This window comes from Silene latifolia, chromosome Y (genome assembly GCF_048544455.1).
Source record: "Silene latifolia isolate original U9 population chromosome Y, ASM4854445v1, whole genome shotgun sequence".
NCBI lineage: Eukaryota > Viridiplantae > Streptophyta > Magnoliopsida > Caryophyllales > Caryophyllaceae > Silene > Silene latifolia.
This window is the reverse complement of record NC_133538.1, coordinates 113427632-113499720: the sequence shown is the minus strand read 5'-3', so window position 1 is coordinate 113499720 and position 72089 is coordinate 113427632. Positions and strand designations below refer to the sequence as shown.

General features: G+C 40.1%; 1 protein-coding gene and 2 non-coding genes across 3 annotated transcripts; 1 reads left to right on the top strand and 2 right to left on the bottom strand.

Moving 5' to 3' along the window:
* Positions 1-24428: 24428 nt before the first annotated feature.
* LOC141628754 (uncharacterized) lies at positions 24429-27378 on the top strand. Its single transcript, XM_074441850.1, has 4 exons — positions 24429-24956; positions 25765-25851; positions 26488-26518; positions 26849-27378. The coding sequence occupies exons 1-4, from the start codon at positions 24429-24431 to the stop codon at positions 27376-27378; spliced, it is 1176 nt and encodes a 391-aa protein (XP_074297951.1).
* A 3830-nt stretch (positions 27379-31208) lies between these two features.
* LOC141636316 (small nucleolar RNA R71) lies at positions 31209-31314 on the bottom strand. Its single transcript, XR_012540936.1, has one exon. It is a non-coding gene; the product is annotated as a small nucleolar RNA R71 (small nucleolar RNA).
* Positions 31315-41221: 9907 nt separating this feature from the next.
* On the bottom strand, positions 41222-41327 carry LOC141635880 (small nucleolar RNA R71). The gene has a single exon (XR_012540535.1). It is a non-coding gene; the product is annotated as a small nucleolar RNA R71 (small nucleolar RNA).
* Positions 41328-72089: the final 30762 nt, after the last annotated feature.

Below are 72089 nucleotides of genomic sequence, written 5' to 3'. Positions count from 1 at the left end.
CCCATAAATGTTTTGCCTTTTCTTTTCCCATCGCCTCACTTTACCATAACTTTTATAAGCCCTCGGCTGTGACGGACCTTGTCTTGTTGGAATGTATGTACGGTAGTTAGAATTGTCTATCATATTAGCTGCATGCATGTCTATGTGGGTCGTAGTTTAGGTGAGCGACTATTTTTCTTCTCTTCTTACATTCATATGCTTACCCTTTGATTCATGACAGAAGAGTGACCCGTGAGAGTCCATAATTAAAGGTCTTTCAAAGTCAACAGTTCAACTTATTTATAAACATCATACAACTCGTTTGCACTTGACTATTTTAGCTATAAATGTCAGTTTTGTTTGCATTTAATTGGTTTAGGTGGACAACTTGTAGTTAGCTCTGAGTTTTCTTTTCCGTTCCATTAGTTTGCATTTAGTTTACTCGGGGACGAGTAAAGGTTCGGTTTAGAGAGATTTGATACGTGCATTTTACATAGTCCTTTCTGGACTTTATTGCGCATATTTCCAGTTAATTCCCGTAGTTTTATATTACAAAATGCTCCGAATATGCTAATTTGGTTTGGTTTGCCTTATTTGCAGGAACAGACCCGAAAGTAGTGGAATCGTACCTTTTTCAGTCCCCTTAGCATGCATTTATGGAGATGGAAGATTTGGAGTAGAATTGCTATGCCTTGGGAAGCGTGAAGTGGTCTCGGAAGCTAACCAATGAAGAAACGAGCTGATTTAGTGATATACATCTCGATCGAAGACTTTTGCTAGTATTTCTATTCGATCGAGTGAAGATGGTGGTCAACAGTATTCGATCGAGTCCCTGCTGTACTCGATTGAATGGTGGCATTATGAGGTTCCTTGATCGAGTGGTTGTTTTACTCGATCGAGAGGTTTTGTTGGGAAGTTGCTCGATCGAGAAATTCTATATTACTCGATCGAGAGCTCTTGTCTTTAGTCGTAGGATTTATTTATCTTAAGTTAAGATTAGGTTAATAAAATATGTTCTCTATATATAGAGAAGACGTCATTAGGTCTAAACACACTTCTTAATCTGATACTTTGCTCTTAATCACTCAGAAACTTAATTACTTTGAAGCAGACACTTTTCTCTCCTTTTGCAATGTTACTTTGTTCTCTGAATTTCCGGATCTCAATACTTTGTAATCTTTCTTTCCCTTTTATTCAAGCTTTAATTCTTCTTTGCATCCCTTTAATTCTCGTTCTTAATTTCTATTCGAATTAGCGTTGTTAATTAGTTTATGCCATCCCTTTTTATTAATCTTTATATCATGTCTCTTGTTAATTCATTAATTGTTGTTATTGTTTATTTCATTATAAACATGAGCAGCTAATTCTCTTTATGTTAGGATTAGGGGAGCCATGGTAGTGAATCAATGATGTTGTAGTTAGATTAGATGGTTTGTTTGTGAGAATTGTCTTATAACAATTTAATTGTAATCGTTTAGTTGAGTGCATGCTTCTAAACTAGTTAATCTAGTTAAATTCAGACCTAGATCGAGAGATTGGAATGAACAGACCTGTTATGAACAGTAGACTATACTAATGAGGACGAGAGTTAAGTTAGTTGTATTTTAGGGCAGAAAGTGGACCGAGAGGACATTTCCTTTCCCCTTATCACATTAGACCGACTGATCTAATTATGACAGAATTGACTAATTACCATGGTGACCGACTTCCTAGCATTCCTCTCCTTATTTGATCACATCTTTTATCTCTTTAATGTTTTTATTGCTCTTTTCTCTCTACTTTAATCTCATTTAGTAGTTCAGAAAATAAATTCAAACACCCAATTGTTACAGTGAGAAACTAGGATAACAAGTAGATATAATAGCCTCCCTGTGGAGTATGATACCTGACTTACCTCTGCTATATTTATTAGTTGAGCTGGTTGGTTTATTTTTGATATGGTTTCGACAATCGTGTCAAAACCCTAGTCCAATAAACAAGCCGAATCTAGCAATAAGATTTTTGTGGAGAACCTAAAAAAGAAGCTGGAGGAGAGAGGGGCCAAATGGGCAGAGGAGCTGCCTCTAGTCCTCTGGGCTGACAAAACCACGCCTAAGGTCACAACATGACAAACACCTTTCTGCCTGGTGTTTGGAGTTGAAGCAGTCATTCCATCAGAGGTCTGGTGTCCCAACCCATAGGTACGGATGCATAATAGAGGACCGGAACCAGGTGGGAATTGCAAGCAGTGTAGACATAATAGAAGAGCATAAAACCTGCGCCCAGATTAGGATGGCTTCGCATCGACAAACAATGGCTAGAAGCTATAACAAGAATGTAAAGGTAAGAACCCTGGAGGTAGACCTGGTCCCAAGGAAAGTCTTCCAGAATACTATGAACCGGCAAGCAAGAAAACTCGCCTACAACTGGGAGGGGCTGTATCAAGTGGAAAACGTAGTTGGAAATGAAGCCTACCGACTCATGACTATGGAGGGACAAATGGTTCCCAGATCCTGGAACATCATCCATTTAAAAAATTACTTCACATAAGCAACCAACACGGTCAACAACTGGGTACTCAGTCTACCAGATGCAACTCCGCCAGGTTCTAAATTTTGCCTTAAACATTCTCTGGCTCTGAAAATTTGATTGATCTTCAAAAAGTTTCCTAAATATATTTTGGAATTAATAAACTTAAATGCTCTTTCGTTTTAGTGTTAAAAAGTTTATTTTCAAACATCCATTAAGGTTAATGCTTTGGTAACCGTTAAATATTTTGATTCTTTTTCAAAAATTTAGTATAAATATTATCTTTATTTAAAATGTTCTTTCAAATAAGTGGCTATTTGAATAAAAGTGCAAACTAATCTGGTGGAACTTGCATTTACTACAGAAGGCGTATGTTTGTGGCTAAGCACGTACAACCGGGACAACAAGTCTCCCGAGCTGCATAAGACCCACGCAAGCCTGGCTCCTCCGACTGAGTGGGCAAACAAGATTCTAGAGCCGGCAATCAAACAACGATGGCCAAACACACAGCGTAAAAGTGCATGCACAAATCAAAAGTACGCCAGAAACAGTATAACACAAAGTATTCCTAAAGCATAAATACTGCATAATGCATATAAGTTCGTCAGAACGACAAAATAAATCTGGTCCCCCAGAATCAGACCAAATACACAACGATTTTTTTTTATCAAAACTAAGCATCTACTACACCATACAGGGCTAAATACTACTAGCTAACAAGCAAAATAAGTCACTTCTCCAGATCAATGTGCTCCAGAATCTTAGAAGAAGGAGTCTGAGTAACAGGAGCTGCTGAAGTCACTTCTTCCTCAGCAGCTGGGACATCTGCAGCATTCTCCCCCCCAGGTTAGATAACGCGTCTAGGTTCAGACCTTCTGGGAAGTCCGCAGCAAGCGCTTTCTCTTCTGCTTCCAAATTCCAAGCCAGATGCTCTCCACTCTGAAACGCCTTTATACAATTGATTTTGTTCTTCTGAGAAGCATAGGTGATGCGTGTCAATTATATGATGTTTTACACCTTATTTTACACGCATTTCAGAGCTCATTTATGTAGTTTAAGGCAACTATTTGCACCATTTCGTCCACTTTCGTATTTTTATGTAATATTGCAGATTTATGCGGAAATGAGTAGATTTTGAGCCAAATCCGTCCCCGAGTACCTTGCACTGCATTTGACGTAAAGTATTTACCCAAAGAACGAGCTTGGTGCGCATTTCGAGGTCCAAAAGACAAATCCACGAGAATTTAGTAGTCAAGTATCAGCTAAAGCAGTCAATCGACCGCTACATATGGTCGATCGACCATACCACGACTTCCAGGAGCCACTGTTTAAAGCTTACCAGTCGATCGACCGGCCTCAGTAGTCGATCGACCAAGCCACTAATCTGCGTGAATTAAAAGATCGAGAATAAGCAAGCCCATAGTAGTTAGGTTTTGGAAATAAGGACTACGTTGTATTCTATATAACGTATGCTAGGTTTTGAGAACATTCATTCAGTTTTTATCAGTGTTAGATCACGAAATTTATTAGGGTTCTTTAGTTTATAAATATTTCTTTCAATAAAAGTTACATTGGCATTCGGTTTTCTGATCTTCTTCCTGCAATTCCTCTACTGGTATTCCTTTATTCACTATTTCAGTTTTATTGCTTATTTCGTTTGTAGCTAGAATTGATAGATTAGTTTCCCGAAGCCATAATTATTGTTTTATGCTAATCTTTTATTCCATTAATTTAAGCATGAATTCAGTAGTTTATTTCGTTAATCTTGTTGTTGTTTTTATCAATATCATGAGTAGCTAAATTATTCGTGCTAGGATGTAGGGGAACTGTAGGTTAGGCGACATTAGAATAGGGAACCCTGAATCGCGCCACGGTCGATCGACCGCCTACCCTGGTCGATCGACTGGCCTCGTGAGATATGCTTCATTTTAATTAATTTAATTTCTATGTTTGACGAATCGAGTGCACGCGACTAGTTGAATGTCTAGGATTTGACCGACCAAATAAAGATCGAAAGATAGGGAAGGGAGATAGCCTACCTAATTTAGACGACTAGATTAACGAGATCGAAAGATAAGTTAGTTTAGACCCTTTAGTCACTTTTCAGAACGGAAGTTAGTATTAGTGATATTCGGGACTTGTAGCGAGATCGAAAGATGCTACCTGTGAGAGTGGACCGAGAGGACCTCTTATTTTCCCGTCTCACGTGTTTGTTTTAGACCTACCTAGTTTGCTGCCGCCGAAACTATAGTAACCGACCATCCTTGCACCCTTTTAATAATTGTTTTATCCTTTTATTTAGTTTATTGTCTTTTGTTGCCTTAGCTATAGACCACTCAAATCAATCAACCCCCACTTTCGTTACCTTAGACTGAAATTAGACAATTAATAATTACATTCGCCTCCCTGTGGTTCGACCCTGCTACCACTGTCTATAGTTGTAGTTGGATTATAAATTTTATTTTTGGTACTCACAACGACGGGTATCAAATTTTGGCGCCGTTGCCGGGGAGGCAGTTGTTCTAATTTTTAGTTGTTTTATTTTAGTCTTCTTCTTAGTTTAAGGGACATTTGTTCCTTAAACTATTCTCATATTCCTTTTGTAATTTCCTCTTATGTGCAGGTCACAGGGTGGTGAATTAGTACCGTTCAATCCTGAGATTGAGAAGACTTTGCGCGAGTTGAGACGATCATCTAGGATATTGCCGACAGAGGAAGAGATGAGTACTCTGTCTAGTTACTACGAGAATGAGCTGTTCGAGGAGGATCCACCTTCATCTCCTATTTCTACTTCATCAGCTGAGACCGTCACTTCTCCAGATTTTCTAGAGATGGCTGAAGAAGCAACTATAGCAAGTCATTCTGAGCCAACAGCTGCAAATCTATACAAGGGGTTCGAATTACCGGGAGCTGATAGGAAATTCGAACCGAAGCCTTCTTATATCAACTTGGTTGAGAGAAACCAATTCGGGGGAGCTGTAAATGTAGATGCAGCCAAGCATATGGAGATATTTATCGATTATTGCTGCTCTATACCCCCGCTGACCGGTGTGACCCAGGACCAGGTGAAGGAGACAATGTTTATATTCTCACTCCGCGATGCTGCAAGGGAGTGATATAGAGACCTGGACAGAGCTGCTAATGGGATCACCGACTGGAATTCTTTGGCCTTGGCACTCTACAAGAAATATTTCTCTACCTCGAAGATGAATGCTATTAGAGCTCAGATCACGAGCTTTAAACAGGGTCCTGATGAGAACTTTCATGAGGCATGGGTCCGTTTCAAGAAGCTGGTGCGCACCATTCCGCATCGTGGGTTTGAGAAGTGGAGCCAATGCAATCAGTTCTACAATGGGCTCTTTGACGATCAGAGAGCTTTCCTGGATGCGGCAGCCAGTGGCAGGTTCCAGGAGAACATGGGAGAGACTAAGGGGTGGAAGATCATTGATGACCTGGCCACCCATAAAGCTGAGTATGGAAATTCCAGGGGAAATCAAATGAGAGCTGTTGAATCTCCTTCTGTAGCTGCATTAGAGGCTCTCACAACGAGATTTGATAAGTACGAGTTGGGAGGAGCTTCAAAAGGAGGGATCTACCATGTGAATGTTGTTTCAGACGGTCCTTTCGTCTGCAAAAGATGTGGAGCTGAGGGACATGTTTCAGACAACTGTCCTAATCCCTTTGAGTCCTGCGCTGCCTTTCAACATTATAGGCCGACTATGAGCCAAATGTCCATCCAAACTTGAGGTGGAGTAGCCAAAATGTCTTAAATCCAACTCAACCTCCACAACAGCAGCAACAGCACAATTATGTGCCCCCTCATAAGCAACAACAATTCCAAAAGCCTCCTTATTTTCCTCAGCAGCAGCAGCAATCCCAAAATTCTGAATTTGCCGAGTTGAAGAATTTGTTGTTGAAAGAATCCCAAGCTAGAGAGGCCGGGATGAAGTTGTTGGAGAGCCAAATTGCTCCATTGGCAAGCAAGAATACAACCCGAGCTCCGGGACATTTACCGACGTAGACGGAGCATAAAGAGACCCTTAATGCTATAACCTTGAGGAGTGGGTCTACCCTTGATGGGCCCATTATGGTTGAGGACGTCACTGAAAAAGATGAGGCGGAAACCAGCAAGAAGAAGGCAGTGACGAACAAAAGCAAGAAAAAAACGATCAGCAGGTATGTCAGTCGATCGACTGACATACCCAGTCGATCGACCGTTCTGCGACAACCGAAGCTCATCATTCTGTAGAAGTCGGATCGATCGATCGACCAACCTGGTCGATCGACCGTGATCTTGTTGATAGTGATTCTTTTCGTCCTCCGATGCCTAATAACTTGAGGGATCACTTGTTTCGGGTACTCGCCCGAAAATATTGAGGCAGACCTGATTGCTGATGGGTCCGTTCGGTTCGGGCACGACCCTTTGTCGATTAATGGTTCACATTTGAGACGGTCTGAAGAAGGGTCAAGCTACAACAAGGAGAAGGTGGTGGAATTTCAGCCTAAATCCACCGATGCCGGCATGAGAGATTTAGAGGAGAGGGCTAAGTTGCTACTTTCAGCCCCCTATCCGGAGAGATTAGTGCCGACGAAGGAACAGGTATCATTTAATAAGTTTGAAAATGTTGTTCGTAGTTTAAATGTACAAGTTCATTTTCTTGAGTTAGTAAATCAAGTGCCTGCTTATATGAAATTCATGAAGCAACTCTTATAAAAAAAGAAGTCACTTGAAACTGTGCACACTGTCGCACTAAATGAGGAGTCATGTTCTTATTTAACCCATACTGCACCCCTTAAGCTAGAAGACCCGGGTAGTTTTTCAGTCCCATGTAATATTGGCACCTTTTCTATTGAGAAAGCCTTATGTGACTTAGGAGCCAGTATTAGTGTAATGCCTTTGAGTCTTGCTAGGAAGTTAAAGTTGAATAGGTTTGCAGTCATGAACATGACAGTACAGATGGCTGATCGCTCTGCGGTCCAGCCAATAGGAGTCTTAGAGGACATTCCCGTGCAAATAGGAAAGTTCTTCTTCCCTATTGACTTCGTAGTACTTGATATGCCCGAAGATGCCCACCTTTCTATCATTTTGGGTAGACCATTCCTGCACACTGCTGGTGCAGTTATTGATGTTGGTTCGGGTACTTTGACCTTTAAGGTAGGCAAGCACTCCATTGTCTTTGCCCAGACGGCTAGGAAGAAAGACCCCATGTGGCCCGTCACTTGCAATACGGTTTCTGAAAAGAAATCTTATTTTATACTTCCTGATATGCCTATCTCTACCCCTACTCCTGTTGTGACACCTCCGCCCCAGACTGGGAGCAAAGTGGACGAACATTCTTCTGTTTTAGATATTGCAGGAACTAGTTTGGGGAAGGAAGAGCCACATGTTGCTCCAGCTGTGAAGGAGCCAATAGTTCAAAGAGGCGGTCTAGGATGTCTTAGCTATGGCACGGATGAGGAGCCCGAAGATGAGCCAGTCAAAGCAACGGAGTCTGATCTGGATTCCGACGAGTCCGAAGAGGTCATTGAATGGGAAGATGTCCAACATGTTGATCCGTTGAGTTCTGCGGATGCTGGAGCTGAGAAGAGTGCAGCTGAGAAGATGAGCACTATTGAGGTTACCTCTTGTAGCCAGAAGCCGACCAAGTAGGCCATTCCGTGGCCATTCTTGATCAACTATTAGTTGATTAAGGCTTTTTCAAAACCAATACACTTTATTGCTTTCGTTGAACTTTTTATTGTTTTGTGTGCGCGAGACTTCGCATTTTAAGTTTGCTTAGGATTTTTAGTACTTTATACCGTTACTTTGGGTTTTGCGCAATTTTTGGCGCGGTATTATGTGCGTTTGCAGGTTTATAGACCATACTAGCTCAAGTTCTCGAGCTAATTCGAAGAAATCAGAAAGTTACAGCGAGTTTTCCAGTCGATCGACCGCCTACCCTGGTCGATCGACTGAGGTGCGACTTCCAAGAGCTTCTGTTCTTGTTCATTCCAGTCGATTGACTGCCTGCTATGGTCGATCGACCGTTGTCACTGCTGTACCTGTTCACGACCTTTCCCCTGCTGTGTTTGGTCGTTTTGCGGAATTGAGGGAGTCTTTCCTCCTCTTTATTTTCCGACATAATTTTGTTTTCTTCAATTTCTTCATCTTATGCACGTAATTACCGCTTCCACATTGCTTTCTCGGTTTTATGCGTGGTATTGTTGTCTTTTCAGGTACCTATTAGTAGCACTGCTAGCTACTGAAACCTCCTAGCTCACGCTGGTTTGGGGAGGTTTCCTTTTGCTGCGCTTCAAGTCTTGTGATTATCCATGTCTTCACTTCATGTCTTGTTTAATTAATTTTCTCGCAAATTCCCGTTTTCCTTTTCTTCATTACATGATTTTGCACAATGGGGACATTGTGCGATTTGGTTTGGGGAAGGGTTTTGCATTGCATTTCATATGTTTTTGCATTCACGTATACATTTTGTCTTGCATTGTTGTTTAAATTTCTCCACTTCTTACAAAAAATTCAAAAAAAAATTAATTAAAATTTTTATCAAAATTCAAAAAAATGCACGTTTGTTTTAGCATATAGGTCGAGTCGGAACGGTAGTATTTCATTGATGACATTGCATTTGCATCTGTTTATCGCCTAAGCCTTGCTGACTGACATGTTATCAGTAGAATCATATCTACGAGTCTTCAATAATCTACTTGCTGAACATGAGACTTGACTTTGATTTTTGGCAAGCTATATCATTTTCTGAGTTTTAGAGCCTATAACTAGTGTCATTCATGACCAGTTTATCTAGGATTGTGAGTAGTACTCCTTATAAGACATGCTTCATTAATTAGCATAAATATGAACTTAATCTGCTTAATACCTGTGTGCATTCGGTTTGTGGTTTGTTGACACATGTGGTAGAGGTCCCCTTTTCTCATTTTACCCATAAGCTCCACACTGCCAAAAATAGCCTTTTTGACCCATTACTATATCTTACATTTAGCCAGCCCTTGTCAAGATGGTAGTTTAGTTTTTGGGATTGTTACTACGTTTTTGGTGGCATATGCTCATTTTGAGATGTTGTTGAGAAAATGGAAAAGGAAAGAAAGGAACAAAGAAAAAAAAGAATGAAAAAATGATTCGAAAAAGAAAAAAAAGAGAGTGCTGTACTATTTAATGCAGTCGATCGACTACTCTACTTGGTCGATCGACCGATGCCCGAGAAGAAAAGGAATCAATTCGCATCATTCAAGTCTTTATTCAAATGGCGATTTTTGCTCCCATGTTTCATTTGTATCTTATGGGGAGTTGATTATTTCGGAGATTGTGAGTTTTGTGCTTGCTATAGCACCGTGTGGATTGAAGTTTGAGCAAGAAGTGGATAGTGTCATATGGTTTTGTTACGGTACTAGCTTGATCACCTGTACCCCCACATTCCCATAAATGTTTTGCCTTTCCTGCCCATTACCTCACATATCCCTTATTTACCTCGGCATGTGTCATGGTCATCTGTTTGATTGGAATGCATATGTACGATTGTAGAGATTACTTTCATATTAGATTGCAGGCATGTTCTTATAGGTCGTAGTTAGGTGAGTGTCACTAACAAAATGAATTCTTTCTATCTTTCACATATATTCACCAGTATTTATTGAGTGATTTGAGCGACCCGTGAGAGTCCAATTTGATAAGTCTCTATAGTTGACGGTTCAACAGTTTTTGACGACTACATAACTCATTTGCATGATTCACATTTCTAATTGATTGTTGGTTTTTGCATTAAATTGGTTTAGGCTTTGCATGTGCATTTCGCTCTGAGATTGAACTCGTTCCATTAGGTTTTTAGGATCGAGTCTAGTTCTTGCTTGGGGACAAGCTAGGGTTTGGTTTAAGGAAGTTTGATGCGTGTCAATTATATGATGTTTTACACCTTATTTTACACGCATTTCAGAGCTCATTTATGTAGTTTAAGGCTACTATTTGCCCCATTTCGTCTACTTTCGTATTTTTATGTAATATTGCAGATTTATGCGGAAAGGAGTAGATTTTGAGCCAAATCCGTCCCCGAGTACCTTGCACTGCATTTGACGTAAAGTATTTACTCAAGGAACGAGCTTGGTGCGCATTTCGAGGTCCGAAAGACAAATCCACGAGAATTTAGAAGTCAAGTATCAGCTAAAGCAGTCGATCGACCGCTACCAATGGTCGATCGACCATACCACGACTTCCAGGAGCCACTGTTCAGAGCTTACCAGTCGATCGACCGGCTGCAGTAGTCGATCGACCAAGCCACTAATCTGCGTGAATTAAAAGATCGAGAATAAGCAAGCCCATAGTAGTTAGGTTTTGGAAATAAGGACTGCGTTGTATTCTATATAACGTATGCTAGGTTTTGAGAACATTCATTCAGTTTTTATCAGTGTTAGATCACGAAATTTATTAGGGTTCTTTAGTTTATAAATATTTCTTTCAATAAAAGTTACATTGGCATTCGGTTTTCTGATCTTCTTCCTGCAATTCCTCTACTGGTATTCCTTTATTCACTATTTCAGTTTTATTGCTTATTTCGTTTGTAGCTAGAATTGATAGATTAGTTTCCCAAAGCCATAATTATTGTTTTATGCTAATCTTTTGTTCCGTTAATTTAAGCATGAATTCAGTAGTTTATTTCGTTAATCTTGTTGTTGTTTTTATCAATATCATGAGTAGCTAAATTATTCGTGCTAGGCTGTAGGGGAACTGTAGGTTAGGCGACATTAGAATAGGGAACCCTGAATCGCGCCACGGTCGATCGACCGCCTACCCTGGTCGATCGACTGGCCTCGTGAGATATGCTTCGTTTTAATTAATTTAATTTCTATGTTTGACGAATCGAGTGCACGCGACTAGTTGAATGTCTAGGATTTGACCGACCCAATAAAGATCGAAAGATAGGGAAGGGAGATAGCCTACCTAATTTAGATGACTAGATTAACGAGATCGAAAGATAAGTTAGTTTAGACCCTTTAGTCACTTTTCAGAATGAAGTTAGTATTAGTGATATTAGGGACTTGTAGCGAGATCGAAAGATGCTACCTGTGAGAGTGGACCGAGAGGACATCTTATTTTCCCGTCTCACGTGTTTGTTTTAGACCTACCTAGTTTGCTGCCGCCGAAACTATAGTAAACCGACCATCCTTGCACCCTTTTAATAATTGTTTTATCCGTTTATTTAGTTTATTGTCTTTTGTTGCCTTAGCTATACACCACTCAAATCAACCAACCCCCACTTTCGTTACCTTAGACTGAAATTAGACAATTAATAATTACATTCGCCTCCCTATGGTTCGACCCTGCTACCACTGTCTATAGTTGTAGTTGGATTATAAATTTTATTATTGGTACTCACAACGATGGGTATCAATAGGCAAGAGCATTCATTAAGGTGTTCCTAAGGTCGGCATTCTTCTCTTTCAGCACCCGCACCTCGGAGGCTAGAGAAGATTCAGTGTCCAGAGTCTGTTAGAGGCGAATCTCAGCATCAGAAGCACGCCCCTCAGCATCAGAAGCATGACCCACAGCATCAGAGGGACTACTCCGAAGTTTCTGCTTCTGGGTAGCTTCTTCCATCAACAGATTCTGAACCGAATCTAACTCATCCTGAATCTTGAGCTTGCCCTCCTTAGCTGCATTCGCCTGCTTGAAATGCTCAGCCTTCTCAGTCCGCAATTTACAAATGCTGCATTCCAAGGATGAAATCTTCTTTCGCAAGAATAGAGCCATCTGTAGAGACTGCCAATCACAAGCAAGGAAACTAAATAAAAGGGAAAGAAAAGAGAAAAGGAAAGGTTACTTCAAAAGAATGCTCGGAAGCTCGGTCCACTTAGTCACCCAAAGGCCTTTGTTCTAATACAGACTCAGGAGCACGAAGCAGCTTCCTGTCAAGCAGACCCAAATCTCTTGTAGATCTTGACTTGCCAAAGTCTCCCGGGAATCTAAGCATTACCTCATAGAGACCACCAAAAGCAGGTAGGGCTGCACATAAAGTAGACCGGACCGTTAAACCAGATTGACCCTGAATTAAAGACGAAAACAGAAATCACAAACCAAGACGGAAGGCATTCTCATACAAACATATCCATCCCGGTCTCACGAAATCGGCCTTCTGACCGGGAATGGGAATATGGAACACCACTTGATCGAAAAACCCGAACATTTCCCTAAAAAGGGCAAGATCGGCCGCCGTAAAAGAGGAATCACATGAATCTTTGACGGAGAGAACGACCGGAGTGGAAGCTATTCGCAGGCATCGGAGGATCTAAGGTGGACGGTGGGGATGCATCTTCTCGGGACATAAGGGAGCAAGTAGAAGGAAAAGAAAGAAAAAAAGAAAAAAATTGAAGGGAGAGAAAGGAGGAGACGGCGTACCTGCTAAAACCGCCGGAGTGGATTAAATGGGGAAGTTTGGGGAAGTTGAAAGGGGATAATGAATGGGGAGTTGGGAAATTAAAGTGACGGTAGGAGCAAAGTAATTGAGGGAAAGTTCGAGACAATACAACTGTCAAATTCCGTGAGTTTTAGGCATCCTGAAGTAAAAATTCCCGCCCAAAATATTTTGAGACGGAAATTATGGGACAATTGTTGGGGACAAAAATTACACTTTTTATCATTAGTGACGTTGTAAGAAATCATTGGAGGATATCAAATGGGAAGGATCAATGACTTGGCAGCACAAGAGCCATTGGATTAAAGTAACAAACAAACACACTTGTGCTTGTTTCTTACGCAAAAAGGGTTGGAAAGAGTCAAATAACTGCACCCTATTATTATGGAACTGCCCCAGAATCCAGGAGCAGAAACAGAGGATGTTTCTAATTAGACTCCACACCTAGCAACAACAACTATATAAAGTCATGCAGAGACAGATAAAAGACCATCTCATTCTACACCAACACTTCTACAACTACACTCCCAAGCAATCGATACACTAGCAAAATTACCCTTGTATTTTCTTACTTTCGTATTTCCGTCTCGATTATAGTGCCAGATTGGTGGGATTCCGACTCCCCCCGAGGTTGTTCCCACATCGGGTTTTCCGCGTCACCAAAATTCCGCGTGTCAATCTTTTATCTCGTTGTTCTTTCGTTCGCTAATATCGTTGCATTTATTTCATCGTTGGCCATAGATCGATCATTATAACTCACTAATTAAATCAGTCACTCGGTAAATTTTTACCAAAACATCAACAATTTTACAATTTTATAAGAAAGCTTCCCTCTAAATCGTACCTGAAAATACTATGGCAATTGATGATGACAAATATATTAAATGAAAGAAGGGACCAATCGGACCATTAAAGTTTGATTCGAACAACATGATTGAACGTCTTTTGTCATGCTTTCATGAAAGTCCAAAAGAAAATGGATTTGTGGAACAATTAGACGGACGGCACCATTTTATAATAAAACAAATTAACTAAACCAGAAGTTGCGAATAGAGTCGTCAGAAATAATATGTGAAAAAGGCTCGATTTATGCTAAGTATCGTATGTGAGATTTTTGCATTGACATAAGAGTAGAGTTATTCCAATAATTATGAATTGATAATTTGAGAGCTTTGAGCTCTCGCAGTAAGTTATATTTCCTCCTATGGCTGCGGCACATGCCTATTAATGAAATTTAACATGGTATTAAAACAAAATTATGCCTAAAGCAGCTTACATATGAGTGAGAGTGCCCCACTGAAAAAAAAAGATTTTGTATAAACTAACAAGTTACTCTATCCATTATGAAATGAACTTCCTCTCTTAATGGATTTTAACATAATTAATAATCATGTCTATAATTTTATTTATTCCAAACAAAGTATTATTTTTTTTAAGTTTAACGTACATCAAGTAAGAAGTGTTTGAAGATATTTTGATTCGATAATAAACAAGGATGAATGTAGTTGTAACAACAAAGCAAAGTGTTAGCTATTCTCATCATTTGTGTCATTTATTTACGTTTGATTACAATATTTCTTATAAAGAATGTGTACAAATGATTGTAACAGATGGAGTTTTAAAAGATAATTAGTTTTAAACCTGTGAAATTCACGGGCTGTTTTAAACTCCGTGGTTAGATGATTACCTTTAACCTAATACTCCATATATTGTTAATAAACCTAAAGTCATACGAAAATTGATATTATATAAATATAAAACACAACAAATTAGAGTTAGTTATTTGTACAATTCGTATTCATAATATTTTAACTAAATGATAACTTGTGAGTTAAGACATGACTAAGATATAGACCTGTCAAATTTTGACCCGACCCGAACTTAATCCATATTTTAAAGGGTTAAAACCCGAAAATCTCGAGCAGTAACCCGTTTGATCTGTAACACGAAATGACCCGTTAATTTAAGTGAAACCCGACACGAACACATCGACCCGTTGAGTCAAAGATAAATTAAAATAATTTTTATCAAAATATTAATATTTATTATATAATATATTTGAAAAAATAAATAAAAAACTAAACATTGAATATGACTAAAATATTAATATTAAATATATTTAAGTTTTTAAAAAATATTTTTCCGATCTATAAAATGCGTTAGATACTAATTGTTGACCCACACTTTTTCCCTAATAACCCGACCCATAACCCGTATAACTCGACCCGTAATTGAACCCACTGTACCCGACCAATATGATCCGATCCGTCCAACCCATTTAAGATATATAGAACACATAAAGGATTAAAGAATATATAACCCCACTTAAATATTGTAAAATATTATCGGGAAATATATCTCAAATGAAGCCCGCCCTACTGACACATTAAAAATCATCGGAAAAAAAGAAATAATGCTTGTAAAATGTATTCATAAATTATAGGTTAAATTAACCTCAACTATGAAACTGTCCATTCGTGTTAATAAAAAAAGGTTCAGTTTTATTATTAAATTACTAAAAAATTATCTTTTTATTTAATGAGTTATAAATTATAAAATAAGAGGGTCTCACTCCATGAGACGGTCCATTTTTATAAAAAAAACTATTCATTTAATGCTAACAAATAAGGTGTCTGATATTATTACTCAGTTGATTATGCAATGTGTTAATACACCCTCTTATTCCCTTGCTGTTAATGGTGAGACTTTTGGATATTTCGATGGCAAATGAGGTCTAAGACAAGGAGACCCTTTGTCCCCTCTCCTCTTTACAATTTTCCTTGAAAACCTTAGCCGTTTGCTTGAGCGAGTACAGAGACTTAAGGGGTTTAAATATAATCCTCTATGTGCTAGAATTGGCCTCTCACATTTGTGTTTTGCTGATGATTTGGTGTTGTTTTGTAGAGGAGATATGGAGTCTATAACTCTAATGTTGAGAGCTTTTCAGACATTTTCTAGCTCTTCAGGTTTGAAGATGAATGAAGGGAAATCTAACTTGTTTAGCAATAGCATTCCTGAAAACTTAATGGCCCAGATTGAGATAGCTACAGGTATGAAGAGAGGCAACATCCCTTTTAGATACCTGGGGTGTGAATATAATCCCTAAGAGATTAGGGATCCTGGATTGTCAAGTTTTGGTAGAAAAGATGACTGAGAGAATCAGGAATGTGGGATGTAAAAAACTTTCTTATGCAGGCAGAGTTACTCTTATCAAGGCAGTGTTTAGCACGTTACACAACTATTGGGCACGAATTTTTATCATTCCTAAGGCTGTGCTGAATAAGATTGATGCTCTGTGTAGATCTTTCTTATGACATGGTAATGAATCTAAAGAAAGCCCTGCTCTGGTGGCCTGTGATAAAATGTGCCTTACCAAGACCACCCTAGCATCTCAAGGTGCTACCATCTCGGTTGTCCAAGGTCAAGTATATCAAATAGACCATCCAAGAATGTTTATTAAAAGACAACAAACTGTTTATCAAAGATTTGAAAACTACTCACCATCCTCGAATGGATCACCACAGATTTGAAAACATTAACGGGGTCAGTCAACTGCATAACCAAGATAAGAATATATGCAGAGATACAATAAATACACAAACATAACCAATACAATCCAATCCAATTGTAGTACCATCTTCCAAACAACAATAGTAACCAGTAACCGACTACACACCTAAGTGTGTAGCCCTGCCAGGTTACCCATCGCAACATATAACCCTCACCGCCCGTGGGGGACCGCAGCCGTTCCCATCTAAGCCCCACTAATCGCAACAAGCACACCTAGATCATTTATGTGCACATCCCCCTTGTGACAGGAGCCACAAGAGACGAACATGGGGTTGGAATCATCTCCCGAACATGGTCCCATCACGACAATACCAATCACAATATTACACAACCAATCTCAATCCAACGCAACATATTAATCAATCAATCACAAACATTCTCAAATTAATTACGCAATCGACTGAGTACGGAAACCCTACCTTATTCGCAAATCTGAATCAACGACAATAATTATGCTAGAATTGTTCTTCTACGAACTCGTCACCTAGGAAGAATCACAACATCAAAATATCACATACCATACAAATAAATTTTACCCCCATCCTAATTAATTAGACAAACCATAAAAGACAACCACAAATTGATTAACAAAGCACTAGAGACTTACCAACGAATTCGGTGCGAAAAGACGGAAGTGTAGACTCACGATCGATCAATTAGCCTTTGGAGCGATTAGAGTGATTAGAGGAGTGATGGACATAGTTTAGGTTTTATAAAATGAATTAGTAACTGTTAATACGAAATATATATAATCCCTAATCACCTTAATCAAATCACGCAAATTAATCCTGTCAGACCGGGTACTCGGCCGAGTACGACCTACTCGGCCAAGTATCTCACAACTCGGTCGAGTGTTCCCAAACCAGTATCCTATTTAAAAACACTCGACAGCCTACTCGACCGAGTATGGTCCACTCGACTGAGTAAGCTAAGACCAGAAAACCGTAGTATTACAGTCTTGCCTCCTTAAAATGAACTTCGTCCCCGAAGTTTATACCATACCCAAAACAACATGCAAAACCAACCAATTTAACTCAAAAGACACCAACAAAACCCAACTCAAAAGACACCAACAAAACCCAACTATAACCAACGATTGTTCACACAAACCAAAATGCAACCATACGGACCTCAAAACTTCGACAAAACACACATGCGACCATCTCCTAACCCCCTTGAAAGACAACGGTTACGACCACGTAACCAAAAATACCTTCTCAAAAAGGTGAGGGTAGTGTTCCCTCATAGCCTCATCCGGCTCCCAAGTGGCTTCCTCCACGTTATGATTAGACCATAGTACCTTTACCAAGACGGTTTCACCATTCTTTGTCTTGCGCACCTTACGATCCAATATCTCTTTTGGTCTCTCCGCATAAGTTAGAGCTTCATCCAACTCAATAAATCTATGGTAATACTCAGTGACGGTCATGTTGTCGGCCATAGAAAAGGAATTTTACTCAGGCCTCAAGTTTGCACCGATGTGCTTCGGAACGAAGTGGTCCCTCATTGCCCTCTTAAACCCTGCCTATGGAATTGAAGGTTGGCCCAGATTCCAATAGTATGCCCGAGCTCCTTCCCTCTCATTGTGCCACCAATCCCCAACCTCATCCCTTAGGTAGAACGCAGCCTCTTCTACCATCATCTCTACCGAACACTAAACCACCTCCAACACACTCTCCATTTCCCGATGCCAGTAGTCAGGCAACTTAGGCTCAGCGGTGCCCTCATAAGTGGTAGGGTTGAAGCGAGAAATGGTGGTGCTCAGATGGGATGCATCTGTAACACCACGGTTTTCTGGTCCTCAGTAACTACAACAAATCATCACTTGCGCCACGAATTATGCCACGGGAATTCATAATTCGTGGCTAAAATTTGCTTAGCCACGGGAAAGACTTATTCATTATTTTGGAAAAAAAATTATGCCACGGGATAACTTTTCCCGTGGCAAAAAGTCACTTCCGCCACGAATTAGGCTACACCCGTGGCAAATAATCATTTTAGCCACGGGCCATGTCACTCCCATGGCAAAATTTTATTTAGTCACGAATTGTTCCATGGCAAATAATTTTTTAGCCACGAACAAACAAACACCCGTGACGAGTATCTTTTCCAACTTAAATCTGAATGAAATTTAATCAAATATAATATTATGAAAATATATTTGAAAATAAAATTTTAGAAACACTTTGATTAATTTAATTAAATTATTTTATTGTTTTATTTACTTTAATAAGAAATTTTAAAATTTTATAAACTTATATGCAAGCTAAGAAAAGTTTTTGATTTTTTTACAAATCACATTTATGTTTTGTAGGTTTTTCAAAATATTGATAATTTAAAAATTTTGTTTTAATATATAACTCTGTTTATTAAAGTCGTGAATTTCTTTTACTTATTTAAATTAAACTTTATAATCTTGAATAACAATCTTAAATGATCGTATCACATTTAAAGATATAGCATATCAAATTGAATAAAAAAGTTAGGCCTCGTTTGGTTGCTATACGGGAATTAATTTCCTGTGATTTTACAAAACACGTGAATTGGTCAATTCACGTGAATTGTCCAAAACTTGTTTGGTTGGCATGCGGGAGTTGGATTCATGCGGGAGTTTCCAATTACCTAGGGGGGGGGGGTAGGTAATTAAACTCCTCCATAATGGAGGAATCGGAAACTCCTACGAAAATGCAATTCACGTGATTTTGGGCAAACAAACGACCCCCATATTTTCAATTCACGTGAATTTCCAATTCACCCACTTTTAATGAGGCAACCAAATGACACCTTATTTACCATCTATCTTTGAGAAATCTAAAATTAATATATTGTTAAACTGTTTCATTCAAAATTTGATTTCCAACTTTATTTGTATGATATTTATAGAAAAATTTGAATTTGATATAAAATTTACGGAAATTTCCCATGGTACTCTCGAACTTTGCCAGATTACACATGGTACCCCTTATTTTAAGTTTCTACATATGTTGCCCTTATGTTTATCTTCTTCATTCCCAGAATACTCTTTGGGGAAATTCCGTCATAACGTCGTTACTCCTATAAGTAATTTGATGTGTAATTGAGTATGTTATGTTGTTATTGTTATATTATTTAGGTACTAAATGTTAGTTTATTAGATAAAATAATGATTTAGGTATTATTTGATGATGAATTGATAGTGTATTAGATAACAAAAAAAGGCGTCGCAAGGCATATGAGTAGCGGCGTTATGACCGAAGTTTGTCAAAGGGTATTCTGGGACTGAAAAACGTAAATACAGGGGTACCATATATAAAAACTTTAAAAAAGGGTACCATATGTAATCTATCAAAATTCGAGGGTACCATGAAAAATTTACGTAAAATTTAAGTTGTTGAGAAAAAAAATTTGGAAATTTTTTTTCACTGAAAATGAGCGCATCACACGGAAAAGCATATAAATTATAATAATATAAAGTCACATGAGCAAATAATGTGAAAATTTGAGAAAAGAAACGATAAATCATAACAAAGAGAAATCAGTTTAGGAAAATAAGCGATTCTTTTTGTACAATAGTCTTTTTCGTGTTTTTTGGGTAAAAAAGTGACTACTTTTTGGTTAATAGTGATCACTTTGGGGAAAAAAGACCTTTAGTTATAAAAAGCGGTCATTATTTTACCAAAAAATGGTCTCATTTTTCATATCGCAGGTACGACGGTTATACAATATAATTTGCGTAGAAAAATATACGAAAAATTGAGTACATGAGAAATGAAAATAAGTATGTCGATCAACAAAATAAATAAAATAATGTTAGGAAAACACAATTAATTTTACTTTTTGGAGAAAATGTTTTACTGACTTCGGCAAAAAAAAAATGATGTCAAAATCATTAATCAAGAGGTTAATGTCGAAAATTTAGTTGTTTCGGCCAAATAATGTTTTTCCCGCAAAAATTTGTAAAACGCATAAAATTTATGTAATTAAATAGTACTAAAGGTAAGATTTGAAATAAAAAAATAAACTTAAAAGGATTTAAAGTGCTAATTATATCAACAAGGTAACATTCAATTTCGGTGGCACATCAAAAGAACTCTACGGTTAAGCGTGCTCAGGTGAGAGTAGTGTTGGGATGGGTGACCTCCTGGGAAGCCTCTCTGATGCTCACAAATGCATGACTCATGAAACAAAATAACGTTCAAATGAATCAAGTTAACTAGCGAACCAATTACCTAGATTGTCACGGTTCCATATATGATAAAATACCCATTGTGAAAAATAAATAAATTATTTTACGATTTATTTGTTTAATTTTCATATATATTGTTTGCCACGGGAATTATTTTTTCGCCACGGGAAATTTCTTTGGCCACGGGAGTTATTAGCTACGAGACAGTCCGTGGCCAAAAATTCAATAATAGCCACGTTCTTGTTTTTCCCGTGGCTATCTCTTTGCCATGGCCACTTGCACCACGGAAGGTATTCCCGTGGCAAAATGATTTAGCCACGGAAATTTAGCACTTGCGCCACGAATTTAGCCGTGGCCCAAGTGCTCATTTGTCGTAGTGATTTACTCGGCAGAGTAAGTGGAAATCGACCGAGTAAGTCGTCGTATGACTTATGGTCAGGTTACTGTCCAGGAGCACTCGGCCGAGTAGGTCTTACTCGGCCGATTACCCCACGTACTCGGCCGAGATTATAAATTACGTGTTACTTGTTTACAAATCACTTTTTAGAAAATCTGACGACGCTTATCAACTCTATAATCACTCTAATAACTCCTAAGTCTAATTGATCGATCTTGAGTCTTCAATCCGTCTTGTTCGTATCGGTTTCATTGGTAAGTCTCTAAAACCTTGTTAATTAGTTATGTATGTCCTTTAAGGTTTTTCTCTAATTGATTAGGTTGGGAAAAGGGTTGATTGTTATGATTGTGATATAGTATTGTTGTGATTTATTCCTAGGTGACGAGTTCGTAGAGGAACGATTCTAGCTTCCGCTTTTGTTTTTTGATTTCAGATTCGCTAATAAGGTAGGGTTTCCCTACTCAGTTGATTGTGTAATTAATTTAAGATTGTGGTGATTGATTGATTGCTTAACATGTTGAATTGGATTGATATTGCTTGAGTGATATTGGTTTGTTGATATTGAGATCGGTATAGTTGGGATGGGACCATGTTCGCGAGATGGTTCCAACCCCATATTTGCCTCTTGTGGCTCCCGTCACAAGGGTGGTGTACACATTAATAATCTGGGTGCACTCGTTACGATGAGCGGGGCTTAGGTGGGAACGGCTGCGGTTCCCCACTGGCGGTGATGATTACCTATTGCGATGTGTAATCTGGCAGGACTACACACTCAAGTGTGTAGTCAGTTATTGATTGATAATGGAGTTGGAGATTGATATTGAAGTCGAATTGATGGTATCGTTTGTGTTTTGAGTTCTTATCTTGATTATACAGTTGGCTGGCTCTGTATTGTTTTTAAAACTGTGGTGATCCATTTGGGGATGGTGAGCAGTTCATTGACTAGGTATACCTGTGGATAGCTTGCGAGTTTGCATGGGGGTCGAGTCGTCACAAGTTTTATTTAGCTTCCGTTGACAATTTTGCTTTAGTTCCATTACAGTTTTAGTTGTAAACATTTTGAGTTTAATTCCAGTTGTATTTATACTTTAAGCAGTTTTGGCATTCTTATAATAATTATTCTTTGATGGTCAATTTTATATACTCTACCTCGGGCAGCCGAGATGGTAGCACTTGATATGCTAGGGTGGTTCTTGGTAAGGCAACTTTGTGTATGGAGGTGTTACAAATTAAAGTGGTATCAGAGCGATGATGTTGGGACCTAAAACCAATGAACAAATGAACATAGGGTGTCTCACTAAAATGAACCCAGGTAGGAGTTGTTTGGAGCTACCGCAAAGGCTTGGGAGACGTCCTAAAGCCGCAATTTGGACCTTCCAAATTTGAGTCGGTCACTACGGGGCATTTTGGGAAGTCGTTACATGTGTTTTATATGTTTCTTGTGAGAAGGTTGGATGGACTGGAAGTTGTATGATTGCATGAATATAGAATATTGTGAATGATATGAGCATGATGGATGTTACTATATGGCTTTTGAATGTTTAGTAATATGAGTAAGGGAGATGATATGTATACATGATGTGTAGCTACGAGTTATAGCATTTTCTGGCATGATTCGGCCGAGTAAGGCGGGTACTCGACCGAGTAGGGGATACTCGGCCGAGTAGCCAGGCACTCGACCGAGTGTTGGTATGTGAGTTTTGGACAGCAGTTACTGGTTATGACCACTCGGCCGAGTATGTGGGGTACTTGATTTAGTGGGGCATACTCGACCGAGTACCTAGAGTACTAGACCGAGTATGCTTTATGTGTTATCTGAGGTTAGCTACTGAAGTTGGATACTCGGCCGAGTAGTTTTAGTACTCGATTGAGTAGTTCGTACTCGACCGAGTACCCCAAGGTACTCGAACGAGTACCTCTATGGCGGACATGTTATTTATTTGGAGTCGTAGGCTATGTTCTTACATTTATCTTAGTTATATCAGCTCAAAATGCCACCAAAGAGTTTAACCGCGTACCTTCAGGCATTTGAGATGATTCTTGAGGAGGTTGACAGAATGATTGAGCACCAAGAAGTGCTCATGGAGGCACTAAAGAATATGGGAAAAGGGGAAGGAACACCAGTGGATGCATCCCGGCTGAGCACCACCATTTCTCGCTTCAATCCCATTATTTATGAGGGCACTGGTGAGCCAAAGCTGCTTGAAAATTGGCACCGGGATATGGAGAGTGTGCTAGAGGTTGTTCGTTGTCCGGAGGAGATGATGGTAGAACAGGCTGCGTTCTACCTAAGGGATGAGGCTGGGGTTTGGTGGCAAAATGAAAGGGAAGGGGCTCGTGCATTCTACAGGAAGCTGGGTCAACCTGCAATTCCATAGGTAGGATTCAAGAGGGCTATGAGAGATCACTTTGTTCCGGAGCACATTCGCCATAAGTTGAGGGCTGAGTTTGATTCCTTTTCTTTGGCTGATGACATGACCATCATGGAGTACTACCATTGGTTTATCGAGCTATCATGATATGCGCAGGACATGCAACTGAGTCAGCGTAGTTTGGCTCTTCGATTTGAGAGAGGGTAGGCAGTAAAGATCATGGAAAGGCTACCAACTGGGGTGATCTTAAGGATATCTATGCAAGGGCGGGGAACGCTGAGAGGCTAGTGGACATGGCCAAGGAGGCCATAGAAAAGAGTGTTGAAAAGAGAAAGGCTGAGAGTGGGGTGGCAATCTGTTAAGCCAGAAGAGGAGCAATCACAATCAAGCTAGGACTTTTTCTGGGGGATCTAGCTATGGCGGAGGATCTCGAGCTTGGGGAAGAGGCGGCTGGAGTATTAGTGAGAACTCCACTCTTTTATGTTTCAACTGTGGTAGGACGGGCTAAAAACAGTTTGAGTGTATGAGCACTGTAGGAGGAGGAGGACGTTTTTCGAGGTCATACCAAGGGAACTACTCGCATGCTCCAAGTTAGAGTTTGGCTAGTAATAGGTGAGTTGGATCGTGGGGGTAATAAAGGAACCCAAAAAAACAACAATGGCGGCTACAACCGCAATAATGGAGGGTCCTACCAGCGTCCGAACAATAGCATGGCTCAGAACTCGGCGGCTAAGCCTACCACTTCAGCAACTACGGTTCAGGGTGGAGGTTAGAAGAACAGCGGTCAACTCTTTATAATGGGCAAGCAGGAAGCTGAGGATGATACGCATGTGGTTACTGGTACTTTACTTATTCATAACACACCGTCTTTATTTTTGTTTGATTCAGGGGCAACCCACTCGTTTGTGTCTAGGGGTCATGCTATAGCTATGGGTTTGGGAGAGTATGAGTTGGTAAAAGATGATGTGTTTATACCTTTGGGAGAGTCCGTGTCATGTACAAAGTTATAAAAAGGGGTGTCTATGATGGTTGGGCAAGTAGACTTACCAGTCAATCTGTTAGAGTTTCCTTTGGAGGGGTTTGAGATCATAGTTGGGGTTGATTGGTTGGGTAAGTACGAGGCTAAGATAGATTGTCGGCAGAAGAGAGTGTCTTTGAAAGGGCCTAAGGGAACCAAAGTGTCATATAGGGGGTTTGTTGTAATGCCCAAGATGAAACTGATCGCATTGATGACTTTGAAGTCATGTTTGAGAAAGAAGTGTCCTTTTATCCTTTGCCATATATGGGATACTCGGGTGGAAGAGCCATCATCAATAGATATACCAGTGGTTAGTGAGTTCGGGGATGTTTTTTCGGATGAGATACCAGGGTTATCTCCTAAGAGGGACATTGACTTTAGTGTTGAGCTTAAACCAGGGACGGGACCTATATCTAAGGCTCCGTACCGCATAGGACCTAAGGAGTTGGAGGAGTTAAAAAAGCAATTGGATGAGTTATTGGACAAGGGGCACATCCGACCTAGTGTATCGCCTTGGGGTGCACCAGTTTTGTTCGTGAAAAAGGACGGTAGTATGAGGCTATGCATCGACTACAGACTTAAACCATGTCACGGTGAAGAACAGATATCCTTTGCCAAGGATTGATGATATTTTTGACCAGGTGAGTGGAGTCGGAGTGTTTTCTAAAATCGATCTGAGGTCGGGCTATCACCAGTTAAGGATAGTTGAAGAGTATATCCCAAAGTCAAGTTTTCGATCACGGTATGGTCACTATAAGTATGTGGTAATGCCTTTCGGGTTGACTAACGCACCAGCAGTATTCATGGATCTTATGAACCGGATCTTCAGTCCGTTCTTGGATAGGTTTGTGGTCGTCTTAATTGATGACATCTTGGTCTACTATAAGACTAAGGAAGAGCACGAGGAGCACTTGAGGTTAGTACTGCAGACTTTACGAGATAATCAGCTGTATGCCAAGTTATTTAAGGGTGATTTCTGGTAAGAGAGGGTGGCTCTTCCGGGCCATGTGATCTGGAAGGAAAGTGTGTCGGTGGATCATAGTAAGAATAAGGCAGTGTGAAATTGGAAAGCACCGAAGAATTTTGCTGAGATCCGGAGTTTCTTGGGTTTAGCTTGCTACTACAAGAGGTTTGTGAAAGACTTCTCTAAGATCGCTAGACCTATGACAGCTTTGATGATGAAAGAGACCAGATTTTATTGGGATGAGAGTTGTGAAACAGCGTTCCAAACATTAAAGGAGCACTTGACCACAACTCCCGTCTTAGCTTTACCTGAGGGAAGTGAGAAATTTGAGGTATATACCGATGCTTCAAATAATGGGTTGGGTTGTGTCTTGATGCAGAATGGGATGGTTATCGCCTATGCTTTGAGGCAGGCGAAGCCGTATGAGAAGAACTATCCTACTCATGATTTGGAACTGGGTGTAGTGGTAATTTGATCTAAAGATTTGGAGGTACTATCTCTATAGGGACGACCTTTAAGGTGTTTTCGGATCATAAGAGTTTGAAGTACATCTACACTCCGAAAGAGTTAAATATGCGTCAGAGACGGTGGATGGAGCTGATTGAGGACTACGATATGGAAATCATCTATCATGAGGGGAAGGCTAATGTGGTGGCAGATGTTTTGAGTAGGAAGAGTGTGCATTCATTGTGTACCGCTATGTCTTTTATGATACTAAAAGATGAGATAACTAGGATGGGGATTCATATGATTCGCAAGGGTGATGCCATTGGCGATTTGACTATAGAGCCTGAAATTTATGATGATATCAAAAGGAAATAGGAACTTGATCCATAGATTAAAAGAGTGGAAGTCAAGAGTAGAGAGTGTTTAAGTTTTGAGGTTTTCTATCCACACAGATGGGAGTGTTCGTTTTGATGGGAGGTGGTATATACCTAGTGAAGTTGACTTGAAGAAGTTGATCATGACGAAGGCTCATTGAAGTTTTTATTCAGTACATCTAGGTGGTGACAAGCTTTATAAGGATTTGAAGAAGACGTTTTGGTGGCTCGGTATGAAGAAAGATGTTGCTGAGTTCGTGGTTAGGTGTTTAACTTGCCAGAGGGTAAAGGGTGAGCAACGGAGACCACAAGGTAAGATTAAGTCACTTGAGGTGCCGGAATAGAAATGGGAGTGATCTGTATGGAGATCATCGTGGGGTTACCAAGGACTCGGCTGGGTAACAATATGATTTGGGTTATCGTCGACCGTCTAACCAAGTCAACTCATTTTATTCCAATGAAAGATACTTGGGGTAAGATTCAGCTAGCTTTGGAGTACAGGAAGCATGTGGTTCGGTTACATAGGGTACCAAAGGATATAGTGTGGGATCGAGATGCGAGGTTCATATCACGGTTTTGGCAAGATTTGAGAATTGATGGGAACTACCTTAAAGATGAGTACAACATTTTATCCTGCGACAGATGGCCAAACTAAAAGAACTATCAAGACTCTAGGGTATATGTTGCGAGCTTGTGCTATGGAATTTGGTGGGAATTGGGAGGATAGAATGGATTTGATAGAGTTTTCTTACAATAACAGCTATCACTCTAGTATTGGGATGACGCCTTTTGATGCTTTGTATGACAGGAAGTGTAGGAGTCTGTTTTATTGGGATGACAGTGCTAAAGCTGTAATCTTAGGACCACAGATGGTGCAAGATATAATTGACCAAGTACACTTGATTTGCCAAAAGATGAAAGCAGCTCAACATAGACAAAAGAGTTACGCGGATTTGCATCGCACGGACATTGAGTTTGCGGTAAGTGACAAGGTTCTCTTAAAAGTGTCACCTATGCGAGGAGTTATGAGGCTTGGCAAGAGAGGAAAGTTGAGCCAGAAGTTCATCGGTTTCTATGAGATTTTAGATCAGATAGGTGTGGTAACCTATCAGCTATTCTTACCACCATCGCTTGATCGGGTCCATAATGTGTTTCGTGTATCACAACTTTGAATGTATGTGAGTGATCCGTTACATGTACTTGAGGTCGAGAATATCGAGTTAGATGAGGATCTAACTTATGCAGAGGTTCCTAAGGAGATTTTAGATCGTAAGGTACGCAAGACAAGGAATGGTGAAATAGTCTTGCTTAAGGTGCTATGGTCTAATCACAACATGGAAAAAACATGGAAGAAGCTACTACCGAAGGAGGCTATGAGAGAACGCTACCCATACCTTTTTTATCAGGTATGTTTGGTTACAGAGACATAACCGTTGTCTTTTAAGGGGGTAGGAGATCGTCGCATGTGTGTTTTGGGATAGTTTGAGGTCGGTATGTTTGTGTTGTTGCTATGTGTGAGCTATAGTTGGGTTGTTTAGTTGGCCATAGTTGGTGTTGTTAGTGTCCTTGAGTAGTTGGTGTTACATGTTGTTTTGGGTATGGTATGAACTGTGGGGACGAAGTTCGTTTTAAGGAGGGAAGACTGTAATAGCACGGCTTCCTGGTCCTCAGTTACTCGGAAGAGTAAGTGGAACTCGACCGAGTAAGTCGTCGTGTGACTTCTGGTGAGGTTACTGTCCAGGCGCACTCGGCCAAGTAACCTAGGTACTCGACCGAGTACTCGGTCTGACGGGATTAATTTCCGCGGTTTTGATTAAGGTGATTAGAGATTATAAATTACGTGTTATCAGTTTACAAATCACTTTTTACAAAACCTAACGACGCTTATCACCTCTCTAATCACCCTAATAACTCCCAAGGCTAATTGATCGATCTTGAGTCTTCAATCCGTCTTGTCCATATTGGTTTTGTTGGTAAGTCTTTAGTACCTTATTAGTTAGTTATGTATGTCCTTTAGGGTTTTGCCCTAATTGATTAGGTTGGAAAAAGAGTTGATTGGTATGATTTTTATATAGTATTGTTCTGATTTATTGCTAGGTGACAAGTTCGTAGAGGAACGCTTCTAACTTCCGCTATTGTTTGTTGATTTCAGATTCGCTAATAAGGTAGGGTTTCCCTACTCTGTTGATTGTGTAATTAATTTCAGATTGTGGTGATTGATTGATTGATTAACATGTTGAATTGGATTGATATTGCTTGAGTGATATTGGTTTGTTGATATTGAGATCGGTATTGTTGAGATGGGACCATGTTCGAGAGATGGTTCCAACCCCATGTTCGCCTGTTGTGGCTCCCGTCACAAGGGGGTGTGTGCACATTAATGATCTGGGTGCGCTCATTGCGATGAGCGGGGATTATGTGGGAATGGCTGTGGTCCCCCACTGGAGGTGAGGATAACCTGTTGCGATGGGTAATCTGGCAGAACTACACACTCAAGTGTGTAGTCAGTTTTTGATTGGTAATGGAGTTGGAGATTGATACTGAAATTGAATTGATTGTATCGTTTGTGTTATGAGTTCTTACGTTGATTTTACAGTTCACTGACCCCGGTATTGTTTTCAAAACTCTGGTGATCCATTCAGGGATTGTGTGCAGTTGATTGAGCAGGTATAGCTGTAAATTGCTCGCGGGTTTGCATGGGGGTCGAGTCGTCACCAGTTTTATCTAGCTTCCGTTGACAGTTTTGCTTTAGTTCCATGACAGTTTTAGTTGTAAATGTTTTGAGTTCAATTCCAGTTGTATTTATACTTTAAACAGTTTTGGCATTTTTATAATAATTTTTCTTTGATGGTTGATACGTGCATTTTATATAGTCTTTTTAGCCTATTTTTGCACGTATTTCCATATACTTTTGTACTGTTTATATTGCATTATGCCCCGAAATGGCTACTTTGGTTCGTCTTGTCTATTTTGTAGGAATGAACGTGAAAGTAGTAGAACCGTACCATTTTCGTCCTGTTTTGCATGCATTTTGAGGAGACGGGATTTTCAGAGCGAGATACTGCATTGGGATACGTGAAGGAATGGTCTACGAAGTAGTCGACAACGAGTTGGAGTTGTTTTGGAGGAAGAACACTCGATCGAAGACTTTTTAGTCGATCGAGTGGTTTCACAAGCTGAGGAGGTCGATCGAGCAATTTGCTGTACTCGAGCGAATTGCTGAAATTCAAGGTTACTCAATCGAGTAATATTTCTACTCGATCCAATGGTTTGCTGGCTGAATTTCTCGATCGAGCTGTTTTAAACTGCTCAATCGAGTGGATTGAGGTTTCACGGGCCTTAATTAATCCGTGAATGTTTATTTTCGTTAATGGACTTGTTATTTTCTATTTAAGCGTGAGTTAATTAGGTCATTTAGATCTTATTATCAATCTTTCATTGCTTAACACTCTTAATTACGCTGCTTTCTCTTTTCCCTAAACTCTTTCACTGTAACTTTTGCTTTCAGGTTATTTTGCATGGATCTTGTGTTCTTTACGCCGGAATTCTCGCGATTTTAATCTCTTACTCACCGTTAATCTTAATCTTTCATTTGTTTGCATTATTTGTCTTGTTTAATTCTCTTAATTTCTGCCCTCATCTCTTTTATGCAATTTTATTACAATTTCAATATGTTTGTTATTAGTTTATTCATTATTACTAATCTTGACAATATTGATAGTATGAGTAGCTAATTTAATTCATGTTGGGACTAGGGGTTCTATGGTAGAATTGTGATGATGTAGCGAATAGGTTAGATGACTTATTGGTGAGATCATGTACCCATGACAATTTAATTGTATTTACCGACTTAGTTGAGTGCACGCTTCTAAGTTACCCTTTAATCTGGTTAAACTTAATCCTGGATCGGAAGATCGGACAAAATAGACATGCTATGAACAGTAGACTACCCTGACGAGGACGGAAGTTAAGTTAGTGGAAATCTAGGATAGAAAGTGGACCGGAAGGACCTTTCAACATCCGTCTCACGATGAGTTATCTAGACTATTTGCAGTTGAGTCATTAGGCTACCATAGTGAACCGAAATCCAGACATGTTCTCTCTTTATTGATATTCTTATTCTCGTTTCCTGCCCTTACTGCTCTTATTTATTTCTCTTTCTCTTAAGCCTTTTTAGTTTAGAAAACCAAATTTACAACCCCCATTTTGTGACCGAATAGACGGATCTTTTACAAATATCTTGCCTCCCTGTTGAGATCGACCCGACTTCCCTAGCTATATAGTTAGTTTATTTGGTTATTTTTTATAGGTATACGACTGCCCTGTCAAATTTTGGCGCCGTTGCCGGGGAGATTATAGCCCTATCTGTTCTTGTTTTGTTTATTTTATCCGTCTCAGGGAATTTTTATTCTTTGAGACAGTTCTCATTTATCTATTTCAGTGTTGTGTATGCCCAGTTTCAGCTGATTCTGAGCCAGAGCGACTGTTTAGGCATAGACCCCGTCTGCAAAGAGAATCACGAAAGGAATACTTGAGTACTTTCGAACCTGAGCTTCAACATTTCCTATTTACAGAAGGCCAGTCTTTAGGAGAAGACAATCTCAGTTCTGTAAACCAACCAGTAAACATGCCGAATATTGCAGGTCATTTGGAGCCTAAAGAATCTTCTATTCCCAAGAGTTTCAACCTCCAGACTGAGGATGGTAATAATTTTAACATCCGCCCATCTTATATCAATCTGGTAGAGAGAAATCTTTATAGAGGTGTGGCAGGTGAAGACCCGAGGAAGCATATGGAGGTCTTTACGAACTACTGTTCTACTATCCCCGCCACAAAGGGGGTAACTCAAGACAAGATTAAGGAGGTGCTGTTTCTTTTTCTTTGACTCACTTAGCCAGGGAGTGGCTGACTGACTTAGACTGTACGACCGCGGATATCACGAATTGGGAGACTCTCGTGCTTGCTTTCTATAAAACGTATTTCCCTCCGCACCGCACTAATCAGCTGAGGGCAAAGAATACTAGTTTCAAACAGGCACCTGATGAGACTTTCTATGAAGCTTGGTGTCGGTTCAAGAGGTTGGTGAGGACTCTTCCTCACCATGGTTTTGATCCGTGGTTTCTGTCCAATCAGTTCTACAATGGGTTGTACGATGACCACAAAGCTATACTTGACGCCTCATCCAATGGAAGATTTCTAAGAATACTGATGATGATAAGGGATGGGCCATTATTGAGGATATGGCGACCCATTGTGCTGAATATGGGAACCCACGACACGGTATTCGAACAGTTCACGCGGTTGACAAGGCAGTTGTGGGTGAGGTCGAAGCCATGAATGCCCGATTTGATAGATTAGAACTGAAACCTACTGTAGATCAATCAACAGACGGTTCATCTGTTAACTAGACAGGACATCGTCACATGTGAGAGGTGTGGGAGTAATGACGGTCATACTGCTATTGACTGTCTTACGGAGAAAGAACATGTCCTTGCTTTTCAACAATATAGGCAAGGAGGAGGTTCTTATTATAACAACCAAGCGGCTATCCATCCCAATTTGAGGTGGACAAGTCAAAATGTGCTTAATTCCACTCCTCCACCGCAACAGCAGCAGCCATATGTCCCTCTTCATAAGGTTCAACAAGGCTTTCAAAATCCTCCTTCCTTTCCTCCTCCTAATAAAGGTGGATCATCTTCAGGTGGGGTAAGTGAGCTATCTATGTTGAAGACGATGTTGCAGTCATTGACAAAGCAATGGCAGCTAAGTGACCAACAAAAAGACGCATCTATTAAGTCACTTGAAACCCAAGTTGCCCATTTAGCCGCGAACCAGTCCACGAGGAAGCAGGGTCATTTTCCATCACAAGCCGATAAGAATCCACATGAGACGGTAAATTAAATAAATCTCAGAAGCGGTCGTTCATAAGAGGGACCCGAGCTATTGAATTCAGACCCAAGGAAGAGTATTACTGCTAATGAACGGGTTACTGTTGATGAAAACGAGCTGACAACGAAGAAAGTGCTCGATCGACTAGTTTCAGGGGGTCGATCGAGGAAAACATATGAAGAAAGGACTCGATCGAGTGAAAATCTTGCTCGATCGAGTGAACAGGAAAATGAACAGCTCGATCGAGAAGTCCAAACCACTCGATCGAGTGATATTGCTAAAGAAAGAGTTCGATCGAGGGGCAGTTTTGCTTGATCGACTGTTGCTGATAATGAAGACCTCGATCGAGAGCCTGCTAATGCTCGATCGAGTGAAATCTCTCCTGAAAGACCTCGATCGAGAGGTAAGAAGTCTCGATCGAGTGACAAGGAGCTTAATCCAGCCGACACGTTGGAAGAAAGAAACAAGGGGCTCGAGATACCTATTACCGTGCCCTTCCCGAGGCGATTACAGAACACGAAGGCCAATCAACAATTCGGCAAATTTGTCGAGCTCCTGAAAAGCTTGCAAGTCACAGTTCCATTCGCCGAGTTGCTGACATAGGTACCCTCTTACCTTAAATTTATGAAAGAAATTTTATCACGTAAGAGGCATGTTAATGATCATGAGACGATAGCTTTGACCGAGGTAGGGACTGCCCTAGTTTAAAATAAGTTACCTCCCAAACAGTCAGACCCGAGTAGTTTCTCGATTCCGTGTCATATAGGTAGCCACTTGATTGACAACGCATTATGCGATCTTGGCGCTAGCGTGAGTGTCTTACCGCTGGCTCTCGCTAAGAGACTTAGTTTGACTAAATTTAATTGCACGAACATGAATATACAGATGGCCGACCGTAGTATATCACAGCCATTACGTGTCATTGAGGACATACCTGTTAAGATTGGGAGGTTCTTTATTCCCGTTGTTTTTGTTGTGCTTGACATCCCCGAGGATACTCATACCCCTATTATTTTAGGGAGACCATTTTTATTCACTGCTCGTGCAGTGATAGATGTCGGGGGTAAGACATTGACTTTTCAGGTTGGGGATGAGGAATTGATATTCCATCAGTCTAAGTCTCGAAGGGTTCCCATGCAAGCTCAGCCTTGCAATGCCCTTTCCTCCACTAAACCTCATATTGACGCTCCAGATGGAAATTTGGAATTTTTTGCTGCTATTGTGACCCCTCCACCTCAGCTTGTGAGCAAAAAGGAGGAGAATTCGTCTGTTTTCCTTACTGCAGGTACAGATGAAAATGCAGGAGATGTCTAAGGTCATGGTGCGATTGAGATCAATCAAGTTGGGAGTGATAATGTTAAAGCTGGTGAGAAAGGAATCAGGACGAGAAAAGTTCGTGCGTATGTGGACGTCAACTATTCTCCTCCGACTGATTCAAGTACAAGCTCCTGGTGAATGAAGAGGACGGTTAGTGATGTTGAAGTGATATCCTCCAGTCAGAAGCCCTACGTGGGGCTACTGAATTGTTTTGAGAAGTGAGCGAGGAATGCCCCGTGTAACAAATTGTAAAACCTAATTTTTAATTTCCGTTGAATTTGTTTTATTGCGTTTATTAGGACAATTAGAATTTAGACATATTTAGCGTAGTTAGAAAGACCATAGATTGTTACTTTTTGTATTTGGTATATTGGGATATTTTTGCAACCGTTTTTACGCAGGTTTGGGGAAGTTTTAACGCATCTTGAAGACATACGCGAGGAAAAGTACTTGATCGAGAGGATATTGCAAAAAAGGGTTCGATCGAGGGTTTTGCAGCTGTTCGATCGAGTTGGTAAAATAAGGGAGTTCTCGATCGAGTAGATTTCTACTTGATCGAGTGAATTGGAGCTAGAAGTCCTTGATCGAGTAATTTAAAATCACTCGATCGAGTGAAAATGTTTATAACACGCATGAAGTGTCCCTTAAACTCCCTATTTTCTTTCCTTATTTCATTTCTTCTTCATTTTTCGTCTTCACCATTTTGAAACCCCCAAATCCTCCATAATCTTTTGCCCATCACCAAATCCAACACCTAAAAATTGTTCCTTGCTTTTAATCCGACATTTCCCCCATATTTCCCCTTTGATTTTCATTCGTTTTTGCGTTCAATTGTAGGAATTAGGGTTTGCGGTTTTTGCTTGAAAATCGCCCAATTTGCTTTGTTTTCTGTCGATTAGTTGCTAATTTGTGGGTCTCTTTCACCAAGTAAGTTGATACGTGCATTTTATATTGTCTTTTTAGCCTATTTTAGCACGTATTTCTATGTACTTTCGTACTGTTTATATTGCATTTTGCCCCCGAATTGGCTACTTTGGTTCGTTTTGTCTGTTTTGTAGAAATGAACGCGAAAGTAGTGGAATCGTACCATTTTCGCTCTTTTTGCATGCATTTTGAGGGGAGGGGATTTTTCAGAGCGAGATATTGCATTGGGATGCGTGAAGGAACGGTCTACGAGGCAGTCGGTCACGAGTTTGAGCTGATCTGAAGGAAGGATACTTGATCGAGCTGTTTTATCACTCGATCGAGTGGTTTCTATAGCTGAGAATGGTCGATCGAGTAGTTTTATACTCGATCAACAAGAGCTGGAAATTGAGGTTACTCGATCGAGTAACAATTCTACTCGATCGAGTAGATATTTTGGAGAAATGCTCGATCAAGTGGTTTCAGACTACTCGATCGAGTGGTTTGGGCTGGCGTGGGCTTTAATTAGCCCGTGAACTTGTTTTAGTTGTTGGACTTAGCATATTTTCTATTTAAACGTACATTAGCTAGGTCATTAGGATATTCTATTCTATCTAAGTTTTATCTATCATTCATCTTCACAAAAAAAAGACTGCGTTACTCTTTTCTTCTCTACTGTAACTTTTGCTTTGGGATTTTCTCGCTCGGATTTGTTTGTTCTTTACGCCGGATTCTTGTGATTGTAATCTCTTTCTCCTTTCTTGATATTAATCTCTCTTTCATTTATTTTAATTGTTTGTTTTGTTCCTTTTACTTTCTGCCCTAATTACTTTTATGCAATTTGATTATCGTTTCATTATGTTTATTTTTAGTTCATTCGTCGTTATTAGTTCTGATAATATTAATAGCATGAGTAGCTAATTTGTCTCATGTTAGGATTAGGGGATCTACGGTAGAAATGTGACGATGTAGTAAATAAGTTGGATGAATTATTTGTGAGATTCTGTCCCCATAGCAATATAACTGTATTTACCGACTTAGTTGAGTGCACGCTTCCAAGTCACCTTTTTAATCTGGTTAAATTTAATCCTGGACAGGAAGATTGGACTAAATAGACCTGCTATGAACAGTAGACTACCCTGACGAGGACGGAAGTTAAGTTAGTGGTGATTTAGGATAGAAAGTGGACCGGAAGGACCTTTCCATATCCGTCTCGCATTAATTTATCTAAGTTGTTTACAGTTGAGTCACTGGACTACCGTAGTGAACCAAATTCCTGACATGTCCCTTCTCTTCTGATAGTTTAATCCTATTTTCTGCCTTAATTTCTCTTCCTTTAAACCTTTTTAGTTTAAAAATTAAATTATAAACACCCCCCATTTGTGACCAAATAGACGGACTCTTACAAATATCATACCTCCTTGAGGTGATCGACCTGACTTCCCTAGCTATATAGTTAGTTTAGTTAGTTATTTTTGATAGGTATACAACAGCCTGTCAAATTTTGGCGCCGTTGCCGGGGAGGCAATTGCCCTATCTGTCTTTGTTTCGTTTATTTTATCCGTCTCAGAGAATTTTTATTCCTTGAGGCAGTTCTTATTTATTTTCTTTCAGTGTTCTGTATGCCCAGGTCAGACAGGTTTGAGTTAGTTTCAGTTGATTTTGAGCCAGAGAGACTGTTCAGGCATAGACTCCGTCTGCAAAGAGAATCACGAAAGGAAGATCATACGTTCATTTTATATAATCTTTTTAGCCTATTTCAGCATGTATTTCTATGCATTTTTATACTGTTTTTATAGTATTTTGCCCCGAATTGGCTACTTTGGTTCGTTTTGTCCATTTTGTAGAAATGAATGCGAAAGTAGTGGAATCGTACTCCTTTTCGTCCTTTTTGCATGCATTTAGAGGAGATGGGATTTTCCAGAGTGAGATACTGCGTTGGGAAGCGTGATGGCATGGATTACAAGGCAGTCGGGCACGAGTTTGAGCTGAAATGAAGACAGAAGACTCGATCGAACGGTTTCTGCGTCCTCTGATGGTCGATCGAGTAGTTTTCTACTCGATCCTTAAGTTGCTGAAAGACGAGTTACTCGATCGAGTAACTATCTACTCGATCGAGTAGATTAGGTTGAGGTTTTACTCGATCGAGTGGTTTTATTAAACTCGATCGAGTGGTTTCGCTGTTATGGGCTTTTATTTAGCCCGTGTTATTTTTTATTCCGCAAAACTTAATTATTTTCTATTTAAGCAAGCTTTAGTTAGGTCATTAGTATCAGATTTTACTTACTACTTAGCTTTTATCAAACTTTACTGCGTAAAACATTCTTCTTCACTGTAACTTTGTTCTTCAGATTTACTTGCTCGGATTTCGTGTTCTTTACGCCGGATTCACTCGATTGTAATTCTTTTCTCTTCTCTTAATAATATTCAATCATTTGTTGCTTTAATTTCTTGTTTACTTTAATTATTTCCTTTGGCCTAATTTACTTTTATGCAATTTATTTGTTATTTCATAATGTTTACTGCTGGAAATTTATCTGCTGTTAGTATTGATAGTTTAATTAGCGTAATGAGTAGCTAAACCCCTTTCATGTTGGGATAAGGGGATCTGCAGTAGGAATGTGACGATGTAGTAAATGAATTAGATGAATTGATTACGAGACTCTGTCACCATAGCAATTTAATTGTATTTATCGGCTTAGTTGAGTGCACGCTACTGAGTCACCTTTTAATCTTGCTAAAATTAATCCTAGATCGAAAGATTGGACTAAATAGGCCTTCTATGAACAGTGGACTACCCTGACGAGAATGAAAGTTAAGTTAGTGGTATTTTAGGATAGAAAGTGGACCGAAAGGACCTTTCCACATCCGTCTTACATTAATTCGTCTGACTCATTTACAGCTGAGTCACTGGACTACCGTAGTGAACCGAAATCTTGACATGTGCCTTCTCTCTTGATAGTTTAACCTTATTCCCTTGCTTTTACTGCTCTTACCTTTACTTCTCTTCCTTTAAAACTCCGTAGTTTAGAAAAAAAATTCAAACAACCCCCCCATTTGTGACCAAATAGACGGACTTTTACAGATATCTTGCCTCCCTGTGGAGATCGACCTGACTTCCCTAGCTACATAGTTAGTTCAGTTAGTTTATTTTTGACAGGTATACGATAGACGTGTCAAATTTTGGCGCCGTTGCCGGGGAGGCAATTGCCCTATCTGTTTTTGTTTCGTTTATTTTATCAGTCTCAGGGAATTTCTATTCCTTGAGGCCGTTCTTATTATTTTCTTTCAGTGTTGTTTATGCCCAGGTCAAACAGGTTTGAATTAGTTTTAGCTGATTCAGAGCCAGAGAGATTATTCAGGCATATACTCCGTCTGCAAAGAAAATCACGAAAGGAAGACTTGAGTACTTTCGAGCCAGAGCTACATCACTCTCTTTTTGAAGACAGTCCGATTTTCACAGTAATGATGCCTAAACTTTCTAGTCATTCGGTGCCCAAAGCCACCTCAATTCCAAAGGGTTTCAACCTTCAGACAGAGGATGGGAATATATTCGATATCCGTCCTTCTTACATAAATCTGGTGGAGAGAAACCTTTATATAGGTGTGGCAGGTGAAGATCCGAGGAACCATATAGAGACCTTTACCGATTACTGTTCTACTATCCCCGCCACTAAGGGGTAACTCAAGACAAGATTAAGGAAGTTCTATTTCCTTTCTCTTTAGCCGATTCAGCCAGGGAGTGGCTGACTGACTTGGACCGCATAGCTATTAGGGTTACAGATTGGGAGTCTCTTGCTCTTGCCTTTCACATGAGATATTTCCCTCCACAACGCACCAATCTGCTGAGGGCCAAGATTACCAGTTTTAGACAGGCTCCCGATGAGAGTTTATGTGAAGCATGGTCACGATTCAAGAAGTTGGTGAGGTCTATTCCTCACCATGGTTTTGACCCATGGTTTCTAGCTAATCAATTCTACAATGGGCAGTATGATGACCACAGAGCCATACTTGATGCGGCATCTAGTGGGGGATTCCAGGAGAATACTGATCATTATAAGGGATGGTCCCTTATTGAAAAGATGGCGAATCATAATGCTGAGTATGGAAACCCGAGGGATGGGATTAGAACAGTTCATGCAGTTGATAAGCAGGTTATGGCTCAGCTGGAAGCCATGAATGCTAGATTCGACAAGTTGGAGTTACAAGCTGCTGGGGAGCCTCAGACGGTCCATGTTCTTACTAGAGGAGAGACCGTTTCTTGTGAGAGATGTGGGAGCAATGATGGCCACACTGCTGTTGGCTGTCTTGTAGAGAAGGAACAAGTCCTTGCCTTTCAACAATATAGGCAAGGAGGGGGTTCCTATTACAATAATCAAGGGGCAGTCCATCCCAATTTGAGGTGGACTAGTCAAAATGTGCTCAATCCTACTCCTCCTCCGCACCAGTAGCAGCCTTATGTTCCTCCACATAAGAATCAACAAGGCTTTCAGAAGCCTTCCTCCTTAACTCCTCCTAATCACGGTGGATCATCTTCCGGTGGGGTGAGTGAAATTGGTGAGCTAAAGTCTATGTTGCAAGCCTTTACGAAGCAGTGGCAGCTGAGTGATCAACAGAAAGATGCGTCCATTAAGGCACTTGAAACTCAAGTTGCCCAATTAGCCACGAATCAATCCACGAGAAAGCAGGCTCACTTACCGACTCAAAATGAGAAGAATCCACATGAGACGGTAAATTTCATCAATCTGAGAAGTGGTCGTTCATATGAGGGACCGGAAGTGTTGAAATCAGACCCGAGGAAGGCTATAACTGATAATGAACAGTGTTCTGTCGAAGAAAGTGAGCTGACGGCAAAGCAAGTGCTCGATCGACTGGTTTTAGGTGGTCGATCGAGCAGATTTGGGGATGAAAGTGCTCGATCGAGTGGTTTTTGTACTCGATCGAGTGAACAAGAAAATGGTACCGTTCGATCGAGTAGTTTTCCTACTCGATCGAGTGAACAGGAAAGTGGAGTTGTTCGATCGAGTGAGATTTTCACTCGATCGAGTGATATTGCTGAAGATTCTACTCGATCGAATGAGCAATTTGGTCGACCGAGTAGTTTTGATGACGGGAAGCTTGTTCGAGAGCCTGTTAGTGCTCGAGTAAGCGAGAAATCACCGGAAATGCCTCGTTCGAGAGGTAAGAAGCATCCAAAGGATACCGAACCTGCTCCGGGTGATACATTGGAAGAGAGAAACAAGGGACTCGAGATACCCATCACGGTTACCTTTCCGAGGCTGCTGTAGAATACAAAAGCCAATCAACAATTCGGCAAATTTGTCGAACTTCTGAGAAGCTTAGAAGTCACTGTGCCGTTCACTGAGTTGCTGACAAAGGTACCCTCTTATCTTAAGTTTATGAAAGAAATTTTATCGCGTAAGAGGAGTATTAGTGATAATGACACCGTAGCTTTGACTGAGGTGGGGTCAGCCCTATTTCAAAATAAGTTACCTCCAAAACAGTCAGATCCGGGTAGTTTTTCAATTCCATGTCATATAGGTACCTATTTGATTGATAACGCGCTATGCGATCTAGGCACTAGCGTGAGTGTCTTACCGCTGTCTCTGGCCAAGAGACTTGGTTTGACAAAGCTGAGTTGCACCAACATGACTGTCCACATGGCCGACCGTAGTATATCACGGCCACTAGGTGTAGTAGAAGACGTACCTGTAAGGATCAGGAGATTTTTTATTCCCGTTGATTTCGTTGTCTTAGACATCCCCGAAGATGCACACACCCCTATCATTTTAGGGAGACCATTTTTGTCTACTGCTCGTGAAGTTATAGACGTCGGGGGTAAGACTTTGACCTTTCAGGTAGGGGACGAAGAGTTGATTTTCATCGGTCTAAGCTCCAGAGGGCTCCCATGTAAGCTCAGCCTTGCAATGCTCTCTCTTCTATTGACCCTATTATTGACACTCCGGATGAAAATCCGGAGTATTGTGCTGCTATTGTTAACCTTCCGCCTCAGATTCAGAGCAAAAAGGAGGAAAGTTCGTCTGTTTTCCTTGCTGCAGGTACAGATGAAAGCAATGAAGGAGCTTTCAAGGGACATGGTGCAATTATTGTCAATCAAACTGGAAGTGAGGATGCTAAAGACGGTGATAGAGGAGCAAGGATGAGGAAAGTTCGTGCTTATGTGGATGTGAACTATTCCCCTCCTAGAGAATTAAATGATTCAAATCCAAGCTCATGGAAGTTGAAGAGGACAGTCAACGTTGCTGAGATGACGTCCTCCAGTCAGGAGCCCACCAAGGGGCTACTGAAGTGCATTGGAAAGTAAGCGGGGAAATGCCCCGTGTAACATCTTGTAATAAATAATTTTTAATTTCCCGTTGAATTTGTTTTATTGTTTTTAATTAGGACAGTTAGTTTATAGACTGTTTTTAGCGTAGATTTAAGACTATAGACTGTTCGTATGCGTATTTGGTATTTTGGGAAACTTTTCCACGTGTTTTTATGCAGGTTTGGGGAAGTTTTGCGTAAATATAAAGGAAGAAAGACGAAATTCAAGAGCTTACGCGAGAAAAGAGCTCGATCGAGTACTTTTTGTACTCGATCGAGTGAAAATATGGTCGATCGAGTGTTTCTTTCGGTCGATCGAGTAAAGCAAAAAAAGGGGACTTCTCGATCGAGTAGATGGAGCATCAGAGTGCTCGATCGAAATGAACTACTGTTCTACTATCTCCGCCACAAAGGGGGTAACTCAAGACAAGATTAAGGAGGTGCTGTTTCCTTTTTCTTTGACTGACTCAGCTAGGGAGTGGCTGACTAATTTGGACCGTACGGCCGCGGGGGTCAGAGACTGGGAGACCCTTGCTCTTGCTTTTTATAAGAGATATTTCCCTCCACAGCGCACCAATCAGCTGAGGGAAAAGATCACAAGTTTCAAGCAGGCACCTGATGAGACTTTCTATGAAGCATGGTCCCGTTTCAAGAAGTTGGTGAGGTCTCTTCCTTACCATGGTTTTGACCCGTGGTTTCTGTCTAACCAGTTCTATAATGGGTTGTACGATGATCACAGAGCCATACTTGATGCATCATCTAACGGAAGATTCCAAGAGAACACTGGCGATGATAAGGGGTGGGCCCTTATTGAAGAGATGGCGAACCACTGTGCTGAGTATGGAAACCCGAGGGATGGTATTAGGACAATTCATGCAGTCAATAAGCAAGTTGTGGCTCAGCTGGAAGCTATGAATGCTAGGTTTGATAAGTTAGAGTTGCATTCTGCTGGGGAGCCTCGGACAGTCCATTTGCTTACTAGAGGGGAGACTGTCACATGTGAGAGGTGTGGGAGCAACGACGGTCACACTGCTGTTGGCTGTCTTACAGAGAAGGAACAAGTCCTTGCTTTTCAACAATACAGGCAAGGAGGGGGTTCCTATTATAACAACCAAGGGGCAGTCCATCCTAATTTGAGGTGGACAAGTCAAAATGTGCTCAATCCTACCCCTCCTCCGCAGCACCAACAGCCGTATGTCCCTCCACATAAGACTCAACAAGGCTTTCAAAAGCCTCCTTCCTTTCCTACACCTAATCAAGGTGCATCATCTTCTGCTGGAGTAAGTGAGCTAGGTGAGTTAAAGACTATGTTGCAGTCGTTGACAAACCAGTGGCAGCTGAGTGATCAACAAAAAGATGCATCTATCAAGGCACTTGAAACTCAAGTTGCCCAGTTAGCCGCAAACCAGTCTATAAGGAAACCGGGTTATTTATTGTCATAAGCTGATAAAAATCCACATGAGACGGTAAATTTAAATAATTTGAGGAGTGGTCGTTCATATGAGGGACCAGACGTGTTGAAATCAGACCCGAGGAAGGAAATTATTGCTGATGAACAGTGTTATGGTGAAGAAAAGGAGCTGACGACAAGGAAAGTACTCGATCGACTGTTTAAAGGGGGTCGATCGAGTAAAAATGATGAAGAAAGGACTCGATCGAGTGAAATTTTTGGTCGATCGAGTGATTTTGTTGAAGAAATAGCTCGATCGAATGGTATTTTTGGTCGATCGAGTAGTGTAGATAAAGAACAGCTCGATCGAGAGCCTGCTAGTGCTCGATCGAGTGAGAAATCATCTGAAAGACCTCGTTCGAGAGGAAAGAAGCGTTCAAAGGGTTTGGAGCTTGATCTGGCCGACACGTTGGAAGAGAGGAACAAGGGACTCGAGATACCCATCACGGTGCCCTTCCCGAGGCGTTTGCAGAGTTATAAGGCTAATCAACAATTCGGCAAATTTGCCGAACTCCTAAAAAGCTTGCAAGTCACTGTGCCATTCGCCGAACTGCTGACACAGGTACCCTCTTACCTTAAATTTATGAAAGAAATTTTATCGCGTAAGAGGCACATTAATGATCATGAGATGGTAGCTTTGAACGAGGTGGGGACAGCCCTAGTTCAGAATAAGTTACCTCCCAAACAGTCAGAACCGGGTAGTTTTTCGATTCCGTGTCATATTGGTACCCATTTGATTGATAACGCGTTATGCGATCTTGGCGCTAGCTTGAGTGTCTTACCGCTGTCTCAGGCTAAGATACTTGGTTTGACAAAGTTTAATTGCACAAATATGACTGTTCAGATGGCCGACCGTAGCATATCACGGCCACTAGGTGTCATAGAAGACGTACCTGTTAAGATCGGGAGGTTCTTTATTCCCGTTGAATTCGTTGTACTTGACATTCCCGAATATGCCCATACCCCTATTATTTTAGGGAGGCCATTTTTGTTCACTGCCAGTGCAGTAATTGACATCAGGGGCAAGACATTGACTTTTCAGGTTGGGGACGAGGAATTGATATTCCATCAGTCTAAGTTCCGAAGGGCTCCCATGCAAGTTCAGCCTTGCAATGCCCTCCCTTCTATTGACCCTCCTAATGACACTTGAAACGAAAATTTGGAGCATTGTGCTGCTATTGTGACCCTTCCGCCTCAGGTTGAGAGCAAAAAGGAGGAAAGTTCGTCTGTTTTCCTTGCTGCAGGTACAGATGAAAATAATGTAGGAGCTGTCAAAGGGTATTGTGCAATTAATGTCAGTCAAAGTGGGAGTGACGATGTCAAAGCCGGTGTGAAAGGAGTAAGGATGAGAAAAGTTCGCACGTATGTGGACGTCAACTATTCTCCTCCCAATGATTCAAGTTCAAGCTCGTGGAAACTGAAGAGGACGATTAATGTTGCTGAGATGACGTCCTCCAGTCAGGAGCCCTCCAAGGGGCTAATGAATTGCTTTGAGAAATGAGCGGGAAAATGCCCCGTGTAAAAAATTGTAAAAACAATTTTTAAATTTTCCGTTGAATTTTATTTATTGCTTTTAATTAGGACAATTAGAATTTAGACGAATTTTAGCGTAGATTAGAGACTATAGACTGTTACTTTTCGTATCTGTTATTTTGGAATATTTTTGCAAGTGTTTTTATGCAGGTTTGGGAATTCTACGCAAATTCAAAGGAATAATAGCAAATTCAAGAGCTTACACGAGGAGAAGAGCTCGATCGAGTACAAAAAGTACTCGATCGAGCGAATTTTGTTCGATCGAATAACTTCATTCTGCTCGATCGATTAAAGCAAAAAAGGGGAGTTCTCGATCGAGTAACTTTTTACTCGATCGAGTAGATTCATGCTAGAAGTTCTCGATCAAGTAGTTTTAAACAACTCGATCGAGTGATTTTGCAAAGGCCGTACAGGGAGTCTCCTTAACTTCCCCTCTTTTTACTTCTAATTCATTCTTCATCATTATTTTTCGACCCCCTTCCTTATTTTGCGATCAAATTCGTCCCCAATTTCCTCCATTTTCTTGCCCGTTTGCCAAATCCACCACCTACATTGTGTTTATTGCTAATTAATCGTGCATAGCCCTCTACTTCCCCTTTGATTCGTGTTGCTTTACTCTGTCTATTAAGGGTAATAGGGTTCCGCGGTTTTTCGATCAAAAATCGCCTATTTTGCTTGTTTCTTGCCGATTAATTGCTATTTGTAGGTTCCTAATCATAAAGTAAGTAATTCCTAAACGTCTTTGCATTTTAATTTCATTAATTTGGCTTTTTAGGAAGTAAATTAGAACCTAGGGTTTCGATTTTCCGTTTTCGGTCGAAATTATCGACTATAATTTTGATTCAATGCTTCATTTGTTTTACTTGATACTTAATTCCCGTACCTTTTTGATTCTTACATGTTTAATTCGAATTTTGCGAGAAATTTGCGATTAGGGCTAATTACAGTCGAAATTTTTGACTGTAAACTGGGTTTTGCTGCCTTTTGCTTAATTCGCCTTAATTGTTGCTTCATTTGCTTCCAATGATGCCTGCTACCCTTCCCCTATCGCTGTTTACTTGTTACCATTCGAATTTTTGAGGAAACTTTGGGAATTTTTGGGCTATAGTCGAAATTTTTCGACTGGTTAGGGGAATTTTCATGCTGACTTCACGCTGTTTTCGTGCTTTCTTCTTATCAAATTCCCCTGCCCAATTTGGTTAGGATGGATTCTAGCTCGATGCCTTCTTCGAGCTCTGCTGCCAGTCCGTCCATGTCTCTGTTTGAGACGGTAGTCCCTGCTGCTACTACCGTCTCCGCACCTGCCAGTACCTATGTTTTTCTAGTTTCTACTGCCGGTACTGTGTTTACTACTGCTAGCCCTATTTCAGCAGCCACCTCAGTCACAGCCACTACCACTGCTAGCACTGCTGCTAGTCTTTCTTCCTTAGTGGTGGTCACAACAGCCACAGCCTCTACTTCAGCTACGGTGAGCACGCCTGTGGCAGACTCACCCGCAGTCGCAGCTGGTTTACGGGCGGCCCTAGTTCCTCGTACCGTCACTGGATGGTCTTCTACCTCAGGTTCTAGAGGCCGAGGCCGAGTTCGTGGTCGTGGTCGTGCTACACGTGCTCCGAGCGTCTCTGGTGACACGGTTACCATCCGAGGGGACGACTCCCACCCTGAGTACCCGCAGGTAATTTTCGTTAATGGTGTACATCGTAAGAGATTTTATAACTTAGTTGGCTGCGAGTTTTTCCCTACGCGTTTTCTTTGTCTTACATCACTTGAGAGGCTCGGTTTCTACGAGCCAATTTCTGAGCTTTTACGAGGCACGGGGATGGCCGGACTCATCACTATGAGTGGCCACGCCTTTCTGGAGCTGAGTCTCGAGTTCTTCAGCTCCTTCACCTTCTCCTTCGGGGCACACGACGCTGTCCCCACTAGTCTTTTTGTGTCTTTTCGGTTGTTCAACCGGACTTTTTCGATGACATTGGAGGAATTTGGTACCCGACTCAGCCTTTCCTTTACGGGCGTCACTGTTGCCCCTACGAATGTCATTCGTCAGCTTTGGCGGACCTTGGCCCAGTCCACCTTTCCCGAGCGAAAGCTCACTCAGGTCCACCTTCCCACTGCCCGTTACTTTCTTACACTGATGGGGAGTACCATTTGTAGCCGTACGGAGCCAAACAACATCAACAACAACGAGCTCTCCATCTTAGGCGGTTACCTGAACATCGACTGCGAGGGTCCTTTTACCCTCAACATCGCCTATTTGACCGTCCAGTACTTCCAGGCCCAGGGGGAGAAGGTCACGGGATCTATCATCTGCGGTGGCATAGCCACCATTCTTGCATGTTCCCTCTTCCCTGCCTGGCCTCGTGACTTACCGTACCGAGAGGGAGATAGGTACCTGAGCCTAGCGTTTATGCACTCTCAGACATGGCTGAATTCTGACTACCGGACTTGGAAGATAGACGATTTCTTGCCCGTGGACCTACCTTGCACCACTCTCCCCCGTCTAGCCCCTTTACCTACTGTTGCACGGGGCGCCCGACTTCCACCTCTACCTGACTACCACCTCCAGGTCCACCCACCTACTACTTTACCCGCCGCTAAGAAGCGGCGTAGACTTGAGACCGGAGAGGGATCCGCACCTTCCACGGGTGGCCAGACTTCCACGGCCACACCTACCCCAATCTCTACTCCTACTCCTACTTCCGCACCCGCCGACCAGACAAAGACACATTTGGTCCTACCGGCTAATTTTGTACCTCCACCACCCTTTGAGGCGTCCTCGGTCATGGACCAAGGGCGCCGTGACGGTTTGTTAGTTGAGATAACAGAGAGACAGCCTCGTATGGAGCGGGACATGGCTTTGACTTTGTTCCCTCTATACGAGTATCACATGAGTCGACACCGTCCGATACCAGAGGGTTGGCCACACCCTTCCTTCTACCGGTACCCAACAGAGGGGTACACGGAGTCTGATAGTGAGGAGGAGGAGGAGGACCCGACGGCGGCGGCGGAGAGAGCTCGGGCTGAGCAGAGGAGGAGGAGAGAGCAGGAGGTAGACCCGGACTTCACGGTGACGGTGGAGGACGTGCGTGACAGTGACGAGGAGGCTGACAGGTAGCTGCTGGTCTACCCACTTCCCCAGATTTCTGGCTGGTTTGGGGAAGTTCGTGTTTTGTATGTCCATCTCACTCTTATATTTTTGTCTCCTTTTTATTTATTATTTTTCATTCTTTATTGGTAGTATATTCCCGTTTCCCTGTATATATCTGCTGGTGTATGCTGGAGGACCACGAGGGCGTTGTCCGTTTTGGTTTGGGGAGGGTATTGCATCCTTTTGAGTCTGCATTTGCATATGTTTTGCATTCACGTTTATTTATTTCAGCTTGCATTGCTTATTTATTTCATTAAAAATCAAAAAAATCAAAAAAATTAGAAAAATTCAAAAAAATTCATGTTTACTTTTGCATATAGGTTGAGCCGGAACGGTTGATTTTCGTGATGATATTGCACTATAACTTGCCATTTTACTTGAGCCTTGCACTTCTATTGATGGTTATTAGCCTTGTCATACGCATAGGCTACGAGTTTTTGTTCAAATATAGCAGACTGTTTAGACTTGAACTGATAAAGTGGCAACCTACTTTACAATTTCTGAGGTTTAGAGCCCATAACTGGTGACATTCATGACCAGTATATTAGGAATTGAGAGTAGTACTCCTTGCATAGCATGTTCATCATTTTTGCACTTTTATGACATTCGATTTCTTGTCAAATGCACTTATTCGGGTTTGTGGTCGGTGTCACATGCAGGGAGGTGCTTGTAAATTTTTCCCTTTTCTTATATTTTTCACCCATTTAGCTCCACTTGAGCCAAAACCTGCCTTTTTTTTTGGCCCATTAGCTACATCCTAAACTGAGCCTGCCTAGTCAAGCTAGTTTAGTTTGTCTTTTGTGGTACATTTCTCCGTTTGCAGTTTTGCCCGTGTGTATATGATTGGAGTTAGTGAAAATAGAGGAAGGAGAAAAAGAAAAGAAAAAAAAAAGAATTAAAAAAAAAAGAGAAAAAAAAGGTTGAAAAAGAAGAAAAAAAGAGGAAAACGTGAAAAGAAAAAAAACAAAAAAAATGGAAAAATCAGAATATCACGTTATCAGTGATGAAAACCAGGAAGAAGAAAAGTTGAAAAAATTTGAGTTGGTTATCCATTTGAGTCGTCTGTGTTCACTTTCTATCTTGTGACAGTCTCACTCCTTCATTCTTATTCCATATTTTTGAGGAGATTGTGTATGAGATTAGTGAGTTGTGTGCCAAACGAAGGGCACTTGTACTTTAGTTTTCATACGGCTGAGAATTGGATGGTCTTATATGGTCCTGTTTAGGAACTAGCTTGACGCTTTTACCTCCACTTTACCATAACTTGTTTTGCCTTTTCTCACCTGAACCTCACTATTCCCATATTATTTGTAAGCCCTCGGCTGTGACGGATATTAATGGTTGGAGTGTGTGCATTAGTACTTGAATTTTCTTTCATTTTTGTTGCATGCATGCTATGTAGGTCGCAGTTAGGTGAGTGATTGTTTCTCTTTCTCTCTTTTACATATAACATTCACCCTTTGCTTCATGAGAGAAGAGTGACCACGAGAGAGTCCAATTTTCTTGGTCTTGCAAGGTCGATATGTTGGCTATATTTCTGAACAGCTTATAACTCGTTGGCGTATTGACTGCTTAGCTAAGACTGTCAATTTTTGTTGCATTAAACTGGTACAAGTAGACAAGTTAAGCGAGCTCTGAGACTTCATTTCCGTTCCATTAGTTGCATTTTAGTTTACTCGAGGATGAGTAAACGTTCGGTTTCGGGAGATTTGATACGTGCATTTTTTATTGTCTTTTTCGCCTATTTTAGCACGTATTTCTATGTACTTTCGTACTGTTTATATTGTATTTTGCCCCCAAATTGGCTACTTTGGTTCGTTTTGTCCATTTTGTAGAAATGAACGCGAAAGTAGTGGAATCCTACCATTTTTGTCCTTTTTGCATGCATTTTGAGGAGACGGGATTTTTCAGAGCGAGATATTGCATTGGGATGCGTGAAGGAACGGTCTACGAGGCAGTCGGTCACGAGTTTGAGCTGATTTGAAGGAAGGATACTCGATCGAGCTGTTTTATCACTCGATCGAGTGGTTTCTATAGCTGAGAATGGTCGATCGAGTAGTTTTATACTCGATCAAGAAGAGCTGGAAATTGAGGTTAATCGATCGAGTAACAATTCTACTCGATCGAGTAGATATTTTGGAGAAATGCTCGATCGAGTGGTTTCAGACTACTCGATCTAGTGGTTTTGGCTAACGTGGGCTTTAATTAGCACGTGAACTTGTTTTAGTTGTTGGACTTAGCATATTTTCTATTTAAACGTACATTAGCTAGGTCATTAGGATATTTTATTCTATCTAAGTTTTATCTATCATTCATCTTCACAAAAAAGACTGCGTTACTCTTTTCTTCTCTACTGTAACTTTTGCTTTGGGATTTTCTCGCTCGGATTTGTTTGTTCTTTACGCCGGATTCTTGTGATTGTAATCTCTTTCTCCTTTCTTAATATTAAGCTCTATTTCATTTATTTTAATTGTTTGTTTTGTTCCTTTTACTTTCTGCCCTAATTACTTTTATGCAATTTGATTATCGTTTCATTATGTTTATTGTTAGTTCATTCATCATAATTAGTTCTAATAATATTAATAGCATGAGTAGCTAATCTGTTTCATGTTAGGATTAGGGGATCTATGGTAGAAATGTGACGATGTAGTAAATAAGTTGGATGAATTATTTGTGAGATTCTGTCCCCATAGCAATATAACTGTATTTACCGACTTAGTTGAGTGCATGCTTCTAAGACACCTTTTTAATCTGGTTAAATTTAATCCTGGATCGGAAGATTGGACTAAATAGACCTGCTATGAACAGTAGACTACCCTGACGAAGACGGAAGTAAAGTTAGTGGTGATTTAGGATAGAAAGTGGACCGGAAGGACCTTTCCATATCCGTCTCGCAGTAATTTATCTAAGTTGTTTACAGTTGAGTCACTCGACAACCGTAGTGAACCGAATTCCTGACATGTCCCTTCTCTTTTGATAGTTTAATCCTATTTTCTGCCTTAATTGCTCTTTCTTTATTTCTCTTCCTTTAAACCTTTTTAGTTTAGAAATCAAATTATAAACACCCCCCATTTGTGACCAAATAAACCGACTCTTACAGATATCTTGCCTCCTTGAGGAGATCGACCTGACTTCCCTAACTATATAGTTAGTTTAGTTAGTTATTTTTGATAGGTATACGAAAGCCCTGTCATAAGTAATCCTTTTACTTCTTTGTTGATTAATTGCATTAATTTTCGCCTTTATGAAGTAAATTGGGAATTGGGGTTTAAGGTTTATCAAAGTCGAAATTTTCGACTCACATTGTGATTTTTTGTTCAATTTGCTTTACTTAATTATAATTTCCCTTACCTCATCGTTGTTTACATGTTATTTCGAATTTCTTGAGGTAATTTGTGATTAGGGTTCATGACAGTCAAAATTTTCGGCTGTAAGTGGGTTTTTCTGCTGTAATTGCTTTACTTGATGATTATTCCCCATATCCCCCGTCACTGATTATCTGCTTAATTCAAAAATTTGAGTTCAAAATTGGGAATTAGGGCTTGTTCAGTCGGCAATTTCGACTGTTTGGGGGGAAGTGTTGCTGTTTATATGTCAATTAATTATCGTTTCCCTTTCCCTTGCTTGATTAGGATGGACAGTAGCTCTATGCCTTCTTCCAGTTCCACTGTTAGTCCGTCTTTGACTGAGACGATAGTCCCTGCTGCTTCTACCATCTCCACACCTGCTAGTACCACAGCTTCTACTTCTATTTTTCTCGTTACTGCTTCTGGTACCGTTTTTGCTGCTGCTAGCACTGCTGCTAGCTCTGTTTTAGCCTCTACCTCCGTTACAGCCTCTGTTTTTGCTAGCACTGCTGCTAGATCTTCTTCCTCTGTGGCGGTCTCTACTGCTTGTTCTGTTGCAGCTACAGCCAGTACTTCAGGTACGGTGACCACCCCTGTTGCGTAGTCACCCGCAATCACAACTGCTTACCGGGCGGCTCTAGTTCCTCGTCCCGTCGGAGGACGAGCTTCTACTTCAGGTTCTAGAGCTCGGGGTCATGCACGAGCTACACCTGCTGTCGGCCGTTCTGCTGGCCGTGTTACCATCCGAGGGGACGACTCCCTCGACTCGCACCCCGACTACCCCCAGGTAATTTTTGTTAACGGTATTCATCGCACTAGATTATTTACTTTAGCAGACTGTGCCTTTCTCCCGACTCGTTTTTTGTGCCGTTCGTCACTTGAGAGGCTTGGTATCTACGAGCCAGTGTGTGAGATTATGAGGGGTACGGGGATGGCTGGACTTGTGACCATGAGTGCCAACACTTTCAGGGAGCTGACCCTTGAGTTTTTCAGCTCCTTTACCTTCTCCTCCGGGGCACACGACGCTGCCCCTACTTGTGCTTCTGTGTCTTTCCGGTTGTACAACCAGACTTTTTTTATGACTTTGGAGGAGTTTGGTACTCGACTTGGCCTTTCCTTTAGGGGCACCACTGCCGCCCCTAGGAAGGTCCTCTGTCTGTTTTGGCGGACTTTGGCACATACCTCTTTCGAGGAGCGACTTCTCGCTCAGGTCCACCTTCCCCCTACTTGTTACTTCCTGCGACTGATGGGAAGTACTATTTTTGGCCGAAAGGAGCAAAACAACATCACTAACACCAAGCTTTCTATTATGGGCGCATACTTGAACATTGACAGCGAGGACCCCTTTACCCTCAACATTGCTTACTTGACCGCCCAGTACTTCCAGGCTCACGGGGAGAAGACCATGGGCGCCATTGTCTGTGGTGGCATAAACACCTTCCTTGCTCGTTCTCTCCTCCCTGCCTTACCTCGTGACTTACTGTACATATCGGGAGATAAGTTCCTGGACTGGGCATCTATGTTGTCTATGACTTTGCTGACTTCTGACCACCGGACTTGGAAGATTAGTGGTTCCTTGTCCATCGACCTTCCTTGCACCACCCTTCCTCGTCTCGTCCCCTAGCCCACTGTCTCACGGGACGTCTTACCACCACCGTTACCCATGTACCACCTATCGCTCCGACCACCTACTGCCTTGCCCGCTTCTAGGAAGCAGCGTCAACTTGAGACCGGAGAGGGATCCACACCTCCTACGGGTGGCCAGACTTCCACAGCCACTCCTACCCCGATCCCTACTCCTACTCTTGCGCCCGACCAGGCACAGCCGGTTTTTTCGGCTAATTTTGTTTGTCCTCCACCCTTCGAGGCGTCTGCGGTAATGGACCAAGGACGCCGTGACAGTTTATTGCTTGAGATGGCAGAGAGATAGGCTCGTATGGAGAGGGACATAACTCTCATTTTGTTCCCTCTGTACGAGTATCACATGACGTGACACCGTCCGATCCGAGAGGGTTGTCCACACCCTTTATTCTACCGGTACCCAGCTGAGGGGTACCCGGAGTCTGCTAGTGAGGAGGAGGACGAGGACGAGGACCCAGTGGCGGCCACAGCGAGAGCTCAGGAGGAGCAGAGGAGGAGGAGGAGAGAGCAGGAGGTGGACCCAGACTACACTCTGACGGTAGAGGACGTGACAGAGGAGGCTGACGAGTAGCTACTGGTCTACTCACTTCCCCAGTTTTCAGGCTGGTTTGAGGAAGTTCGTGTTTTGTATGTATATTCTCGCTCTTTTATTATCTTTTGTCTCCTTTTTATTTTATTATTTTTCGTTTATTGGTTCTATATTCCCGTTCCCCTGTATATATCTGTTGGTGTATGATGGAGGACAACGAGGGTATTGTCTGTTTTGGTTTGGGGAGAATAATGCATCCTCTGAGTCTGCATTTGCATTTTTTTTTCATTCACGTTTCTATTTTCAGCTTGCATTGTATTTATTTATTTCATAAATATCATAGAATCCATATTTATTTCATAAATATCATAGAATCCAAAAAAAATTAGAAAATTTCGAAAATTAATAAAATATTCACGTTTATTTTTGCATATAGGTTGAGTCGGAACGGTTGATTTCCGTGATGATATTGCACTTTAAATTTTCATTTTACTTGAGCTTTGCACTTTCATTGACGGTTATTACCTGAGTCTTAGGCATAATCTACGAGTTTTTGTTCAAATATAGCTGACTGTTAGACTTGACCTGATAAATTGGCAACCTACTTTACAATTTCTGAGTTTTAGAGCCTTATAACTAGTGACATTCATGACCGGTTTATATAGGAATTGAGAGTAGTACTCCTTGCAGAGCATGTTCATCATTTTTGTACTTTTATAACATTCGATTTCTTGTCAAATGCATGCATCCGGGTTTGTGGTCAGTGTCACATGCAGGGAGGTGCTTGCAAATTTCCCTTTTCTTACATTTTTAACCCATTTAGCTCCACTTAAGCCAAATTTAGCCTTTTTGACCCATTAGCTACATCCAAAATTGAGCCTGCCTAGTCAAGCTAGTTTAGTATGTCTTTTGTGGTATGTTTTTCCGTCTGCAAGTTTGGCCTGTGTGTATATTATTGGAGTTGGTGGAGGATGAAGGAAAGGAGTATGAGAGTGAAAAAAAAACATGAAGAAAAAAAAAGAGAAAAGAAAAATGAAAAAAAAAGGGTGAATCACGTAAGTCAAAGAAAAAGAAGAAAAAAAAAGATTGAAAAAGTTATTAATTTATTTTATTTTATTCATTAAGACGGTATTAAAAAAGGGAAGTTTGTGACCGTCTCACTCCTCCGTTCTTATTCATATATTTTTGAGGAGATAGTGTAATTGGATGGTGAGTTGTATGCCAAATGAAGGGCACTCGTGTTTATTTTTCAGTCAGTTGAGATTCGGACGGTCTTATATGGTCCTGTTTAGGAACTAGTTTGACGCTTTTACCTCCACATTTCCATAATTTGTTTTCCCTTTTCTCACCTGAACCTCACTGTTCCTATACTATTTGTAAGCCCTCGGCTGTGACGGACATTGTTGGTTGGAATGTGTGCATTAGTACTTGAATCGTCTTTCATTTTTGTTGCATGCATGCTATGTAGGTCACAGTTTAGGTATAATTCACCCTTTTCTTCATGAGAGAAGAGTGACCACGTGAGAGTCCTATTTTTTTGGTCTTGCAAGGTCGATAGGTCGGCTTTATTTCTGAACAACTCATAACTCGTTTGCGTATTGACTGCTGTAGCTGTAACCGTTGGTTTTTGTTGCTTTAAATTGGTTCAAGTAGACAAGTTATAGCTAGCTCTAAGTTATTATTTCCGTTCCATTAGTTTGCATTTAGTTTACTCGAGGACGAGTAAAGATTCGGTTTGGGGAGATTTGATACGTGCATTTTATATAGTCTTTTTAGTCTATTTTGCACGTACTTCCATATACTTTTGTACTGTTTATATTGCATTATGCCTCGAAATGGCTACTTTGGTTCGTCTTGTCTATTTTGTAGGAATGAACGTGAAAGTAGTAGAACCGTACCATTTTCGTCCTATTTTGCATGCATTTTGAGGAGACGGGATTTTCAGAGCGAGATACTGCATTGGAATGCGTGAAGGAATGGTCTACGAACAGTCGGCAACGAGTTTGGAGCTGTTTTGGAGGAAGAAAACTCGATCGAAGACTTTTCTTAGTCGATCGAGTGGTTTCACAAGCTGAGGAGGTCGATCGAGCAATTTGCTGTACTCGATCGAATTGCTGAAATTCAAGGTTAGTAGATCGATTAATATTTCTACTCGATCGAACGGTTTGCTGGCTGAAGTTCTCGATCGAGCTGTTTCAAACTGCTCGGTCGAGTGGATTGAGGTTTCTCGATCGATTAATATTTTCGTTAATGGACTTGTTATTTTCTATTTAAGCGTGAGTTAATTAGGTCATTTCGATCTTCTTATCAATCTTTCACTGCTTAACACTCTTAATTACACTGCTTTCTCCTTTCCCTAAACTCTTTCATTGTAACTTTTGCTTTCGGGTTATTTTAGTTGGATCTTGTGTTCTTTACGCCGGAATTCTCGCGATTGTAATCTCTTACTCTCTTTTAATCTTAATCTTTCATTTGTTTGCATTAATTCTCTTGTTTAATTCTCTTAATTTCTGCCCTAATCTCTTTTATGCAATTTTATTACAATTTCAATATGTTTGTTATTAGTTTATTCATTATTATTAATCTTGACAATATTGATAGTATGAGTAGCTAATTTAATTCATGTTGGGACTAGGGGATTTATTGTAGAATTGTGACGATGTAGCGAATAGGTTAGATGACTTATTTGTGAGATCCTATACCCATGGCAATTTAATTGTATTTACCGACTTAGTTGAGTGCACGCTTCTAAGTTACCCTTTAATCTGGTTAAATTTAATCCTGGATCGGAAGATTGGACTAAATAGACCTGCTATGAATAGTAGACTACCCTGACGAGGACGAAAGTTAAGTTAGTGGAAATCTAGGATAGAAAGTGGACCGGAAGGACCTTTCAACATCCGTCTCACAATGAGTTATCTAGACTGTTTGCAGTTGAGTCATTAGGCTACCGTAGTGAACCGAAATCCCGACATGTTCTCTCTTTATTGATATTCTTATTTTTGTTTCCTGCCCTTTTTGCTCTTATTTATTTCTCTTTCCCTTAAGCCTTTTTAGTTTAGAAAACCAAATTTACAACCCCCATTTTGTGACCGAATAGACGAATCTTTTGCAGATATCTTGCCTCCTTGTGGAGATCGACCCAACTTCCCTAGCTATATAGTTAGTTTAGTTGGTTATTTGTTATAGGTATACGACTGCCCTGTCAATGGTCAATTTGATATACTTAACCTCGGGCAACCGAGATGGTAGCACCTTGATATGCTAGGGTGGTCCTTGATAAGGCACCTTGGTTTATGGGGGTGTTACAGCATCCACCGGTTTCCCTTTCCCCATATTTTTGAGCGCCTCCATAAGCACTTTTTACTACTCAATCATCCTAGAAACCTCTTTGAGGCTCATCTCTTAGGCCTGAAGGTACGCAGCTGATCTCTTTGACGGCATTTTGGGGTGATATAACCAAGACAAACATAAGCACATAGCCTACGACACAAAACAAATATCACATCCGCGAAAGATGTATCGGTCGAGTACGAGCTACTCAGTCAAGTATGCTGACTACTCGGCCGAGTACTCCGACTTCAGTTGCTGATAAAAATTATACATAAAGCATACTCGGTCGAGTACCTTACGTACTCGGTCGAGTACACCCCACTCGGTCGAGTATCGCCCCTACTTGGCCGAGTGGTCATATTACAGTAGCTACTGCCAAAAACACAACCCCCTCCACTCGGTCGAGTGACTGGTTACTCGGACGAGTACCCTCTACTCGGTTGAGTACCTACCCAGCTCCGCCGAATCATGCCAAAAAACAATCTACCCTTCAACTTAACAGCAAACATATAGGTATATAACTTCCTAAACATGTTACTATCAATCCAAGGCCAAGTAATAACACTAAAACATGCCTCATTCCATCTATATCATATCAATTCATCTATTCTCCATGTTCATCCAATTCACATAACCATCCAACACTATTATAATATACATACACAAGACATACAAGGACTCTTCTTGACACCCTGTAGTGATCGGCTCAAAGTTATAAGGGCCAAATTGCGACCTTAGGACATCTCCCAAGCCTTTAAGGTAGTTCCAAACAACTCCTACCCGGGTTCATTTTTATTAGACACCATATGTTCATTTCTTCATTGGTTTTAGGTTTCAAAATCATCGCTCTGATACCACTTTGTGACACCCCCATACACCAAGGTGCGTTACCAAGACAACCCCCGAGGTCAAGTATATCAAATAGATCATCCAAGAACGTTAATTAAAACATAACAACTTGTTTATCAAACATACAAGTGAAAGTCCAACCAAAACTGTTTACAACAAAATAACCAAAAAGACTAAAGTATAACTGTCAGCGAAAACTAGGTAAGCGATCGGTGATGACTCGACCCCCATCCAAACCCGCAAGCTATCCATAGCCATACCTACTCAATCAACTGCTCACCATCTCCGAATGGATCAGCACAGTTTTGAAAACAATAACGGGGTCAGTCAACTGCATATCCAAGATATGAATATACAGAGATACAATCAATACACAAACATAACCAATACAATCCAATCCAATTGTAGTACCATCCTCCAAACTCCAATAGTAACCAGTAACCTACTACACACCTAATTAAGTGTGTAGCCCTACCAGGTTACCCATCGCAACAGGTAACCCTCACTGCCAGTAGGGGACCGCAGCCGTTCCCACCTAAGCCCCGCTCATCGTAACGAGCACACCCAAATCATTAATGTGCACATTCCTCTTGTGACGGGAGCCACAAGAGGCGAACATGGGGTTGGAACCATCTCTCGAAGATGGTCCCATCACAACAATACCAATCACAATATTACTCAACCAATCTCAATCCAACGCAGCATATTAATCAATCAATCACAAACATTCTCAAATTAATTACGCAATCGACTGAGTAGGGAAACCCTGCCTTATTCGCAAATCCGAATCAACGACAATAAGGATGCTAGAATTGTTCTACTACGAACTCGTCGCCTAGCAAGAATCACAACTATACAATATTACAAACCATACTAATCAAAACACTAGAAATAGATTAACAAAGCACTAGAGACTTGCCAACGAAACCGGTACGAAAAGACGGAAGTGTAGACGCACGATCGAGCAACTAGCCTTGAGAGTGATTAGGGTGATTAGAGGAGTGATGAACGTAGTTTAGATTTTATAAAATGAATTATTAACTTTTAATACGAAATATATATAATCTCTAATCACCTTAATCAAACCGCGGAAATTAATCCCGTCAGACCGAGTACTTGGTCGAGTACCTGGAGTACTCGGCCAAGTACGACCTACTCGTCCGAGTATCTCACAACTCGGCCGAGTGTTCCCAAACCAGTAGCCTGTTTAAAAACACTCGATAACCTACTCGATCGAGTAAGCTAAGACCAGAAAACCTTAGTATTGCACATGCCATATCGCAGTAGATCTTAGAAGATATATATATATATATATATATATATATATATATATATATATATATATATATATATATATATATATATATAATGATGACACAAGTCTAGCATTAAAAAACAAGCAAATGAATACTCAAGAATGTTTGATTATGCATCCGTTAAAAAATATAGGACTTATAATTCATGTGAATTGTAACAGTGAGAGGTTGTTTAATTGTCACAATTCATATTATAAGAATTGAGATTTTCCATTATTTTCAGTTTCTCAATAAATGGAAGAACTTACTAATCTAGCTATAGTTCCTATAGCTAAGTAGGAATTCCTGTAAAATTAGAGTTCCCCATCTACAGATTCGTTGGTCACCGAGGTTGATAAAATAAGAGTGCTTATTAAATCCGAAAAAGTCTGTGAATGGGCTTTTTTCTAATTCACGTGAATGTAAAATCATGATAAATAACAATTACATGTATACAACTAATCGACCCCTTAGTATTTGATTAGGTGAAAATGATATGGTTGTTCCATAATAATTCTCATTAGATATGGTAGGCAAGAAGAAAGTTAAAGGAAAGGTTAGGATGAGCTAAATTTTGGAAATAAAATTGTTTATGTGTTATCACACTTTTTCTTATCAGATGTCATTATCAGTTTCACATACGAAAGTTGAACCTGAGAAAGACGAGTCAGCTTGAAACACTTCTAGTAAGGAAGAAATCGGGTGGGAGAAACCTAGAAACGGTTTCCTAAAGCTAAATTTTAACGGATTAAGAATAGAAGGCAATAAAGCTGCTTTAGGATATTCTATAAGAGATCATAATGGTAATGTCGTTTTGTTGGGAGCAAAAAGGTCCGGATCGAATAATATTCTTGTTGCGGAAGTTCTCGCTTTAAAAGAAGATATTTAAGCAGGTAAATACTTACGAATCTCAAAGTTAATTGTGGAGGGTGATAATTTATGTATTATTAACTCAATTCGTAGTATTTGGCAAATTCTTTAGGAAATTTCTACTATTATCAAAGATGTGAAATTTGACCTTCATTCTTTCGATGAAGTGATAATTAAACGTTGCCTTCATGAAGCCAACAAGGTTGCTGAGCTCATGACTTCTATTGGACATTCATGTCCAATTCTTTCGAGGTGGTTTGAAAACTGGTGGCTTCAACTTACCTCTCTCATTCGAAAGGATGAGATAGGTTGGTCCTATCCGAGAGGATCAATCTAGTTTTCTTACCTTATAAAAAAAAAAAAACATACGAAAGTTGAAACCACTAATTGTATCTGAATTTTTGTTGAATTATGGTTGTAACTTGTAAGTGAGAAAAGTCATTTTGAGTTTGATTTAATAGATTGTTAAGAGACATAAAGTATGTAGTGTGTGAAGGCTTAATTGATTAATTCAGTAAACCAAAGTCCCTTTTATAAGGGTTACAAGATCATAAGAAGATTACGGTATCCTAGTAATTAGGAAACCGTTGCTAAAATATCGGAAACAATAATATCAATATGAGCCGTATCATATCATAATAATATCGGAAAGATATGATACGGGAATCTGGCCTATTACCCCCCCTCAAACTGGAGCGTGTAAATCAAGAACGCCCAGTTTGCGGAGAAGCGTATCAAATTGAGCTGTGCCTAAAGCCTTTGTAAAAATATCCGCAAGCTGAGAACGAGTGCCAACATGCGAGGTTTTGACGAGCCCGTCCTTGATAGCATCCCGAATAAAATGACAGTCCACCTCAATATGTTTGGTGCGTTCATAAAATACGGGATTCTGAGCTATCTGAATCACGGACTGACTATCCGAAAAAATTTCCATAGGCCGAGGGACATGAACCCCTAAACTGTCAAGAAGTCCTATGAGCCATTTGAGTTCGCAAAGTATGGCAACCATGGACCTGTATTCTGCCTCCGCTGAAGAAAGAGAAACCGTTTGTTGTTTTTTGGTTTTCCATGAGACGGGTGAGTCACCGAGGAAGACAGCCCATCCGGATATGGAGCGTCGAGTGAGTGGACAGCCCGCGTAATCAGAATCGCACCAACCCGAAACTTTGAGCTCACTATTGGCGCTTAATAATATTCCTTGTCCGGGATTTCCTTTCAAGTAACGGACCACACGTAGGGCAGCATTGTAATGCTCCTGTCGTGGTGTATTGAGGAACTGGGAAAGCACATAAACAGAGTAAGCAAGATCCGGGCGAGTAACGGCGAGGTACACAAGACGACCCACAAGGCGGCGATATGATTCTATATCAGTAAGGAGCTCGCCTGTAGCTAACCCCAATTGATGATGTTGTTCAATGGGAGTTGAGGCAGGCTTAGCACCGAGAAGACCGGCATCAGAAATAATATCCAATGCATACTTGCGTTGATTAAGGAAGATACCTTCGGAGCTACGAGCCACTTCAATGCCCAAAAAATATTTCAATGGACCAAGATCTTTCATGTGGAAGCAACTACTCAAATAAGTTTTGAAAGAAGAAATGGCATTAGAGTCATTGCCGGCAATGACAAGATCGTCCACATAGACCAAAACGTGAATACAAACAGCTGCCCGGGTATAGCTAAAAAGTGAGTAATCTGAGGTTGACTGAACAAATCCATAGGTACGGAGTGCGGTACCCAGTTTTGCAAACCAACATCTGGGCGCTTGACGGAGCCCGTATAGTGACTTTCGCAACCGACAAACTTTCCCTTCCTTACCCTTGCTAAAACCAGGTGGCAGTCTCATGTAAACCTCCTCAGAAAGATCGCCATGTAAAAAAGCATTATGGACGTCCATCTGATGAAGCTACCATTTAAAAATAGCAGCAATCGAAAGAAAAGTGCGAATTGTTACCATCTTAACAACAGGAGCAAAAGTCTCACCAAAATCAATTCCTTCAATCTGATGATTGCCAAAAATCACGAGCCTTGCTTTATAACGCTCAATTTGCCCATCGGATTTATATTTGATTTTATAGACCCATCTAAACCCGAGTGCTTTCTTATTAGCAGGAAGCTTCGTCAACTCCCAAGTACCGTTCTTTTCAAGGGCAAGAATTTCATCCTTCATAGCCCGACACCATTTTGGATAACTCATAGCAATACGGAAAGAAGGAGGCTCAGTACCTTCCGTAATTGCTGCAAGAAAATGACGGTGACGAGTAGAAAACTTAGCACAATTAAGATAATTAGCAAGAGCGTAGGGTGTACCTGAAGAGGAAGAAGGAGAAGAGCTCGGACTGTCAGGGGAAGATGGCGGCGTGGTGGGGTCGGCCGTGGTGCCAACAACGAAACCCCGAAGACGAGTAGATGGTATTTTAAGACGGTGTCCTCGTTCAAGTGGCTCGCTATTAAGCGTAGAACTAGCAGTGGGATTTGTTTCATTGGGAATTATGGTTTCAGTGGGTCTAGCATTATTTGTATCTCCTGGCATCATAGATGCATTTGAAGGGGTATTATGGACATCCTCATAGCTTTCATGATTACCCAAATGTGATTCCTCTAAAGACGGAATGGGAGAGTCAGGTGAGGGTATTGAGTTGCTGGGCTGATTAGTGAGGGAACTGGAATAAGGGAAGTTGGTTTCGTAAAACCGAACATCACGGGAAGTAAATAGAGCACCCGTATTTAGATCATAAACCCGCCAACCTTTTTTATTATATGGGTACCCGACAAATATACATTTCCGACTACGAGGGGCAAATTTGTCACCATGAGTATATTGATTGTGAGCAAAACATAAGCAGAAGAAAACTCGTATATTTGTGTAAGACGGGGGTTTATGGAAAAGAAATTCATATGGGGTTTTGTTATGAAGCAAAATTGACGGAGTTCTATTAATTAAATAGGCAGCGGAAAGGACACTTTCTGCCCAAAAAATCGTGGGTAACTCAGCCTGAAAGAGTAGGGCACGGGCAACATTTATGATATGACGATGTTTTCGCTCGACCCTACCGTTTTGTTGAGGCGTACCAATACATGAAGTTTGAAATAAAATCCCATTTTTTTCGAAATAGGCAGCCATAGCATTAAACTCGTTCCCATTATCGGATTGAACAATTTTGACCCGTTTAGAGAATTGGGTATCAACCATAGCTAAGAAATTCATGAATTTTTGTGTGACTTCAGTTTTATCGAAAAGGAGGAATACCCATACTGCACGGGAGCAATCATCGACGATTGTTAAAAAAATATTTCGCACCACACAGAGAGGGAGTACGATAGGGGCCCCAAAAATCACAATGAATTAAATCAAAAATATCCGACGATTTATTGGAATTAAGTTTAAAACTGTCACGAGAATGTTTTGCTTGGTGACAGACATCACACGCACTAGAATTAGAAATACGGGAATTGCAAAATTGCGGAAGTAAATGAACTATTTTATTAGAGGGGTGTCCAAGATTTTATGCCAGAGAGCAAAAGAGTCTGCATCGCTCACCCCGTGAACAGCGGAAGACCGTCCCACCACGCTGAGAAAATAAAGGCCATCCCTGAGCTTACCGACTCCAATCCTCGTCCTCTTCGAATGGTCCTGAATGATACAAGACTCGTTAGTAAAAGTAAAGGTACAACCTGTCGCAGCAACTAATTGAGTGACAGACAGTAAATTGCAAGTGAGACTCGGAATATAGAGTACATCAGATAAAATAAGGGAGTCATTCTATTTCACTGTCCCAGCTAACTGAGAAGTGACATTATGTCCATTAGGAAGGGTGACTGCATGAGAGGAAATGGAATGAGAGTTGCTTAACCAAGAAATATCACCGGTAACATGACGGGATGCACCCGTATCAATAATCCAATCAGAAAACATACCAGAGAGACGGTCATACTCAGAGTGCATCATATGAGCACGAGCAGGAACTGGAGTGGAAGTAGAGGCAGCAGCTCCTAACCGAGTATGAGCCTTAGCACGAAATTCTTCGAGGGTCCGAGGGCGATCGCCCCACCAATCAGGAAAATTACCAGATTTAATGAAGCAAGATGTTACCTCGTGGCCTGAACCCGTACAATGAGAGCATTTTATCTTCCTGCGTTCCTGCTTTTCTTGGTCCCGGAGAACACGCCAGTCAAGGACCGAAGAGGAAGATGCAGTAGGATGAATTGCAAAAGCAGCCATATCAACAGTCTCGTGTTGAACCACGTCTTCCTGAGAGAGACGCTCCGCTTGCAGAGCCAACTGAAATGCACGATTGAGTGTAGGCAGAGGATCCATGGATAATAAATTAGAACGGAGATTACCGTAAAGGGAGCGATCCAAGCCCATAAGAAACTTGTGCAAGCGCTCGGAATCCTGGCGAGCAATGGCAGATTTCTCGATGCTACATAAACAGCGGCCACACGCGCAAGCAAAAGGAGGCTCATGGCTAGCAAGTGAGTCCCACAAATTCTTTAACTGACCGTAATAGTCAGTGATGGTCACACCCTTAGCCTGATGACAGTCATGGAGTTGAGATTTAAGGGAATGGATTTTAGTCCCATCGACAGCTGAGAAACGTTGGGCCAAATCAGCCCAAAGAAGACGCGCGTCTTCAAAATAAGAGATGCTATGTTTTATTGAGGAATCAATGGAATGCATTATCCATTGAACAATAGTTGCATGGATAACGTCCCATTGTTCCAAGAGCAATTTGTCAGACGGTTTTTCGATAGTACCGTCACAAAAACCAAACTTTCTTTTGGATTTAAGAGTCATTTTGGTAGATCGGCTCCATTCCTCATAGTTATCACTACGAAGTTTAACATGAGAAATGGCTAGACCGGGGATATCACTGTTACCAAGATAAAACGGAGACAAGGCATCAATGGTTGTAGTTTTAGTGGTAGTAGAAGCAGTTGAGTCCCCGCCAATCGTCATTGTTTTATAAGGAAGATGACGAAAGAAGACGAAATAGAGAGAAAGAAAGAACAGAGAAAAAAAAATTAGGGTTTGGCGCGGAAACGTAACCTAGAAACTGATACCATGTTAAGAGACATAAAGTATGTAGTGTGTGAAGGCTTAATTGATTAATTCAGTAAACCAAAGTCCCTTTTATAAGGGTTACAAGATCATAAGAAGATTACGGTATCCTAGTAATTAGGAAACCGTTGCTAAAATATCGGAAACAATAATATCAATATGAGCCGTATCATATCATAATAATATTGGAATGATATGATACGGGAATCTGGCCTATTATAGATGTCATGCATTATAATTAGGCTCATAAAATGTCATTTTGTACTATATATAGAGTATAATATTCTTTTATTTTATTTTATTGTACAAATGTTTATCCAATGACAAATCAGTCGTAGTGGAAAACGTTAAAAATCTAAATTATTGATATGAGAGAATATTTTTACAAAACGACTTGTTTGCGATGGCACTATCCGTCACAAACTTAAGATGGGGGGAGCACCCCATAAATAGTGCCACTTGTATATTGTGAGAGGGTAACTATTCGTCTTCAACTTATGACGAATAGTGCCCGTCTCCAATGAAAATTTGTGTTATTTTTAGTAGAGAATTGAGAGAGTATTTTTACGATTGCATGATGTATGTAACAATGAGAAAAAAAGTTAAAAGGCAATAAACAAGAATTGCATTACACAAATTTTCATTATAGACGGGAGATATCTGTCTATAGTTATAGACGGGCCAAATATCCACCCGCTTTAAGCATTAAACAAGCAACAAATTGCAGAATGGAGCCCAAAAATATCAATACTTTAAGCATATTTGACTCGTCTTTCACTATAAACAAATATATCCGTCTATAATAAGACTAATCAATTGCATTACAACACAAATTATGCGACATCAAAGTTTACTCCACCAATTGTTTGTGCAAAGTAAAAAACACAAATCAATCATCTAAGAGACCACGAGTACTGAGTACAACTTGTTTAATTCTCCCATTTAAAAGCTTAAAAATGTAATTTATGGACTATACAACCAGATATATATGTTGTACGGTGTAGAATCTTAGCTTTGTGATAAAGTATCTGACTTTTGTGTTAAAGAATATGAACTTTATTAGAAAGTATTGAACTCATCCATTTACACATTAAAAACATGAACTTTGAATTAGCTCAGAAAGAATATATATATATAAGCTCGGATTCTTATACCTTGGTTGTACAATACTTATGGTACAACTAGATGTATTATCCTATTTGTGCTAAAAATGTCGTACATTATAAGTAGTAAAATTATCACTACGCCAAATAAGTCCTTCAATAACGGTCAGATAATGCAATTACCGTTATTAAATAGAAACACGGAACCGTTATTGCAACGACGGTTGTTAAATATATATCACGGTAGTACAAACACGCGACCGTTATATAACATCAATAACGCATCTATAATACCGTTATCACAACTGAAGAACCGTTATAAAACTGTTGTTAAATTTGTTTACGGCAACGGGTATACTTTTAATAAACCATTATTAAATCTTAATAACGGTTTCAAATCCGTTGTCGTAGTTTACTATTGACAATGGTTTAGTCGTTCCAAAATCGTTGTTAGATATTATATATGATAACAGTTCATTTCGTTATTTTATTTAATTGAATGTCAAAATTTAACAACGGTTTTATTGCATGCAAAACCGTTGTTATATTTCTCTATTGACAACAGTATGTAACCGTTATCTATTTTTATTGATGAAACTTTGACAATGGTTCTGCTTAAACGAACCGTTGTAAAACTTTTGAATTCGACAACGGTTATCGTTCGTTATCTTATATTTTTGGCGGTTTGAATGGAAGGGAAAATATTTCAACGGTTATTTAGCTAAATAAAACCGTTGTCAAATAATTGTTTACAATGGGTTGTTTTTAACTGTTATTGTTTTTAATTATTATTTTTTTTTTAAATTGTTTTAGCTTGTTCTAGCGACTCTTTGAAATGCTATTTTTTGACATATCTAGCATTCTTTGAAATGCTATTTTTTGTTCTTTGAAAAATAGCATTCAGCGGTATGCCTTTGCAAAAATTCAATCCTGCATCAAAATATTACACCCCATGATCAATTAAACCCAGTTTAAAAACAGTACAAACAGGATGATCAAAAGCCAATATACAACTTCCTCAAAAAAACAAAAGAAGCCAATGCACAACGACTCTATATATACACGTACATAAAGCATGAGCAAACTATTGAGGCTCCGCTAATGAAACAACATAATTGGCCCATATATTTCTCAACTGGTTGATGTCCTCTGACGAATAGTCTGGGGCTTTGTTGAGTATTAGTGGAAACTACAATTCAAAATATACATAATAAAAATAGACAGAATACATGGAAGTATACAGAATTGAACTGAATTTACGTTTGAAATAGTTTTTAAATCACACTAACCCGTGTCGGAATGATAAAATAATTTTCATTGATAAGCTCCCACATGGACTGACAAACGTAAAAGGCGAATTGTTTGTCGTCTGGTGCTTTAGGAGACTATTATATAAATCACACACAAATTAGCCGAATTAGATAATCAACCTCTCGCATGAATATAAATTAAATGATACGAGTAATTATTAAGAATACACATACTAATGGCGTGATAAAATTGGGATCAGTGTTTCTTTCATATTTCCCAAGTGGACATAATCTTCTTTTTGCTTCAAAAACATTAATTCATAAATATACACATATACCATTATTATTTTCATATGTATGGCTCAAGTCGTACAATAACAAATGACATTATTGAAGGTTGTAAACTTAATCAGTTATCATCTTTACTATACTGTAAGAAGGTTTGCCTTCGCGAGAGTTAATCCAGTACACTGTTTTTGTTTCCACTCGGATTGCCAGTAGCACCCAATGCTTCCTATTCAATTTGGGACATTGAACTGTTAATTAGTTCATTTACACGCATGTAAGCATGTTAATAATAAATTTATAGAATCGTGATTCATTACAATAATCATGTACTATACATACATATTCTCATTGTAGGGGGCAAGCCATGGTTTTTTAGTCGACATCAACCGACGAGCGATACTTTTGATCTGTTCTTCGTATGAAATTTTGTGCACAGAGAACGCCTAAAGACTCAAGAATCCGTAGGCGTGAATTAGGAACTTCCACTCAGCGATCTGATTATTCAGGTACCTATTACGCCACATAGAACGAAGAATGTTATTATAATTGATAATTTAAACAAACATCATTATTCGTAAATGGAAATGACTAAATAGTTTTATTAATAAAACTTACTTCATCCAAATCAAAATGTGAACAACATCTAAATCGTCAAGGTCGACAAATTACATAAGTTGCTTCGGGTCCAATACGGCTATATCAGCTGCGCCCATAATTTCCTCTTTAATGTTAATCATGACTACATCCCCTCTAGGTGACTTCTTTACAGCCAATTTCTGCAAAGCCTTCAGAAAAGTAGTTATCATTTTTTTCTTATATGCACAAGATTCATAATAAGAATCATAAGGAGGCTTGACAGCAACAAGAGGAGCTGGCTTATATTGTATGTCGTGTGGTTATGTTTTTGGGGAAGAAGTTGTCCTTTCGGTGACTTTGTCCGTTGACATAGTAGTAATAGCTTTAGCTGCCGCCATGACTTTGTTTAACTTCTGCAAATGTAAAGATTAAAGTAATTATGATATGTTAATATTCATACCCTAATATATTTAAATAACAAGTAATAATTAATGTCTGCATATAGGCACCTTTGGGATGACAACATTGATGAGGTTGTCAGGCCATTGCATATAAGAACATAGGGCTTCTTTCAAATAAGTGACCTCCTCATTAGGAAATGGTACTTGTACTTCCCCATACTCGTCTTTATATAAATGGGATACTACCACTTTAATTTCGTGCATTTGTCACGAAGGTGTATACCATGAACCTTAACTTGTTGAAGCCGGTCGTAAGCGAACACGTATCCTCTGGCAACCGCAAACTTCTGTTTCCGCTGTAAATAGAGCAGATGACAAGCCACCTTGAAATCGCCCTTCATGACAGCTTTAAACAATTAGTACACATACATGCACTACCTTTAATAAATTTCATAAGTAAAATACGTGTATGATCTGAATAATTATAAACTAGCAGCTATTACCTTTTTTGATGTTGAGAAGAACGTCTGATCATCAACTACCTCCACCTCATCCTATGTCACGGCCTTCCTTGCTTCCTCTTTGTCTTCAACTGCCTGACATTGATCCTTGGCTCCCACCTCAGTCTCCTTTTCCATTTCCATCTCCCTTGCCATGTCCTCCTCGGCTTCCTTCTGTAGATTAACACTTGTCCATATAACACGTACTGATTTTCCAAATCATATAACACATTGTATATAAGACATGAATATTATCACCTCTTTTTCCTCCTCCTCCTCTTATTCTTCCTCCTCCTTCTCCTTCTCCTTCTCCTCCTCCTCCTCCTCCTCCTCTGCTTCCTTTATGACTTCTTGAACTATATCCAACTCTTCTTCTAATGGCTTTTCCCCAGTTTCCACCATTCTCATCATCAACCTGGCCATTTTCTGTAGCTGTGTAGTAGAAATTAATGTCAGCATATATAGTTATAAATTATGTTGAATCAAATACAATATGTATATGATTACCTTCTTGGAATCATCACCACTCATCAACCTTTGAGGAGTTTTCCCAAAATACTTAGTGATACCAACATGCGTCGATACCCCTCTCACATAATCTGGATGCTCTGCTTTGCCGTTTCCGTAGAAACAATGTCATCACGTCCTTGAGGCTTCCATTTTCCTTCCTCTGCCTCCTTCTCACAGATCCTCTACATACACAAAAAATCATTAAGCAACTAAATTTTATTTAAACTCACAATTATATAACTCCGACCACCATTGGTAGGAGTGACATATTAAGTCAAACTTACAATTTTCTCTTTGATGTCCTTATCATATTCAGTTTCCGTCTTTCCATTCTTAGGAGTGTGACCTTCCACATAAGCGTCGTGACGACTGAATTTTCCAAGCTTTGCCTACAATTCATTCATCACATTGCTATCCTCTCAAAATATTTATGATTACTATGAACATATATAACATCCGACTAAAAAACCTAATAGTTTAATACTATATGAATTATGTACTTACAAGTTTCGTCTTAATCAATCTATAACCACCTCGGGAGCCGTAAAAGACGGTCTTTTTTTTGAAATGTTCGCCTTGTTCCTCTCACTCATAGCCTTCATCAAATAAATTGTATCGAGAAACGTAAGAATGACCAAACACTAAATTAATTATACTTCTTTACTTATTAAGTTACCTTAAACTTGTTAGACTGCTTATAAGCAATACAGCTATCCCAATGGTCTTGACTGACATACATATACTTCTTTGTTGGCGGTTTCTTGTTCATCTCCCCGGTTTCCTTATTAAACAAGTGGTTGTCAGCAATCTTTAAGTTCCAAGATCTGAGGGCTTCCCCTGTCTTTTTTTAAGGTTCTTATCATACTTTTTGGGGACAACGTATGCTAACTGCATATATGATGAGCATAGTTGGTTTGTTTCGGCTAATACACATATCAAGTAGTAACTTAATTTCAGCTAAAGCATTTATTATTGTATATACATACCTTATTCTGTTTATTAGCATGGTGTTCCGTATTTTACTCAGTTCACTGATACGCGACGTACAGAGAGGCACATACTGTCTTACACAACAACCAATCCAACTCGCAAAATACCCGGGATTCTCACCATATAGCAGACCCGTATCTTTATCCCATTATAAAGGATTAGGTATCTTTGAATTTATTGCTTCTAGGGAAACCATGTGGCGCATTCGACCCGCAGTGTGTTGAAAATTATTCTCATCACCTGAGTCGTTGCCTGCCACATTTCCATCGTTTCTTTTCCGCTTTTCGACCATATCTAAAGTAGAAATTAATAAACAAATAATAACAATGCATCCTTATAATAACAAACACATCTCTAGAGAGGTGGGTTTTTACTTTTTTAAAGAGGAGAATCCGGGTTGATTTGGCGACGCCAATGGCGTTGACGATGACGACTGCGATGACGATGGGGAAGGCTGGTGGTTGAGGGAAAGTTGAGTGTTTGAGGATATTATGTAGGGGAGGGGAAGCTCAGAGTATATATGTGTGAATAATACAATACTTTCAAGACCTTGTTTAATGGCAAGTAATAAACACGGTATAAGAAAAACCATTGTATTTTGTTTCCAAACAGACAACGGTTTTGTTTGAAACCGTTATTGATTAGTATTATCTACAACGGGTTAGAAATAACCGTTCTCTTAAAGCTTTTCATTTTGTTTGATTTTACCACCAAGAAATAAAGCATCATTTTTATATAGATAACAACGGCCTAAACCGTTATAATTGTATACGTCATGAACAACGGTTTAGGTATAACCATTGTATTTTATATTTCATTTTGTTTGATTTTACCGCCAAGAAATAAAGCATCATTTGGTACAATTTTTCCCTAACCCGCTGCAACAGCAGAAAAAGTTTACAATAGCAGTTTGATATCTAACAGCAAGACAATAACTACACATGACGTAAAATATCTTGTTTGGATTGCTAATATTTTCACGGCTGTCGGGAACGTTTTTTTTGGATTTGCTAGTCTCTTCATTAACCCAAATACCTTCATCATGATCATCTCGTGTATATATGTTTGGAATGTTAATATTTTCAACATCATTACCAAATTGCGATATAACACTGTGATCAAGTCCTTCAAATTCGACGTCTTCATCATTTGGAATTCGGTGATGGCAAGATAGAACAACTGACCACTTCTTATCCATTGTATCAGTAACATAAAACACTTGTTTTGCTTGTGACACTAATATAAAATGATCGTCCTTGTTTCCAACCTGGTCAAAATTTACTAATGTGTCCTTTCAAACACCATTGTTGTTGTCAACCCACTTGCATCAAAATAGAGGTATCTAAAAATCCATATTGTCTAAAACCAATATCTCTTGAATAACTCCATAATATTGCATTGTACCCAAAATAGGATTTTTATCAATTTAACTAGCAAAGTATATTGCCTCAGAATCTACGTAAACTCCACTGTTTTGCATTGTGCTCGCCTCATCTTGAATGCAGGTGTAGAAAGTGTACCCATTGATCACATACCCGCTATAAAAAGTTGCACGAGCATCAGGACCGAAAGCGAGATGTCGTAGCTTGGGTGAGCAATCATCAATTGGGTTGTCATCATCATAAATGGTATCTTTAAACCAGTCACTAAATTGCTTGTTATGCTCATTTTCATACCACCTTTCGTTATTTTGAGGGTGTATTACCCTAAGGTAATGATACCGTCGTTTTAGTATCAAAAATAATATTTATAAAACCAAATTACTAAAAGGTAGTAATAAGGGTCGATCCGCAGGGAGGCAAGATATCTGTTTTAACAGTTCGTTTATTAATGTCACAAATTGGGTTGATTCGATTTTAAAGTCTAAACTACAGCAAGGTAAGGGATGAGTGAAAAGCAAGGGAAAGGGATAGCTAGGACAATCGGTTCACCGCGATTAATTAGTCTAGTAATCTAAGTTTAAGGTCAAGCAAATAGATCTAAGGGGTAACGAACGTCACATTTCGGTTCTTAATTCGCCCTAAAGCACAAATAGCTTAGCTTTCGCCCTCACTACCACGCCCTAATGTATCGCTACGAGTCTCACCCTTTCCAATCTTTCGATCTAGGTCGAGGTTTACTACTATTTATAATCTAATTGCGTCGACTCAGAAAGACTATAACAATTAATTGTAACGAAAACAACATGGATCATATGAGCATTATCATAATAGATCGATTACTAATCTAACATAATTACGGTTCCCCTAATATCCTAGCAAGAGAATTAGCAATGCATAATTAATGAATAAAGCATAAGGGAAGAATTAAAGGGATAGAATTACCGATTAAAGATTAAGAATAGAAGCAGAATTTAAGATCCGGAACAAAATAAGGAAGAGGTGCCGAAACTGGAGAAGAGCTCCAGTCCCGTCTGATGTATCTCATGTGTTTGGCGTGCAAGCCTATTTTATAACAAAATAATGACTTGCTAAACCTAAATAACAAAACAGGCCAAGCCCGTCAAAGATTGTTGCTCGATCGAGCACTTAAGGCTCTCGATCGAGTGATATTCCTTAGCATTCCTCTCGATCGAGAACAATTCCTCTCGATCGAGGACTTCTCAGCGCGTAATTCCTGCTTCGCGCACTGAACTTCAAACGGTTGCCATTTCTTCGTTACTTGTCCGAATCAAGCGATTTTTATGGCGTTGAAAAGCTAAGAGGATAAGCTTTCATCTCCAATTCGAATCACCTGAATATCAGTTGTATAACTCGAGATATGGTTTTTTGA

Excerpts from the sequence above, each read along its gene's own strand:
- LOC141628754 (XM_074441850.1), top strand. The coding sequence starts at position 24,429 with ATGGTTGGGCAAGTAGACTTACCAGTCAATCTGTTAGAGTTTCCTTTG. Across the intron at positions 24,957-25,764 it reads GGGGTGCACCAGTTTTGTTC|AATGGGATGGTTATCGCCTA; the intron begins GTGAAAAAGGAC and ends GTCTTGATGCAG. Across the intron at positions 26,519-26,848 it reads TGAGCAACGGAGACCACAAG|ATGGCCAAACTAAAAGAACT; the intron begins GTAAGATTAAGT and ends ATCCTGCGACAG.